This window comes from Lytechinus variegatus, chromosome 17, assembly GCF_018143015.1.
Source record: "Lytechinus variegatus isolate NC3 chromosome 17, Lvar_3.0, whole genome shotgun sequence".
Taxonomy (NCBI): Eukaryota; Metazoa; Echinodermata; class Echinoidea; order Temnopleuroida; family Toxopneustidae; genus Lytechinus; species Lytechinus variegatus.
Genome location: NC_054756.1, coordinates 5,831,449 through 5,903,537, shown reverse-complemented (window position 1 = coordinate 5,903,537; position 72,089 = coordinate 5,831,449). Strand labels below are relative to the sequence as shown.

The following is a 72,089-nucleotide window of genomic DNA, read 5'->3' as shown; positions in this document are numbered from 1 at the left end:
ATTGCATAATATCGTGTAATCTTGTAATGACAACACCGTTTTTGTTACCAAAATGAATAATTTTTCATTTTCGGAAATACGAACCTTATTTAATTTTCGGATTAACGAACCTTATTTCGTTTTCGGATTAAGGAACCTTCGGAATTACGAACCTTATTTCGTTTTCGGATTAACGAACCTTATTTCGTTTTCGGATTGACGAACCTTCGGAATTACGAACCTCATTTTGTTTTCGGATTAACGAACCTTCGGAATTACGAACCTTATTTCGTTTTCGGATTAACGAACCTTCGGAATTACGAACCTTATTTCGTTTTCGGATTGACGAACCTTCGGAATTACGAACCTTATTTCGTTTTCGGATTGACGAACCTTCGGAATTACGAACCTTCGGAAATACGAACCTTCGGAATAACCGAACCTTCGGAATTACGAAGCTTCGGAATTACGAATGTATGCGAAAAAAAATGGCAAATTCCCTGATTTTTGCCACCTGGAACAAATTTACACTCGTATTATTGCCCGATTTTCGTTAAAAATCAAACTTGAAAATTCCAGGAAATATTTATGAATTTCAGGAAATTTGGAATCCAATTTCGGGAAATTTATTTTGGAGCTGTGGAAACACTGATGTCCGATTAGGGATTTCAAATGTCCACATAGGTTCAAAGTGTCCATTTAGCTAAATCAAATATCCGATTAGGGAAACCAAAAGTCACATAGTGAACTAATCCAATAGGGATCTCAATTGTCCACGGTTAGAAATCATGACTCAATCGTGATAACTTCATTTTTTCATCTTTCGCTTTCTCATTTTCTGTCATTCCGCTATCCCCTTTTCTTTCTGCTTGATCTATCCATTTCTTAGGCAAGGGATTCGCCCCCCCCCCCCCCCGCTCGTTTCACCAATTTTCTGACCTTGATTTTTGTCTCACCTGCGAATCAAAGTGAGACTATAGGCGCCGCTTTTCCGACGGCGGCGGTGGCGGCGGTGGCGGCGTCAACATCAAATCTTAACCTGAGATTAAGTTTTTGAAATGACGTCATAACTTAGAAAGTATATGGACCTAGTTAATAAAACTTGGCCATAAGGTTAATCAAGTATTACTGAACATCCTATTAGAGTTTCATGTCACATGACCAAGGTCAAAGGTCATTTAGGGTCAATGAACTTAGACCATGTTGGAGGAATCAACATCGAAATCTTAACCTGAGGTTAAGTTTTTGAAATGTCATCATAACTTAGAAAATATATGGACCTAGTTCATGAAACTTGGACATAAGGTTAATCAAGTATCACTGAACATCCTGCATGAGTTTCACGTCACATGACCAAGGTCAAAGGTCATTTAGGGTCAATGACCTTTGGCCGAATTGGGGATATCTGTTGAATTCCCATTATAACTTTGAAAGTTTATGGATCTGATTCATGAAACTTGAACATAATAGTAATCAAGCATCACTGAAAATTTTGTGCAAGTTTCAGGTCTCATGATTAAGGTCATTTAGGGTCAATGAACTTTGGCCGAATCGGGGGTATCTGTTGAATTACCATCATAACTTTGAAAGTTTATTGGTCTAGTTCATTAAACTTGGACATTATAGTAATCAAGTATCACTGAACATCCTGTGCGCGTTTCAGGTCACATGACCAAGGTCAAAGGTCAATGAACTTTGGCCGAATTGGGTGTATCTGTTGAATTACCATCATAACTTTGAAAGTTTATAGATCTGATTCATGAAACTTGTACATAAGAGTAATCAAGTATCACTGAACATCCTGTCCGAGTTTCAGGTCACATGATCAAGGTCAAAGGTCATGTAAGGTCAATGAACTTTGGCCATGTTGGGGTTTTTCGTTGAATAACCATCATATCTCTGTAAGTTTATTGGTCTATTTCATAAAAAGTGGACATAAGAGTAACCATGTATCACTGAACATCTTGTGCGAGTTAGAGTAGTATTCAAAGTCAGCACTGCTGCTATATTGAACCGCGTGATGCAGGTGAGACGGCCAGAGGCATTCCACTTGTTATTCATTTTCTATCCACTTTTTTTTGGTGGGGGGGGGGTCTTGGCCCCGTATGTTTTCATCGTCTTATTTATTAACTTTTGTACACATTTATATATTTCTTCCCTTTTCATTCTACCCCCATCCCTGTTTTGGAGCCGTTTATGTCTGGGTGGAGATGGAGCGCCTTTTTGTATCAGGCTCTTTTCTATTCCTTCCATTCATTCCGCGTTTTCAACTTTTCCTTCTCAATTCATTTGTCAGTTTGTTATAGGCAAACAAACAAATGTCATATAGTGATTTCAATAGTCTCTATGTACCAAATTATTGTATTCCTTCCACTACATTTCGAACGCCACACAACATGATCTACAGGACAAACTAAGGATATTATTTACAATATTTTTTTTACTCCAACCCAGAATATATCAATCTTAAAATGACATTTAATTTCATGATTCATATGAAAAACTAATTATTTGTAAACAATATTTGCTCCTTACAGTTATGAAAACTATTTAACTCAAAAAAATAATTATTGTTTTATTCTTCTTATAATAAAGTATCAATTAATACAGTACGTAGATAAATTTCCCCAGTCTCTTACCCATCCCTAACATGTAATTTATCTTTTGCAGGCACAAATGGAAATTATTTCTACTCATATGTCTGTATTTTTATCATGAATACATCTACAACCTTCTTGTGCCATGCTAAACCATCTCTTCATGAAAATGCATGTTAATTCAAAACGGTTACATTTCATACACTCATTTGCATTACCTGAGGCATAACGTGCAACAACCCTGAATGCTATCAGAAATCCTCTTAATTATATTTTGGTAATGCAGATAAACGTCTCAGACGACATAATTTTCAATGTTGGATTTGATTTTAAACTTCAAGGATTGATTCAAATCATGATATGCCGTTGGCATGGAAAGAAGAAAGACACAATGGGGACACAAATACAAATGGGAAAATAAGAGGCAATTTCTTGAAGCAAATTATCCTAAGACTTTTTTTAAAAAACACAAATGAATGAATGAATAAATAAATGAAATGAATAAAAAGGGAAAGATAAAGAAATAAAAGGAGTTAAAGTCAATTGGTAAGAAAATATAGACTGCAATTTGAACAAAAAATAAAAGATAAAAGAGGAGGGAAGAAGAAGAAGGAATAAAAAAAAGTACAAAAGAAAGGAAAATAACCTTTTATAAAATGAGTGAAAAGCCCGGGTGAAAAGTCACGATTATATATATATATATATATATATATATATATATATACATGTATAAAAGTATAGTAAATGCCGAGAAATAAAATCATAGATTTTAAAAGGAGCATAGCTCTCAAAAATGAAAGGTAAGGTCACACTCTTCGTCAGTGCCCATGATGTGACCAAAAAAAAAGAGAATTCAAAATCCGTTTCTGAAACAGTCGTGAAAAACACGTCTGTTCATGGGCATACGGATTGTGAAACTCACGTCCTATCAAAGAAATCAATGCGCTGAAGATGGAGGAAGCGCTCTGTAAAAGACGCGTTGCCATGACTGCAAGTTGACAATGGCGAATCTCCGGCTCCAAAACAGGAAAATCTGAAAAGGGCCTCACCGCCAACAGTCGAAGCTTAGCAGTAAAAAGTACCTGAGTAAAATAGAAATTGTCTGCTTCGGCATATGGAATAAAATAATCATAAAAGGTGTAGTAAATGTCGAAGCAGACTATTAATATTGTCTGCTTCGGCATATGGAATAAAGTAATCATAAAAGGTATAGTAAATGCCGAAGCAGACTATTTCTATTTTACTCTATTTTATCTATATATATATATATATCATCAGGCAGCAATCATCAGGCCGTCGACGGCCTGATGATTGCTTCTTAAGCATGAAACTGGCAGTAGCCGTGTTGATTTAACCATCCTACCTCGGATTATACCAGCTTCTTCATCGTGACTGTAGAGCACTCTTCAGGATCGGGGTCCGACCACTTGACCGAAGGTCCGCGAGACCGAGGTCCGCGAGACCGAGGGCCCGCGAGACCGAGGGTCCGCGAGACCGAGGGCCCGCGAGACCGAAGGCCCGCGAGACCGACTTTTTTTCCTTCGTCAGGTGACGAGTGGTTTAAAGGGCCTCGTTGAAACGGCGTATGCCTGTTTTCGGGGGGGGGGGGGGGTAGAGCCAAAACATTTCCCGGTAGTGGGTTGTAGTGAGCACGCGAATCGTGCGAAATACTTATACTGAAAGGGCTCTCTTATAGGGGGGGGGGGGGGTGTTTCCGATACTTACAGTAAGAAACTTCGTTGCCTAATTTTACTGACACTACTTAATCATTACCTCTACTCATTTAAAGGTTAAATTCACCTCAGAAAAAATGTTGATTTGAATCAATAGAGAAAAATCAGACAAGCACAATGCTGAAGATTTCATCAAAATCGGATGTAAAATAAGAAAGTTATGACATTTCAAAGTTTCGCTTATTTTTAACAAAATAGTTATATGAACGAGCCAGTTACATCCAAATGAGAGAGTTGATGATGTCACTCACTCACTATTTCTTTTGTTTTTTATTGTTTGAATTCAACAATATATCAACTGATTACTGAAGCATCCTATTCATGATTATAAAAGTACTTGAAATGTACATTGTTCAGGCCATAATCTCATCAGATTCCGCGCCCTCATTATGCATTAATAAATAAGGTATCAATTTAATAATTAAATTGTCCCTTTTGTTTAATCTCGCGCTTAACAAGATGAATAGGAAGATATATAGTCATCATATTCATATGATAACATGTCCTAAGGATGTCATGGTCCTTTGTCCCAAACTCAAAATAATAATAAAAAATATCAGCTCCTTATCAAGTGCGATTTATATCCACCTTACAATTTTCCTACAAAGTGTTTGAAATATAAATCAAACCGGAATATCAAATATTTTAAGCTCGCGCTTCGCGCTCACCTTATTTCATACTAAAAGTTGTATTTAGAATGCCTAGATTCTATGGCCCGTATTCTGAAGTCGGGTTCAATTTAAACTCAGGTTTAAAGTTGTGGTTTAAGTATGGGTAGCCAATTGTTACATAAATCACTAACAGTATATATATCATAGTTCGGCTCTTGGCCTCAAATCATTCATAATTATCTAGGAATTATAAATAGATGATTGTCTTCACCATCGATGAATCAGGAAAGAGCACAGTAAATATAAAAAACATACATCTTAATAAAATTTTTGACACTTTCGGCTTCCCATAATTTTAGCACAAAGTTAGACCATGGTCTAAGTTAAACCTGAGTTCAGAATACGGGCCTATGTCTAAATCTGAAACACGCGCGCGCATGTTCATTCAGTTATAAGGTGTGGCCTTATACAGCATTCGCCAGGGTTAAACATTATTTTGAAAGAAATTCAAATATAACATGGGGTGGCACTTGGAGGTGAGCGTAGAAGCAAAGGAGAAAAAAAATTATGTAGACAATGGAGAAACTCAATATTAATATTGAGGCATAAGCGCCCCCTTACATACATACATACATTTAATATTTATATAGCGCTTTTCCATGTAAACATGCTCAAAGCGCTTTACAGTATCATATTATAATTATGTTGAATATTCTGCTCTCCAAGTGCTAACAATATTAATCAAATGGATATTACAAAGAAAATAAATAGGTCTTTAGTTTGTTTTTGAATAATTGCAGTGAAGGACATGAGCGGATGTTGATAGGGAGATTATTCCAAATACTGGGACCTGTGAAACCTATGCATTGTTGACCTTTCTTGGAGTTCATTCTTGGGACTTGTAAAAGAAAAGGGTCTGTTCTAGAACGTAATGAATATTGACTTTGTTGAACTGGAGAAAACAGACATGATATGTATTGTGGTGTTAGGTTATTCATGGACATGTAAACAAGCAATGCAATCTTATATGTAATTCTCTTTCTTACCGGTAACCAATGAAGTTTCCCATTCGTAGTGTAAATGCATCAGATAATAAAAAGAGTTTCTGACGGTTTAAATGCCACATTTTTCTGAAGCTCGTTCGCTTTGCTCCCCTCATTAATATATTTCGCTTCAGCATCTCATAAGATTTTTATAGCCTTTTAAAGGGCCTAGTTCAGGGTTTTAAAAAATATAATTGTTGCAGTTGTCGATGCTTTGCTCGCATATCATGTAAGCTTCATCTGCCCTTGTTAATAGTGCACTCCAGCCCCTCCCCCAATTTGGCCTAATACAGCATTTACAAAGAAAGAAATCGATACATTTTGATTGCCACATACTATTAAAATCAGCCCTTGACTATAGAGATTTCGATAATTCTACTCCCTACTTTAAATTGAGATAAAAGAAAAATGTTTATAAATATCTTAGTTTGAGTTTACCGTGCACTTTCAGTGGTCAATTGCCAAATTTCCTGGGTGAGATGTGTTACGCATTAAAATGTAAAAAATTATTATGAAAAACATTTTTACAAACTATTCCCAGTCTAATGATACTCCGGCAGAAGCTGAAATGTTATCTATATAAAAAAAAATGATGTAAAAAAGGGAATCTGTTAAAGAATAGTTGAGTGAATGAATGAATAAATAAATGAACAATTTATTACACCCTCGTAGCCAAAAAAAAAAACGCCAACCCCCCCCCCCAAAAAAAAGGGGGAAATGTGAGCGAGAAATTACAAATGTATAGGAGAACGTAAGACGAGCGAGAGCAGACAAGGAACAGTTCAAGGGACCGTCGCAGCTTCTCCCTCCTTGCAACCCCCCCCCCCCCCGGGAACGCGTTTTTGCGCGCTCAGTAAGTGTTTCACACACGCTTCGCGTGCTGACTACCGCCCCCTTAATTAAATCCTAGCTTTGCCACTAATTTTAGACTTAGTTAACGGGAAGTTTTTTGTTGTGCCCCTCCCCATTTCGGCAGAAAACGTAATAAGAGCGGATGCAGACTAGTGAACGATTTAAAGAAACGTCGGGGGTTCCGCAATTCGAAATTTGCCCCCCCCCCTCCGTTAACAGGCAGAGGATGGATTAAGATGAGCGAGAGCAGCTAAGGAACAATTCAAAGAAACGTCGGACCTTCCTCGTATCTCGCGGGGGGGGTAGGTACACTCCCCTCCCTGCACCCCCCCCCCGGAACGCGCTTCCCGTGCTCACTTCTGCCACCCAGGCGCGTAGCCAGGGGGGGCGGTCGCCCCCCCAAAAAAAAAACGTCCCCAAGAAGAAAAAAAAGGGAAAAAAGAGAGGAAAAAGGGAAGAAAGGAAGGTAGCTTTGTGTTTTTTTTTTCCTTTTTATTCTTTATTTTTTTCTCAAAAGAGAAACTCTTTCACTCTTCTTGCTCTAAATTTATATATGAATTTTGCTTCCGCGCTGCGCGCGGTTAAATGACAATATTGAAGTTCTCTATTGTTTCCCCCACCTTTCTCTAACCCTGTTTTTCCACCTCAGCTATGTGCTTCTTGCCAGTTAAAGTTAAAATATTAGGGCATGAACTTGAGTAAGGTTAGGCCGAAGTAAATATATGAAGTTATCTTTTTTTTCAATTGATCGCGCAACTTCTGGTCTGGTCGGCTCCGGGCGGGTAAAATCTTTATATCAGTTTCTGCCGTCACCTCCATAAAGTCAACTTCTCCCGCTTTTCAGCTCATTACTAAACAACCATAATTTTGGGGCAAACAGGTTCCTAATTTAAAAGAGGAAGGTATGAAATTCGTGTCGTATTAAATAAAAAAGTACAATATTTTTTTATCAAATTGTATTAAACTTCATGTCATTTCCCTGTATACATTCATCTCCTGTCCTGTTTTGCGTCCTCAGTTTGAAATTTTGAATGACACTTATGTTTCTTTATATTCAAAATGAAGCGCTTCAGGATAAGTCAGAAAAAATAGACATCCTTTTTTTATATAGATAGATAGTTTCAATGCATCGCAGAAGTTTCAACTTTTTGCGCACTATTTTCCTTGTATAATGAAGTTCAATCATCTTAGAAAATCAATTGAATTAGAGCCGATTGGGTATAAGAGATATCTACATTTGATGAAACGTCAGCCCTTTGAAATTTCAGAGTTTCATTGCTCTGCGCGGGGAGGAATATCTTCCTCTACCAATCTTCTCCTCTGTTTTGGGAGTTAAAAATATGCACTGTTGCTAAATTGTTTGTAATCAAATCTGATCTTTCCAAAGAAAGTATTCAATATATCTTTGAGAAAACCCTTTTCTCGGGACCCTTTTTATGGCAAGAAAAATTGATAAAACGCTTTAGCTTCCGCGCTTCGCGCTGATTTATTATCGTTTTAATTTCCTCCATTGTATACCTCTTTTGTGCATTCACAATCACTTTTGAAAACAAGGTTCAAAATTGCAATATAGTCAACCGAATTGGAGGTACTAGAGACAAGAGAAACGGCTCCTTTTCATTTTAATTTATGAAACACTAAAAGCTTCGCGCTTCGCGCGGGAGGGGGGGAACTCCCCCTCCCTGCACCCACCCCCTAGGGAGCGCGCTTCGCGTGCATTTACCGCCCCCTCCAAAATGAAATCCTGGCTACGCGGTTGCTGCCACCTAAACTGAAATCCTAGCAATTAATTCCAGACGGAATTACTCGGAAATATTTGGCTCTGCCCCCGTCCCCTCTAATAACAAGTACCTGTTACGCCGCTGCAACGAGGCGCCTTAAACCTCTCGACCGCGGCATTCGATGAAGGGGAAAAAAGTCGGTCTCGCGGACCTTCGGCCTCGCGGGCCTTCGGTCTCGCGGACCCTCGGTCTCGCGGACCTTCGGTCTAGCGGACCCTCGGTCTCGTGGACCTTCGGTCTAGCGGGCTGTCACCTCAGGATCCAGGGTCCTTTCTTGGTTTATATATATATATATATATATATATATATATATATATATATATATATATATATATATATATACATACATATATATATGTGTAAAGTTATACATGTACAACAGCTTTTGGCAACTCTTTTTTATTTAAATATTGTAAGAAATGGATGAAGAGAACAATGGTAGGCGTAGCTTAAATCAAGGTTCCCCAGAGCTATCTACCCTTTGGAAAAATTGGTGATGCCGAAAAAATGTCTCTGCCGGGAATCGAACCCGGGCCCCCAGCTTTGAACGCCGGTGCCTTAACCACTAGACCACAGAGACGGTTAGTAGCTAGGGCGAGCCCGATCCGATTGACCGTCAGATAGACAGATTTTCTTCATCCACAGAGACGGTTAGTAGCTTTGATCCAGCTGAGGCATGGCGGCTTGTCATTGTTCAAAACTCACCTTCACCCGACAAAGGAATATATAATTGGTATAGTGTCGAAAATCTGTCTATCTGACGGTCAATCGGATCGGGCTCGCCCTAGCTACTAACCGTCTCTGTGGTCTAGTGGTTAAGGCACCGGCGTTCAAAGCTGGGGGCCCGGGTTCGATTCCGGCAGAGACATTTTTTCGGCATCACCAATTTTTCCAAAGGGTAGATAGCTCTGGGGAACCTTGATTTAAGCTACGCCTACCATTGTTCTCTTCATCCATTTCTTACAATATTTAAATAAAAAAGAGTTGCCAAAAGCTGTTGTACATGTATAACTTTACACATTTGTATTTCTTCTCCCATATGTGTACTGTATCGAAGCAATAGCTTTGATCCAGCTGAGGCATGGCGGCTTGTCATTGTTCAAAACTCACCTTCACCCGACAAAGGAATATATAATTGGTATAGTGTCGAAAATCTGTCTATCTGACGGTCAATCGGATCGGGCTCGCCCTAGCTACTAACCGTCTCTGTGGTCTAGTGGTTAAGGCACCGGCGTTCAAAGCTGGGGCCCGGGTTCGATTCCCGGCGGAGACATTTTTTCGGCATCACCAATTTTTCCAAAGGGTAGATAGCTCTGGGGAACCTTGATTTAAGCTACGCCTACCATTGTTCTCTTCATCCATTTCTTACAATATTTAAATAAAAAAGAGTTGCCAAAAGCTGTTGTACATGTATAACTTTACACATTTGTATTTCTTCTCCCATATGTGTACTGTATCGAAGCAATAGCTTTGATCCAGCTGAGGCATGGCGGCTTGTCATTGTTCAAAACTCACCTTCACCCGACAAAGGAATATATAATTGGTATAGTGTCGAAAATCTGTCTATCTGACGGTCAATCGGATCGGGCTCGCCCTAGCTACTAACCGTCTCTGTGGTCTAGTGGTTAAGGCACCGGCGTTCAAAGCTGGGGGCCCGGGTTCGATTCCCGGCGGAGACATTTTTTCGGCATCACCAATTTTTCCAAAGGGTAGATAGCTCTGGGGAACCTTGATTTAAGCTACGCCTACCATTGTTCTCTTCATCCATTTCTTACAATATTTAAATAAAAAAGAGTTGCCAAAAGCTGTTGTACATGTATAACTTTACACATTTGTATTTCTTCTCCCATATATGTACTGTATCGAAGCAATAGCTTTGATCCAGCTGAGGCATGGCGGCTTGTCATTGTTCAAAACTCACCTTCACCCGACAAAGGAATATATAATTGGTATAGTGTCGAAAATCTGTCTATCTGACGGTCAATCGGATCGGGCTCGCCCTAGCTACTAACCGTCTCTGTGGTCTAGTGGTTAAGGCACCGGCGTTCAAAGCTGGGGCCCGGGTTCGATTCCCGGCGGAGACATTTTTTCGGCATCACCAATTTTTCCAAAGGGTAGATAGCTCTGGGGAACCTTGATTTAAGCTACGCCTACCATTGTTCTCTTCATCCATTTCTTACAATATTTAAATAAAAAAGAGTTGCCAAAAGCTGTTGTACATGTATAACTTTACACATTTGTATTTCTTCTCCCATATGTGTACTGTATCGAAGCAATAGCTTTGATCCAGCTGAGGCATGGCGGCTTGTCATTGTTCAAAACTCACCTTCACCCGACAAAGGAATATATAATTGGTATAGTGTCGAAAATCTGTCTATCTGACGGTCAATCGGATCGGGCTCGCCCTAGCTACTAACCGTCTCTGTGGTCTAGTGGTTAAGGCACCGGCGTTCAAAGCTGGGGGCCCGGGTTCGATTCCCGGCGGAGACATTTTTTCGGCATCACCAATTTTTCCAAAGGGTAGATAGCTCTGGGGAACCTTGATTTAAGCTACGCCTACCATTGTTCTCTTCATCCATTTCTTACAATATTTAAATAAAAAAGAGTTGCCAAAAGCTGTTGTACATGTATAACTTTACACATTTGTATTTCTTCTCCCATATGTGTACTGTATCGAAGCAATAGCTTTGATCCAGCTGAGGCATGGCGGCTTGTCATTGTTCAAAACTCACCTTCACCCGACAAAGGAATATATAATTGGTATAGTGTCGAAAATCTGTCTATCTGACGGTCAATCGGATCGGGCTCGCCCTAGCTACTAACCGTCTCTGTGGTCTAGTGGTTAAGGCACCGGCGTTCAAAGCTGGGGGCCCGGGTTCGATTCCCGGCGGAGACATTTTTTCGGCATCACCAATTTTTCCAAAGGGTAGATAGCTCTGGGGAACCTTGATTTAAGCTACGCCTACCATTGTTCTCTTCATCCATTTCTTACAATATTTAAATAAAAAAGAGTTGCCAAAAGCTGTTGTACATGTATAACTTTACACATTTGTATTTCTTCTCCCATATATGTACTGTATCGAAGCAATAGCTTTGATCCAGCTGAGGCATGGCGGCTTGTCATTGTTCAAAACTCACCTTCACCCGACAAAGGAATATATAATTGGTATAGTGTCGAAAATCTGTCTATCTGACGGTCAATCGGATCGGGCTCGCCCTAGCTACTAACCGTCTCTGTGGTCTAGTGGTTAAGGCACCGGCGTTCAAAGCTGGGGGCCCGGGTTCGATTCCCGGCGGAGACATTTTTTCGGCATCACCAATTTTTCCAAAGGGTAGATAGCTCTGGGGAACCTTGATTTAAGCTACGCCTACCATTGTTCTCTTCATCCATTTCTTACAATATTTAAATAAAAAAGAGTTGCCAAAAGCTGTTGTACATGTATAACTTTACACATTTGTATTTCTTCTCCCATATGTGTACTGTATCGAAGCAATAGCTTTGATCCAGCTGAGGCATGGCGGCTTGTCATTGTTCAAAACTCACCTTCACCCGACAAAGGAATATATAATTGGTATAGTGTCGAAAATCTGTCTATCTGACGGTCAATCGGATCGGGCTCGCCCTAGCTACTAACCGTCTCTGTGGTCTAGTGGTTAAGGCACCGGCGTTCAAAGCTGGGGGCCCGGGTTCGATTCCCGGCGGAGACATTTTTTCGGCATCACCAATTTTTCCAAAGGGTAGATAGCTCTGGGGAACCTTGATTTAAGCTACGCCTACCATTGTTCTCTTCATCCATTTCTTACAATACATACATATATATATATATATATATATATATATATATATATTTAGACCATGTAGACCCTGGCCCTTTATTGTAAAGCCGGGCCCTTATAAGGAATTCGGAAGGGTTTGCACATGATGTTGCACAGCAGACTATATCAATCAGGCGGGCTGCGCTTGAATGCAAGCATTTTTGGGGGGAAGTTGTGGAATTCCATGGGAAAATCCCCCGGGGGATTCCCTCATCTCGCTCTGGACCCACTAAAATTGAGCTGTACTTGATTGTTCCACAATATAGATAGGTTGTTTATGGAAGCTTAAAAGTGCCACCGAGATGTTGAGATAATTATCTCGGGAAGTCGACATCTTATCATGATACTGGTCTTACTGGATGAATATATTACATGCATTTGGTTTGTTATATACCATGGCCAGTAAAATGTGATGGAAAAGATAGTTAGTAAATTAATATTTCTGCTGTTATTTTGAATGCGATGTATGAAATTACACATTTTCATTGTGAATTAGTTCACACACTTATTTTGAAGGTTTTCAAACAACAATGAGTGTTATTGCAAGGATATTCCATTATAAATACTGATTTTTCTTTAAAAAACAGGAAATATGCAAATGAGGTAAACTATACTTGATTATATTTGATAATTATGATAATATTAATAATATTAATTGCAATATCAATAACAATAATAACAGTAATAAGAATGATTACAACAATGCAGTGGCGGATCCAGAGGGGGGCGCCTCGGGCGCCCCCCCCCCCCTATTTTCGCCGGATTTTTTTTTTTTTTTTTTGGATGGTTATATTTACTGGATTGGTACAATGTAGTCAATTTCAAGGGCTAGATCTAGTCAAAACTATATTTTAATTTACGCTCATGGCCTTTGTGTTCGCACAAATGCACCTCTGTCATACTGTATTGCACTATGTAAATTCCGGAATTCCATGGCGCGCAAGTCGATTGGTTGGAAAGTTGCACCACTTGTAATCGGGAGTTGCAATGCAGTGACCAGTGTGAAGATGTTGGATTGGATATCATTTTTTCCCGAAATTTTGTGTTTTTTGTAACATGCGTTTGTCCGTCTTTATGGCAAATACATGTAAATTGTAAGTAACAGATCGCGAGAGAAAGTGTCAACGATGCGAATGAAAATGTCTATCCCAGAGATTATTCTTCACTCAAAGATGAAGCCCTATATCGGGCGCCACGTGCGCAGCATTATCATTCTGCCTTGGTCATGTACGTTTTCACTGAAATGTATAGGTCAGACATATTTGTATTTAATGTAAACTAACTTTTACACTTTCTGGTAGATTCAGAGGCATATTATCCAGGGCGCCCCAACTAAGTTTCGCCGAAGCAATCATTCCAACGAATTATCAAGGAGCAAAATTGTATATTGCAAGTGAAGAGCCTTTGCCAAATGTATGTTTTGAATGACCGCTTATACGGTGTGTGACTGGAAACCAGCTCCTAAATGAGTCAGTATGTGTCTTTTATTCATGAAGTTACAGTGATTTAAGTGTGCATTTTTCTTCTAAAGGTGCTCTCAAAATACGACTTTTGGACATGATTTTTTTAAAAAGTCCTTGCCGTGGCAGGGGGGTATCCCCCCTCCCACACCCTCCCCCCGCTTCGCTCCCTCGCCGCTGGCGCCCCCCCCCTATTTCAAAATCCTGGATCCGCCCCTGCAATGATCATAATAATCATGATAATAATAATTGTAACAATCATAAGAGCAATGATCATAACACTGATAAAAGATAACGATAATAACTTTCTCTGAATTGCAAGATTCATTTTTCATAATTTGTTAAATGATCTGACTTGAAAGTCATTATTTATTGGACCAGTAAACAGAATGCAATTGTTTGAACTGGTCTCCAGTTCATTTTTACTGGTCCAGTTAAAAATCAACTGGCCCAGTATAAATATACTGGAAACCAGTAAAATTATACTGGAAACCAGTAAAAAAAATTACTGGTCTTTCTGGTTTTTCCTTTTGGGTTATAAGGAATTCGGAAGGGTTTGCACATGATGTTGCACAGCAGACTATATCAGTCAGGCGGGCTGCGCTTGAATGCAAGCATTTTTGGGGGGAAGTTGGGGAATTCCATGGGGAAATCCCCCATGGGATTCCCTCATCTCGCTCTGGACCCACTAAAATTGAGCTGTACTTGATTGTTCCACAATATAGATAGGTTGTTAGCTAAAAACTTGCCTGTGACTCAATAAGATTTGATGTGATGGAGATCCAGCCCTAATTTTCCCATTTTTGTTTAGATTGTTCAAATGACAGAGGAACATTATATACAATGATATGGATAGGATGACTGCGTGCAATATGATGCAAGAGTCAACCAGGTTTCAGGTAAAGCTGTTTATATGAGGAAAATTATGACACGGAACTGATGAAATTAGCTTCCATATCTCTTTACTTTAATAGCCAAGAGAGTCTGGCGTGACAAAAGGGGTTTAAAGATGTCAACTGTCATGATTTTTGTAAGGGGGCGGGTGTTCAGATTTAATTAAATTAAGGTTAAAATATGTTTCAGTCATATTTAGTTTTTCAAATTGTAATTTCATTAATGCGTAGATGCCTTTCTTTTCTCAGCATATTTTCGCTCATAGATTCCATGCAGAAATGTTAGATTTTATTATAGATTCTATAGTTTTATATTTTAAAGTGTTATAAATTCTATCCCTGTTGATGTCGTATTCAGTCAGAATTATACATTAGTTCATGTTCTCTTGTAAACTAAACTAAAATGATTTGCAGCTGCTATTCTGCTTCTAAATTTGATCTCATATTGATAGTATTCAAGATATTTTTTACCTTCTCTTCAAATGCAGGCAAGTGAAAGAGAGATCATACTAGTAGATGATGATTATCCTAATGATATCGGAGTAAGCGATATATTCGGCAATGTTCACGTTGGAGAAGGCCTCTACCTCAATAAGGATGTTTACGAGAGATTATACGGGTACCAGAAAAAGGCTCTTCTATGGTTCTGGGGCCTCCACCGGAAGAACAAGGGAGGTATTCTCGGTGATGATATGGGGTAAGATGGGGTTTTATTTGCGGAATAATGAACATGGGAGGATGATGGTCAGGAAGAGGGGGCTGATCAGCATAGACCAGTTCGTAGTTACTTCATGGACAATTTTGGTCAAATGACCTTTCATTTCTTTCATCATGATAGGCAGATTTCAAAGCAAGATATTACGTTAGCTTGCCTTACATAGCAGGATGAAGAAATTGAATAGACCAGGTGACTAGAATAGCACACAAATGAACTAATGAAGGCATTTGTTGCATCCCTTCTTTGAATGCACATGTTGCACATTGTACTTTGCAAACTGTGAAATACCAGTCGTTCGTGGAAGTATTGTTGTTTTTTGTGGATGTAAATTAAAACGACAATTCAAAAGAATATATGAATAATCAAGAAATCAAAGTTGGTGCTTATCTCATTAGATTTTAAAGCGCCATGTCACTTTAGTACAAATGACCTTCTTCTGATCATGCGTAGAATCTTTTGATCATGCGCAGAAAGGAACTACGAACTGGCTTATTATCATCACCATCACATGTATATTCATTATCATAATCGCCAACATGTTTTTGCTACCAACATCGTCCTTAGTTATACTCACCATAATCAGCACCACCGTCATTATCATCACTAACCAGTGAGCGATGAATCCCAATAACCGGAGTTAGAAATGAATATTCATTATGAATGACGTATGAATGACGTATTCTGTTGAATTTCGGGAATTGAAGAGTCATAGCAGTGTCATAGCGCGCGTAATTTGATAGCGTTGTAGAGAAGTACGTACAAACTATTATGTGCCATGGTGCCAAAGAGAACTCGTTTGGAGAACGGTGTAGAGATATAACTTATGTTGGTTACCAGACTTATGCAGCTATGACTGATTCCCGAAATTCAACAGAATACGTCATTCATAATGAATATTCATTTCTAACTCTGGTTATTGGGATTCATCGCTTACCTCACTAACCACCGTCATTATCACAATCATCACAATTAGTCCAGGATAGGCCCCATAGAAACTTGACCAAACCTTGTTTTTTTATATATACAATATTTTTTGATGGTATCTTGTCAATTCGAGGGTGCTGATTACGAATCTGGATGATGCCACTCGTGTAACCTTGAGCATTTTCCGCAAATTGGCAAAATCCAATATGGCCGCCAAAATATGCAAATTACCCATGAAAATCCTAAAATTGTCCGAACATTGCCTATGGAATGCATGAAAGCGTGTGGCAGGAGTAAAATACACTCTGAAAAAATAATTGTTGACAAAATATTTATTTTCCTGATATTCAAAATGGCCGCCAAAGTCCATTGTATACTCTATTATGTACAATATAAATAGAGAAAACCAATTTTCACAAAAATGAGCACTAAACCGCAGAAAAATGCGATGTATGAACGAAGTAATATATGCAAATCATCATTACTAAAGAGATATATCATTTATTATGTCATAAATGGGAACAATTCTGTATTTTGATATCTAAAATGGCAGCCACTGGCCCAAACAGTATTGCGTACAATGGAATGGGGGCCGAAAAATTCACAAGAGTGATCACAGAAATGCATATTATTAAGATTAAACGAGTGAAATATTGACTAAAAACATAATTGTTAACGAAATATATTATTAATATGTCATGTTTGTGATGAATGTTGTATTTTGATTTTCAAAATGGCTGCCAAAGGCCCTTAAAGTATTATCCACAATGAGAAAGTGGGCAAAGAAATCACAAGAGTAATCACTAAAATGCATATATGTGTGATAAATTAATGAGATACTGTTTAAAAACATATTTTCTAACGAGATATATCATTCGGGTTTAAAGTGTGTGTTAAATACTGTATTTTTACTTTCAAAATGGCCGCCAGAGATAATAACAGTATTATGCACAATGCAAAGTGGCAAACCAATATTCACAGGAGTGAGCACCATAAATGCAGGTATTAGTGATCTATGAGTAAAATATTGTCTGAAAGCATAATTTCTATTAAGCAGTTAAGAGATATCATTTATTCTGCCAGTTTGGTGATAAATACTGTTATTGGAAAGTCAAAATGGTTGCTACAGGCCCTTACGATATTATGCACATGCACAATATGAATGGGAGCAAATTATTTCAGCAGAATTTGGCTTTGCTTGGCCAGATGGTGCCAGGTAAAAATGGCAGAGGTAATAATGGCAGAATTAAAAATGGCAGATACTGAGGTAAAAATGGCAGAAGTAAAAATGACAGAGGTAAAAATGGCAGAGGTAATAATGGCAGAGGTAAAAATGGCAGAGGTAAGAACAGCAGATAAAAAGAGCAGAGGTATAAATGACAAGAGGTAAAAATGGAAGACGTGACAATAGCAGAGGTAAAAGTGGCCGAGGTACACTATTAGAAAAAACAGTAGATTCTACAGAAGAAAAATAAAAAAAACAGGTTTTACAGAAAAAAAACATATATTTGAAGATTATAATAACAGGAGGGTTTTCCACAATTTTTCTACAATTTTACAGAACAGATATGTTTTTAAAAAGGGGAAAACAATTTTATTACAATAAATTTGTATCGGTACATGCACAAAATACCAATTTTCTGTAAGTATATACAAATGCATGCATGTAGGATTACACAGTGCAGTAGCTAATTACCAAGAGGGTGCTGCTTATGGTGTACAAAATACCCAACAGCACTTCCGCTTCCAAGGGTTATAACCATCAAGCCGTCTATATCATATTGGATGCAATAGTAAAGAAGGTTCAGGGTCTTCTTTTATGCAAAGAATCTGAACCAGACGGTACCCCTGTGGAGCCGTGATATGTGCAAACGCCGGGATATGTGCAAACAACGGTATATGTGCAAAATTTCGCCGGGATTTGTGCAAACAACGGAATTTGTGCAAACGCCACGCCGGGAAATGTGCAAATCTGTCAAAATTTATCAACGGCATCTGTGCAAACGTGACGACGGGATATGTGCAAATGAACAATTTTCACGGGAAAAGTGCAAACCTCCGGGATATGTGCAAATCACTGCATTTATCCATATAAAGGCTATTTCTAATGAAATGTTTCATAAAATTACTGTTAAAAATGAGAAACATGCCTGCATAAGGGAGAAGCTATACAGTGACATCGGCAATGAAAAGCTATTCAGAGAGGCAGGGGGGGGGGGGGACTGTTGCACCCACAAATGTAATAACACTTTACCCACAAATGTAATAATTTTTGATCGCCCACAAATGTAATAATGACTTTACCCACAAATGTTATAAATTTGAAGGGCTTTTTGGCAAATCCATTCTTAACTAAAATCCTATAGTAATGCGTTAATAAAGCACACAAGTGCAAAGTTTCTTTTCCTGACCCGGTCATTTAACAAATTATAATATAAATCCAAAGTCTTTATTCCAGACCCGGTTGTTTCAAAAATAATAATATAAACCCAAAGTCTCTTTTTCCAGACCCGGTTGTTTAAAAAATAATGATATAAATCCAAAGTCTTTTTCCATACCTTGTTGTTTAAAGAATTATGATATACTTCCAAAGTCTTTTTTCCAGACCCGGTTATTTCAAAAATTATAACTTAAGTCCAAACTAAGATACAATAATGATATTCCAGTGGAATAAAAATGAGAATCGAGCTTAATCTTTTCTCCAGACGCTAATAGTAAATTGAGAATCAAGCATAGTCTTTGCTCCAGACCCGGTAACTAAAAGCTGAAACCCTATAGTAATGCATTTATATTGCACAAAAATGCGAATTTTTTTTCCATACCCGCTTAATTCAAATATTATAGTATAAGTCCAAAGTCTTTTTTCCAGAGACGGTTAATTTCAAAAATTATAATAATTATAAAAAAAAGACCCATGATCCTATTTATGCTAAATAACGTTGTTGTTGTTGTTGTTAGCTTGGGTTTTGAGGCGCGTGTCATTCAGATATGAATGTCATTCAGATATGAAAATATAGCGTAGTCTTTTTGTCAGACCCAGTTAAAAAATCATTAAAAACACAACAATAACAACAACAACAGAACGATCCTGCAAACCATAAAAAATAATTTCTTGTATATTCCTTCCTTTTTTCTATGAAAAAAAACACAAATAACAGAACATTTAATACATATGACATATATATACGACGATCTATGAGATATTATTATAAAAGAAAATGATTCTAACAATACGGGATAACGTTTTAACAAGTTCTTCGGTACTTTAAATTTTCAGTGTACCAAGCACCATTTGTAATATTTTCAGCATTTTTTTTATTAGTTACAATTTCAATAATCTCAGAGGCCTAAGATAAATTTTCTGGGGTTATATTGACCCGTAAAGTAAAGAGAGAGGATTTATGTGATCAAGAAGTGATAAGATAGGGAAAAAATGATTTCAAATGACTGAAAGAGAGACAGGCAAAGAAAGAGGAGCCCCTCCCACACCCGTACCAGAGTTACGGCGTTAGGCTGTCCCGTCGATGGATTCAGGTCCATCAACATCTTGAGGTTTGATCTTTCCAGGGGACAAACGTCTTTAAATATGGTGTAGTCTTTGCTCTAGACCATGTTATTTCAAAATAGGAAATTATTAGAAAGGATAAAAACAGACAAACAATATTAACAAAGACGCCACAATATCATTAATGTAAAATAACGTTGTTGTTATTTTGGGTTTTTAAGGCGCGTACCATTCAGATCTGAATATTTACGCCTTTTATTAATTTGTCGTTTTTGTGGTATGCGTTATCACAGGTTTTTTATAGTTTGGGAGAGGCTGGTGTCTAAATTTTCCTGATTAATCTTTTGCTTAATTTGTATTTTTAAGAGAACTGGGTGTGGGGTAAAGACAACCTTCTAAACCCAAGCATTTTAACTGGGTTTAATTTAAAAAATTGGTCTTAGCTTTGTTTTTTTTTTCACTATTTTTTTTATCTTATAAATAACTTGGTCTAGACGAAGGTCTAAGATTAATATCCATGTTATTCAACAGGAATAAGAATATGACAAAGTCTAATGTTTTTAAGAATGTTTAAATTAATTTCTTAATGACTGGGTCTGTAAAAGAGACAACGCTCTAAACATGTGCTTTTCTACTTGGTCTTAATTTGGAAGATTGTTGGTTCTTAGATTCGCTGTTGGGGGTTGGGTTTTATTGGTTTTTTATTCATGAAATAATTGTGTCTGGAGAAAAGTCTGCAATCGATCTCCATGTTATTCCACAGTAGTAAGATTATTGGGTATTCGTTTTAGAATATGGGTAAAAACTATTAAAAAAATAATAATAACAAAGTCTGGAGAAAGGACGTTTGCTATATTCATGCATAATTACAATGTTTTATAGGGGTCTTAGTATTATTATATAAAAAAAAATGGGTGTGGGGTAAAGACATTTTTTTTAGTGGGTGTAACTTTTGAAAATTGGTTTTTGATTTGATTTTCTTTTTTAATTCATTTTTTATATAACCTGGTCTGGAGGAAAGAGAACGTTTTAAAACTTGTGTTATTCCAAAAGAATGTGATAGGGTCTTATGTTAGAAGATTCTTTTTCGTAATTTTTGTAATGATTAGGTCTGGAATAAAGACAACGTTCTAAACTTCTTTTTAAAAACAGGTTCTTAGGTTCAAGGATTGCTTGGTCTTAGATTTGGAGTTATTGCTAATTTTACTATTAGCGTTATTTTGAAAAAAAATGACTGAGTCTGGTTGAAAGACTACGCCATATGTCCATGTTATCCAGCATTAATAAGATTATGGAGTCTTTATACAGTTTTTGTTGTTGTTTTGTTATTTACAATTTTTGAATAAGAGGGTTTGGAGAAAAGGCTAAGCTCGATTCCCCCCCCCACTGGAATATCATTATGGTATCTAAGTTTGGACTTATATTATAATTTTTGAAATAACCGGGTCTGGAAAAAAAAACCTTTGGACTTATATTATAATTTCTTGAAACTACCGGGTCTGGAAACGAGACTTTGGACTTTTGTGCTATATGAAGGCATTACTAGAGGGTTTCAGTTTCTAGTTTTAAATAACCGGGTCTGGAGAAAAGACTATGCTTGATTCTCAATTTACTCATTGCGAATATATTCACAATACATTCCGTATAATTCAAAACAACAACAAAGACATTGATTCCACCAGTTTTAATTAACTGGGTCTGGAGAGAAGACTAAGCTTGATTCTTATGTTTATTCCACTGGAACATCATTATCGTACCTTAGTTTGGACTTATATCATAATATTTGAGATAACGGGGTCTGGAAAAAAAGACTTTGGACTTATATTAGAATTTTTGAAACAACCGGGTCTGGAAAAAAGACTTTGGACATATATTATAATTTTTGAAACAACCGGGTCTGGAAAATAGACTTTGGACATATATTATAATTTTTGAAACATCTGGGTCTAGAAAAAAGACTTTGGATTTATATTATAATTTGTTAAATAACCGGGTCAGGAAAAGAGACTTTGCACTTGTGTGCTATATGAACGCATTACCACTATAGGATTCTAGTTAAGAACGGATTTGCCAAAAAGCCCTTCAAATTTATAACATTTTTGGGTAAAGTCATTATTACATTTGTGGGCGATCAAAAATTATTACATTTGTGGGTAGTGTTATTACATTTGTGGGCGTTATTACATTTGTGGGTGCAACAGTTCCCCCCCCCCCTGCCTCTCTGAATAGCTTTTCATTGCCGATGTCACTGTATAGCTTCTCCCTTATGCAGGCATGTTTCTAATTTTTAACAGTAATTTTATGAAACATTTCATTAGAAATAGCCTTTATATGGATAAATGCAGTGATTTGCACATATCCCGGAGGTTTGCACTTTTCCCGTGAAAATTGTTCATTTGCACATATCCCGTCGTCACGTTTGCACAGATGCCGTTGATAAATTTTGACAGATTTGCACATTTCCCGGCGTGGCGTTTGCACAAATTCCGTTGTTTGCACAAATCCCGGCAAAATTTTGCACATATACCGTTGTTTGCACATATCCCGGCGTTTGCACATATCACGGCTCCACAACCCCTCGATCGACCCCAAATTGGTTTACCAGTCAAGATTATTATTGATGTTCATAATCAGTTACATATTCAGTGCCAAACCTTGGAATGCATGCTTATTGTCATTCAAATATTTAACACGAATAGTACAGACGACATTACAAATTAGGACATAATATTCAACCACAATCATTCGTGACAATTTCAAGGTCTAAGCTTTTCCTGCATTGTTCTTTTCCCACCTCTAACCCTCTCTGTCTCTCCACCTCTCTTATGTCTACTCTTCCTCCTTTTTGTAACGGTAAACCTGGCAAAACTTTAGACATAAAAAAACAGCTAGACAAAAGGTAATGTTATAAAATGATGAATGAGAATAGTGGAGTTTCATTTTGCTCCTGATGAATTGAATGAAAAAAATATTTGTCGTTTGATTTCTTTTTAAAAAGCCTTCACGGTACGTCACCTCCAACGAATTCGTAAATAGCATTGTTAGGCCGATAAAGACATAATGATATGATGAAATGCCTAACCGTGACATGCACTTCTAATTTAATCTATGTACATGCGGGGGCTTTTTGACTATTCATTGCATCGGGGTTTGCGGCTGGCCATATTTTACCTATAGCTGTCATTTTTACCTCTCCCATTATGACCTCTGCCATTTTACCTCTGCCATGTTTACCTCTGCCATTTTTACCTCTACCAATTTTACCTCTGCCATTATTACCTCTGCCATTTTTATCTCTGCCATTTTTACCTCTGCCCTTATTACCTCTGCCATTTTTACCTCTGCCATTATTATCTCTGCCATTTTTACACCGGGCCGGCCAGATGGTGATGTATGAGTAAAATATCGTCTGAAAACATTATTTATAACAAAATATATATTACCTTATGTAATTTAGGTGATAAATACTGTATTTCAACATTCAAAATGGCGACCAGTGGCATAAAGAATATTATGTACAAGGGCAATGGCCGGGGAAAAAAGTGACAAGAGTGAGCACTGAAATGCATATAATTAAGATAAACTAGTGGAATACTGACTAAAAACATCATTGTTAATATGCAATTTATGTGATAAATGCTGTATTTTGACATTCAAAATGGCCGCCATAATCCCTATATTTATTACGTACAATGCGAATGGAGAAACTAATTTTCACAAGAGTGAGAATCATAAAATGCATATGACTGTGAAATACGAGTAGAAATATTGTCTTAAACATGATTTCTAACTAAATACATCACATATTGGTTGTGGAGGTAATAAATGCTGTACTTTGAAATCCAAAATGGCTGCCATAGGTCCTAAAAGTATTATGTACATTGTAACATTAGACATATAATTTTGACATAATTTTGGCTTTGTTTGACTCTAAATATTGCCTATAATTGTGAATTCTGATGCAAGGGTGACATGTTGTCTAAAACCATGGTTTCTAACAAGATATATCATAATGTCGTGTATTTAAGGTGATAAACACTGCATTTTTAAATTGTAAATGGCCACCATAAGCCCTTATCGTATAATATACAATTTGAGTGTAGACAAATAATGTTCACAAAAAGGGCATATGGCAGCCATTTTGAAGGTTGAAATACAGTATTTACCACCTAAATTACATAAGAGATGATATATTTTGTTGTAAATCGTGTTTTCAGACGATATTTCACTCATACATCACCATTTGGCCAAGCAAAGCCAAATTCTGTTGAAATAATTTGTTCCCATTCACATTGTGCATAATATCATAAGGGCCTGTATCGGCCCTTTTGACTTTCCAATAACAGTATTCATCACCTAACTGGCAGAATGAATGATATCTCTTAATATAAATTATGCTTTCGGACAATATTCTACTCATAGATCACTAATACTTGCATTTAGGGTGCTCATATTGGTTTCCCACTTTGCATTGTGCATGATACTCTTAATGTCTATGGCGGCCATTTTGAAAGTAAAACTACAGTTTTTAACACAAACTTTTAACCTTGATGATATATTTCGTTAGAAAATATGTTTTTAAACAATATCCCATTAATTTATCACATATATATGCATTTTAGTGATCACTCTTGTGATTTCTTTGCCCCTCTTTCTCATTGTGCATCGTACTTTTAGGGCCCTTGGCAGCCATTTTGATAATCAAAATACAACATTTATCACATACATGGCATATCAATGATATATTTCGTTAACAGTTATGTTTTATAATAGTCAGTATTCCACTCGTGTAATCTTAATAATATGCATTTTAGTGATCACTCTTGTGATCGGCCATTTTAGATATCAAAATACAGAAATCTTCCATTTATGATATAATGAATGATATATCTCGTTAGTAATAATGATTTGCATATATCACTTCGTTTATACATCGCGATTTTCTTTTGCAGTTTAGTGCTCAATTTTGCGAAAGCTAGTTTTCCCTCTTTATATTGCACATAATAGAGTATACAATGGACTTTGGCGGCCATTTTGAATATGAGGAAAATAAATATTTTGTCAAAAATTAATTTTTCAGAGAGTATCTCACTCCTGCCACACAATTTCATGCATTTCGTAGCAAATGTGCGGACAATTTTAGGATTTGTATGGGTAATTTGCATATTTTGGCGGCCATATTGGATTTTGCCAATTTGCGGAAAACGCTCAAGGTTACACCAGTGGCATCATTCAGATTCGTAATCAGCACCCCCGAATTGACAAGAAACCATTAAAAAATATTGTATATGTAAAAAAACAAGGTTACGCCTCTTCTATCCTGGACTAAATGATTGGAGCGTTGTGGCCCAGTGGATTAGTCTTCTGACTTTGAAACAGAGGGTTCGTGGGTTACACCCGCCATGGCGTAATTTCCTTCAGCAAGAAATTTATCCACATTGTGCTGCATTCAACCCAGGTGAGGTGAATGGGTTCCTGGCAGGATTAATTCCTGGAATGCACTGAGCGCTGAAAGGTAGATCGAGCTAAAGCTGGGATAATAATGATAATAAACACTGCGCCTCGGAATAGATTATTTGTAGATAGGTGGCACTGTATAAATGCCTATTATTATTATTATTATCATTATCATCTTTATCATAATGAAGACCTCCACCCCCACCATCATTATCATACCTCTTTATACGTTATTACCATGATAATGGACATGATAATCAGTCGCCGCCACATCATCCTCCTTTTCTTCCTCCTACTTGAGGTTTGCTTCCAATTCGTCCAATTGCCAACTCATCTACTGTCATTTGGTTTATCATCAGTTCATCCACTCACCACATGGTCTACTTTCATTTTGCATAATTCCGACTAATAGCCAGTTAGTCCAATAGCCATCTAGTTCATTTACCATGTCGTCTAATTGGACTATAGTGTTAAAGGCGCTGTCACACCTTGGCGTTTTAGACAGCGTATGCCCGACGTATCAAAATTTCTCTAAAACGTCGGCATACGCTGAACTTTGTTGATTTTTTTTCAACTCTGGGCGTATACTTAGCGTATTCATAACGAGTTAGACGTATACATAACGTATTAGTAACTTATATCGAACACTTCGTTAACTTGTAAGTAACGTATTCCAACGAATGCTTAGCATATTGCTGGCGTAAACAACTTATGCCCTACGATAGCCTAACTTACGCATAGCGCGCGGCAGCGTATCGCTGACGAACACGTGTCGTAGCCAATAAAAAGGCTGCCGCTCGACTATTCAAATCATAACCGCACGATACATGACCGTATCAACACCACCGCCATGTTGAAGAAAACTCCTGTGAACCCCACCTTTATATACCAATTCCTATAAACGTTGTCAATACGCCATTATACGGTAGCTGTAAGTTATAAACACGTTCAGTAAGTTTTGTGGTCGTCCGAGCACGTCTTCATACGTCAATATACGTTGGAGTTAAGTTACACATACGTTCAAAGCACGTTACTCATAGGTTAGAAGTAAGTTTTAGGGTACGCTGGACATTATCTCGACGTACATCGACTTATGAGTAACTTACGAGTAACATGTGTCAACGTGTATCAACGATCGCGTAACTTGCCTACAACTTATGACCCGCGTATGCGGGACGTATGAGCCATACGCTGGCATACGTCGAAAAATTTTGAGCTTGCACAACATTTTTCGACGACCTCGCCGTATGACGACGTATACCAGCGTGTTTTAGCGTACTCTTAACGTATGCAAAACTTACCCGTAACGTATTCGACGTACGCCAGCGTATTCGCCAAATTCCTCATACGTCGGGCATACGCTGTCTAAAACGCCAAGGTGTGACAGCGCCTTAATTTTGCAAAATGAATAAAAATTAAATGAAAAAAATGGATATTAGACCAACTGGGTATGAGACGAAATGGCCATAGATGATCTGGGCAATTAGACAAGTGATGATCTGGGGAGTGTTTCATGAAAGGACTTGTCGGACGTTTTATCCGACAAGTCCTGTTTTATCCGACAGTTACTATGGTAACAGTGACTCTCAGCCAATCATTATCAAGGAAAGTTGTCAGATCTGACAGTTTGTCGGACGAAAATGTTGATGAAACGCTCCCCAGACCAAATGGTTATTAGATGAAATGTGGATGGACGGAATGGCATTAGACTAAATAAATGAAAGTAGGCCGTGTGGTGAGTGATCGAGTTTGCAATAGACGAACTGGCAATTTACCCTCATCATCACCACCATCATCATCATCATCATGGAGGGCGCACTTCACCGTCATTTGATTTGGTTACGACTTTTCTCACTGCGGTGAAATTTCCTCATTTTGAACGCTTTGAATTCATCTTGGACTAGAAATATTTACTTGACGTTGCATCGGAGAATTCATTAAAACTTTCTTTCTAGATATTGACTTTGGATGACTTTTCTGTGACCCTGCAAATACGGATTTCAATTCACGAGTCTCAGCCGAATTTGGAATTTTGAATATGGCGGCACGTTCATGTACTGACACGTCATACGCTAGGAAAGCGAGTAGCGATCTCCCGTCTTCACAACCAATCGGAGGTAAGCCTATCTTCATTAAACATAAGGACATACCATCGGTTAATGAAAATACGCTAACAAACCAGGAAGTATACAAATGTCTACTGAGTAGCGTACAAGGACGTGAAATAAAGGGAGTGCAGAAAATTGGAGGCCTTTGGAGACTCTATATCGAGAGTCAAAACTCTAGAATAAAACTCATTACAAATGGAATAAATATGAGAAACGCAAACGTAACAGTGTATGACACAAACCCTTTTCTTTCCGCTGGGAAAGAAAATAGCCTACGTCTAGTGATTAGAGATATCCCTCTATCTGCACATGACACTTTGATAGCTGATGAACTTGATAAATTGAACTGTAAGATACTTGGACCTATAATTTACCAGAGGCTAAGGGTGGATGGTCAATTGACGGACTGCTTCACTGGTGACAGGGTTGTGTACATACAGCCACCCCCCAAACCCTTGCCCAGATTCTTGACCTTTGGCCCCTTCAAAGGGAAGATTTTTCACTTTGGCCAGATCCCATCTACCCAAAGATCTACTGTGGTGTGTTCGAGATGTCTGAGCGAAGGTCATCATCGATCACTGTGTAGCAATCCTGTCGTTTGTCGTCGATGTAAACAACCAGGCCATCTTCAAATGCAGTGCCTTTTTGATGCCACGCCCACCTCGCAGAGCAGTTCCTTTGATAGCCACGTCGAAGATCGTACGGCAGCCACAGCCAGCCCAGCGGAACAAGCCATAGACAAGCTTCTAGCTTCGAAACGTCAAGCGAGTTCGCTGCACCATGACAACCAGACGCCATCCCAAGCGAAGATCACACAATACCTCATAGTCGATTTGACAGTCTCATAGGCTCAATACACCAACCTAGAAATGTTCTTTCCGATGAAGTTTTTTTCCTGATTCGTGTTCCTATGGGGTCCTAGAACAAATTCAGCTTGGTTGCCAAAAGTTGCCGTTTGGGCAATTTTGTTAATTTGCATAAATCCAAAATGGCCGCCAGATGTCATCCTGAAAACCTAACTTTTGAACCCCTGTCCACAAAATGATGAGTAATAACTCGTTTTAGGGGTTTAGAGATGTGTAGAACCGATTTCTGTAATCATTTTTGCAATATAAGGTCATCTTCAGGTAAAATCCAAGATGGCCGCCAGATTCCATCTTGAAAAATTGACTTTTGATCCCCTTGCCCAAGAATGACGAGTATACTTCTTTTTAGGGGTTTTGGGGTGTGCAGAATCTCTTTCTGCTTTCTATTTTTCAATATAATGTTATCTTCAGGTCAAATCCAAGATGGCCGCCATATGACGCCATCTTGAAATATCAACTTTTGAACTCTTTGCCCCATAATCATGAATAATAACTCTATTCGTAAGTCATTTGGTATGTTGATTCAATTCATGCTGTAATTTTGCATAATGGATAATCTTCAGATCAAATCCAAGATGGCCGCCACCCGCCATCTTGAAAAATTACTTTCCGAGGCTTATTCGTGTTAGAACTAATGTAAAGGGATATCAATAAGAATACTCATTTCTTTTATTAATTCTCATGTTTTTGTCCCAGAATCATGAATAATCCCTCTTTTCGTGATTTATTTTGTATGTTGATTCCATTTCTGTTAATAATTTTGCAATATAGGATCATCTCCAGGTCAAAATAATCCAACATGACCACTAAACGCCATCACTAAACGCCATATTAAGAAAAAAAAACTACTTCCGAGACTATTGAACCTTGAAGAAGTGCTCTCCCTAATAAGGTTGTTGTTATGTATTGGAGCTCATGTAAGGGGATTTCAGTGAGAATGATTCATTTCTTTTAATCACTCAATTTTTAGTTCGAGGTCAAGTCATGTCTATGATGGTCAGATGGTTGATAGATTTCGACATCAACCGCTTACTTTAGAATGAAACCATTCAAGGTTTGGGCTATGATTTCGGGAGTTTTGATCCTTTTTTTTATTTCTGTGCAACCATATTTTTCCAGTGAAATGACTTTAAAGTATTATTTGAATTAAAAAGTGATTTCTCCTTAATTTTTTTGTCAAAAAAATTAGTTAACTTATTAACTTCCTTTATAATTATTATTGGAATTTTCCTCCTGACAAGAGCCATTGACTTGGTCAGCTGGAGTGCACTCTTTAGCCTCCTGCAGAAGATAGGCTCCCCCAAGACTGTTCCACGGTCAGGATTGTTCTCAATCGTGAAATGTTTCACAGAAACGATGTCGCCCCTGCCTCTCAAGAGGAATATACATAACAGCTGCCTGTCCTGTGCATGTAAAGGGTTTGGATCATCCATCAGCCTGTGAGACAGTCAGAAATCCTGATAGACTCTAGACACCGACTGTCCTCCAGATGTGTATATCAACAGCACACACTTGTCTGGTTGTGGTGGACTCCTCACCTACCTTGGACCGACTATATGTCTCTTGCCCCCTTTCAGAGGACCAGCATATAAGCATCAGGATTGTAAAATCTGTCACAGTCATGGCCAAGCTCCTGCACGGAAGTAAGTCCTGGAAAACTTACGCCGACCAAGAAAAGTGGCTAAACACCTTCCATGTCAGCTGCCTCGGACGTATCATGCACGTTAAATGGCAGGACAAAGTGAAATATACAGAGGCCCTTCAGCGTACCTGCTGAACAGTTTATTCTCGCTCCTTAGTCAAAGGCACCTCAGGTGGTTGGGGCATGTTTGCCGCATGAAACCTTGGCGAATCCCTTCTTGGATTCGCCAAGGTAAGGTGAGCTGTGTGATTGGTCTCACCCCATCGGTAGATCACACCTCCGTTATAAAGACCCCTGCAAACGTGACATAAAACTTGCCGGCATAGACACTAACACTTATGAAGGTGTAGATGATAGTCGCCATTCTATGGAGAGCTACTAAGTACAGGGGTAAAGACGTCAGAAAATAAACGGAATGCTAAATTGGCAGACCAAAGGCCTAGGAGGAAGGCTAGGATAGCATCTCTATATAAACGTGTCTCAGCGCCATCCTCCTTCATCTGTAAAAATTTGCTCTAGAGACTAGTATGGATGGACCTTAAAAAATAAAAATACACTCGAAATGGACCATAGCCCAAACCTAAAGAGGATTCATTCTAAGTTGAGCAATAAATGTTGAAATCTGACATCTATGATGTAACTTCACCTTGACCTTGAACTTGAGAATTATTTAAAAAAAAGATTCAGTATTCTTACTGAAATCCTTTTACATTAGTTCTAACACGTATAAGCCTCGGACAGTAATTTTTCAAGATGGCGGTCGGCGGCCATCTTGGATTTGATCTGAAGATTATCCTTTGTGCAAAATAACTGCATGAATTGAATCAACATACCAAATGACTCATGAATAGAGTTATTATTCATGTTTTGGGGCAAAGGGTTCAACAATTGATATTTCAAGATGGCGGCCATCTTGGATTTGACCTGAAGATGACATTAAATTGCAAAATAGAAAGCAGAAATGGATTCTACACCCCCCAAAACCCCTAAATAGAGATATTACTGGTCATTTTGGGGCAAGGGGAACAAAAGTCAATTTTTCAAGATGGCATCTGGCGGCCATCTTGGATTTGACCTGAAGATGACCTTATATTCCAAAAATGATTACAGAAATCGGTTCTACACATCTCTAAACCCCCAAAACAAGTCATTACCCATCATTTTGTGGACAGGGGTTCAAAAGTTAGGTTTTCAAGATGGCATCTGGCGGCCATTTTGGATTTATGCAAATTAGCAAAATTGCCCAAACGGCAACTTTTGGCAACCAAGCTGAATTTGTTCTAGGACCCCATAGGAACACGAATCAAGAAAAAAACTTCATCGGAAAGAACATTTCTAGGTTCGGAAAATGTCAAATCGACTATCATACATTACGAAAATGTCCCGTTTGATTCTCGACCTCACTTCGGACTGCAAACTGCGGTTTTATACCCCGATTCGCGTTTGGAAACTTTTCCAACCCCGATAAACCCATCTTGGCCAGGTAATCCCCTTGTCTCGATTTCACCACCACGGGCCAGCTAAATGAGCGTTGAGCCAAGGACGAAATGATAAACAACGCTGTGCTATTACGTAAGACTTGTCTGCCTGTAGAAGGATCTTCGGAATGAAATTATTGTATTCGATATTAATCACGTTTTCAAAGGCATATTACATTCAGACATCCAATACTAGTCCATTTTCAATTTCGAACGAAGAAAATCGACCTTGAAATAAGGAAAGTAAGCGAATAAAAATTACGGTATGCTTAGCATGCAAGGACCGCGATGCATGCATAGTTTCTGTCCGTCCAGCAAGAAAATGGGTTCACTCGCGCAATGATACAGTCTTAACGTTCGAAAAATAGAAGTAATGGCATACCAACATACAAAGTATAATAATCATGCTGCTGATATGCACAAAAATATGAAATCATTATTTTTTTTACCCCAAAGTCTTATTCATAATTTAAATACAAACTATGCCTGTAACTATTTTTTAATCGCAAACGTATTATTGCACCATACGTGGTTCTCCGGTAAACTGCCCATGTGCGCTGCATCCATTCCACCGTTTGTTTTGGGTCGTTTATACTTTTAGTTTCCACCATTAAATGTCTAACTTAGATATGTTGTGCTAATTTTTTTGTAAGTCAAAATGTTCATCGTTGGAGAGCGAGTTCAGGCGATTGATGAGTTGGGAAGATGGAGTGTTGGAAAGATCGATCACGTGTCTTAGTTTACAAATCCGCGTGCCCGTTGAACCCCGATCCCTTCAGTGCCCATTTTTAATATGTTCCCCTTCCTCAAGTACATTATGTTGAATAATCACTTTAAAAAAAGTTGTTTTTTTGCCCCCCCCCCCCCTTAGCCCCCTTTTCATAGTGAAAGTTCCTTTGCAGTGTCCTTTTTTATCTTTGATCAAGCGACCCATTTGAACATGCCCATATTTGATTGTGATAAATGTCTGTTTTATTGTCTAGTTCAAAATTTATCATTCTGCTAATATGAGGTGATTAAAATTAGCGCCCTGTCCTTTTTGTCGGGAGAAAGAGAGAGAGAGAAATAGAGATGGGGTGGAATTTCCACCCCATCTCTATTTCTCTCTATATATCTTTAACAAGGGCGCCGGAAGCGAGGGGGGGCAGGGGGCACTTGCCCCCCCCCCCCAAATAAATTTTTTGGGGGGCAAAACGAGATTTTGCCCCCCCCCCAATGTGCCCCCCTGAAAGTAGAAAAATGATAAATTTTTAAATAATTAAAGGACAAAAGTATACGATGAAGGCACTTTTATGCCCAAAAATTGTCATTTCTATTGTCAAAAATGAACAATTTTGCCCCTGACGGAGCAATGACATTATCATAGTAAGCCTGGCGTCTTTTGACGAACAGTCCTCTGTGAAACATACCTTTGAAAAGCCCCTTTTCCATCTTATTACAGTGTGATAACGTTTAACCTTTTAATGAATACATTTCAGACTAAAACCGAATGGCAAGCTAATTTTCTTTAATATCTAAACCTACAAATTATGAAAAAGATGGATATCTTCTTAGATAAATGATTTGATTTTATATATTTCGATCCAAAAAAGTGAAAAAAAAATCAAGCACGTTTTGAAATAAAAAGATGGCTGTGTATTTATGCAAAGCGCAAGCGATTTTATTATTTTCATAACATGTCCTGAAAGTTTTCTTTTTTCCCAATTATTCACCTCCCTTCCATCATTCAACTTTCTTCCCGGTCCTATCTTTCTTCTTATTTTTCGCCTCACCTTCCGCCGCTTCGCCCCTTGATCTACCTATGATGACCCCTCCCACGGCAGGAATTTTGTGTAAAAATGGAGTATAAGTCTCGTTAATAGAGTGTTTAAAAACAAATTTGGGGGATAAAGCATAGTTAAAGTTCATTGTGAAGGATTAATCATAACTCATGAAAACTATTCTTTATACTGAGTACGCAAACAATGAAAATATTCTCAGTATATTCCAAGTAAATTTGGAATAAAGGGAAAGTGAATTGGATTAACAAAGGTATGATTTTACTGGGTATGGAACATTCTCGTCTAACCGTCTATGCACTAAATTCAGAGGCGATTTTCTTTTTTCATCATTTTTATTAGTTATGAAATTGACAATGGCCATCGATGTCATCAATGTCATCACTCTTTGGCTGGTATATAGGGCTAGATGAGAGTTGGAGAATAGTTGGGCCGGTATGCCTTTTCTTTTCCTAACCAAGTTCTTAACAAAAACTATCTGTTTATATATATTTCGAAATTCGAGGATATAATTTCGATTTGAAATTATGTATTTTTTCCATAATAAAAGAGCACAAATAGTAGGGGGACATTTGATATTATGTACCCCTTTCCAAAATGGTAGGGGGACGCGTCCCCCCTGTCCCCCTGGGATTTCCGCCCATGGTGATGGGGGAGCTTTTGCATTTTCTAGAATAAAATTGAAAGATTTCGTGCACACTTTGGGTGAATTTTGCCCTCTCGATCGGTGGCCCCCGGATGCATACGGTCATGCATGTTTGTCATCTTAAAGTCTTTAAAAGGCCTATATTACATTGGTTTAAAACAATAGAGTTTGCAATAAGGCTCGTAATTTGCTGGAACTGCGACCCTGATCATGAAGAAACACCAGTCTGGGTCAGAAGGGAGGAAACAGGATCAAAAAGAACCCCAAGACTGTTTAATTCTCAAGAAATTTATTTTTGAATGCTCTTAGAAACGCAACTTTTACACTCAATTTTTACACCCTCACCCACACCCTCTCGATCGCTTCCGTATCTCACGCTTTCAAAAATATTGTGCCCCCTTCGGGATTTTGCCCCCCCCAAAAAAAAAAAAAAAAAAAAACAACTGAAAGTGTTCCGGCACGCCTTGGTGGAAACAAATCTGAAAGAAAACATGAAACCAAGAAAGGTATTTCAGAGGGAGGTTTACCGTATACACAGGCTATAGGCCTACAAAATAAGAACAATAATGGGAGATAAAGAAGATCACCTGCTAATAACGCATGTGAATTAGAAAACGTTCTGAATAGATATGAATAGAACACTGAAATGCTATCCAAACATTGTGATTCATAATGCTGGTCTTTGTATTTTAATGTTCTATGTATAGGCCTACACCTCAGCTTTGAGAAAAGGACATTCATAGGCCTTACTACAGATATGATTGGCAAATGCACGTTCTTTAGAGGTGTAGATCAAAAGGGGGTGGATGAAGAAAATAAGTCTAGAAAGAAAAGAATTAGACAGCCAGACAGAGAGAAAGAAGGAAAGAAAGGAAGGAAGAAAATAAGTCTAGAAAGAAAAGAATTAGACAGCCAGACAGAGAGAAAGAAGGAAAGAAAGGAAGGAAGAAAGAAAGAAAGAAAGAAAGGAAGGAAGAGAGAGAGAAAGAAAGAAAGAAAGAAAAAAAGAAAGGAAGGGAGAGAGAGAAAGAAAGAAAGAAAGAAAGAAGGAAAGAAAGAAAGAAAGAAAAAACTTTCTATCAACGCGTGTATACATCCATGGCCATGCGCTCGCCGGAACTACACACATTGCAATCCATCGTGTGTGGCCCCCTGCTGTGACCGTAGATGCTGGGGTGAATTATCTTCGCGGACCGAGGTCAAGAAACAGGTGTTTCTATACTTAAATTTAATCTCTTGAGGGCAATAGGATTTGTATTACTGGGAGAAGATATTTGTTGATAAGGAAAAATGGGGTATACAGCCCTCAAACGAGAGATTTTCGTCATGGGAGATCGCGATCGCAGTACAGCAATGAGAGATCCAGCCACTACAGTGACGCTGACTACACACGGATCGAATGCCACAGTTCTTTCAGCCGATGTTTCTGATGCACCTGATCACGATACACGTGGAGTCTTCCGTTCACATTCAACCATAGCAACGGATGACAGTTCCAGTGATGTTACGCTGAGCGAGGATGACGTCACTGTTCATGAGTTGTCAGAGTTATCTGCCGAATCTCCCGTATTACCGAAGCATACAACGAAGACAAAGAGCGCAATCGTAAAGCAGAAGAGAAAACAAAAATCTCTACAGAAACTTCCAAAGAAGAAATAAAGCGAAGAACGATAAACACTTTGTTTTGTTTCTTTTCTTTTTTGTTGTTAAACTACTTTTTCCCCCAATCATTTCAACTTCATGACAAATTGTCACATTCTAAGTTTAAATTGTGAGAGGATTAAGAAATAAGGAAGAAAGAAATCAAATCTTTCAGTGGGTCAAGAACCAAAAAGTGGATGTTTTATTTTTACAAGAAACATATTGGTCATCAGACATTGAAAATATCATAAGAAGCGAATGGCGTGGGCCATGTTTTTTCGATCATGGAAGCAATCACTCTCGAGGTGTTTCTATTTTCTTTAATGACAGACTAAATGTACAAAATATTGTTATTAAAACTCGAATGAATGGGCAATTGTTAATATTGCACGCAAAAGTAAATGATATTGATGTAATGTTAGTAAATGTATATGCTCCAACTCAAAGACAGCAGAGAGAAGTGTTTTTTGGTAAATTAGATTGTCAATTGAATGAAAAGTATTCGACACTTAAAGAATGTGATTTAATTCTAGGAGGTGACTGGAATTGTGTATTAGACATGAGTAAAGATGTACAAGGTATGAAAACTCTATATTATAAGAAATCTACGAACCTTAAAAAGATAATTAAGAAACACTCTCTCTTTGATATGTGGAGAGTGATGCATCCAAATACCAAACAGTTTACTTGGAGAAACAGACATCTAAAAAGAGCTTCAAGGTTAGATTTTTGGCTCGTAACAAAAAATATTAGAAACAAAACTTTATATTCTGATATTCGTCCTGCAATACGAGCGGATCATAACGCAATTTCAATTAAAATATGTACCGCTAAAAATAAGAAAGGTCCAGGATATTGGAAAATTAACACTGATGTCTTAAAAGATCATGATTATCAAAACAAAATAATTGATATTTTTCAGTCGTTCTCTCAAAAGAGTTTACCAGCAGCTGTAAAATGGGAACTTTTTAAAATTAGAGTAAAGGAATTCACACAAAAATATTGTCGAGAAAAATCATCTCAGAGAAAAAACATAAAGTTATCATTAGAAAATGACCTGTGTGAGTTAAGTAAACAAATGGATGTTAATGTTGATGATGAAAATGTGCATAAAAACTATATTGATGTAAAAGATAAATTAGAGAAAATGTATAAACATGATTGTAAAGGAGCTGGTATTAGGGCTCGAGTAAGATGGATGGAAGAAGGAGAAAGAAGTAACAAATACTTTCTTGGGTTAGAAAGAAATAATGCTAAGAAAAAAGAAATTTCACAAATGAAACGTGAAAAGGACCAGAAAGTTATAACAAAAAATGAAGATATTTTAGAAGAGGTTGTAAATTTTTATTCAGAATTATATAGAAAAGAAACGTGTGAAGAAAATGACATTATTTGTATGAAAAATTATGTATCATCTAAAACTGTGCATCAATTAACAAACGAAAGTAAACAGATGTGCGAAGGATTGTTAACACATGAAGAATGTAAACGTGCTATATTTGCAATGCAAAAAAATAAGGCCCCTGGATCAGACGGACTTTCGATTGAATTTTATCAAACGTTTTGGCCTTTGTTGAAAGACCTTCTTGTAGAAAGTCTGAATGAATGTTACATGTCAGGAATTATGTCAGATACCCAGCGAAAAGGTCTTATCACTTTATTATTCAAAAAAGGTGACTGTAAAGAACTTAAGAATTGGAGACCTATTACACTGCTGAACTGTGATTACAAAATAATAGCAGCTGTCCTAGCTGCCAGAGTCCATAAAGTTGTTGACGAAATTATTCATGAAAATCAAACTGGGTATATAAAGGGACGTCTCTCAGCTTGTAATGTAAGGTTAACAAAAGATGTTATCGTTTTTTTCAATAATCATTGTAAAACAGGTGCCATTATGTTAGCAGACTTCACGAAAGCTTTCGATGTTTTGAATATAGAATTTTTAAACGTGTGTTTGGAAAAATTCAATTTTGGTGAATCATTCCGTAAATGGATTTCAGTTCTTTATAAAGACATTACAAGCTCTGTTTTGGTAAACGGTTGGATCTCAACAAGTTTTAATATTGGAAGAGGTATAAGACAAGGATGTCCATTATCAGCCCTTTTGTTTATCATCGCTGCCGAATTTTTAGCAATTAGTATACGAGAAAACAAAAAGATTAAACCTATTGAAATTACAGAACATGACGTTCAATTTAAGCTCTTACAATATGCTGACGATACTCTGTTTTTTGTTCAAGATGAAAAATCGTTAAGAAAAATATTAAATGAATTAAAAACGTTTGGTAGAATAGCAGGACCAAAGATTAATAAAGAAAAAACAGCATTGATATGGTTAGGAGATACAAGTAAGAAATATGATATTAAAAAATACAATTTATCTTGGACTGTAAAACCTGTAAAATACTTAGGCCATTATATTCATTCTGATAATGACAAATCGCTAAACTTAGAGTGGGAAGAAAAATTAACTAAATTGAAAAAGACTCTTGAAAGCTGGTCAAAACGAAACTTAACTATTTTTGGTCGGGTAACTATTCTTAAATGTTTAGCACTGAGTCAAATAATACATTTGAGCATTGTTGACTCCATTCCAACGAAATTCCTGAAAATGTTAAATAATATAGTGTATAGATTCATTTGGAACAGAAAAGTAGAAAAAATTAAAAGATGTACTTTAACAGAAAATTATATAAATGGTGGAATAAAAATGACTGATGTTTACCATCAAATGTTAAGCTTTCGGTTAAAATGGTTAGGAAGGTTTTTGAATGACAAAACAGAAATATGGAAAAAAATGTGTTCATATTGGTTTGACCTCCTAGGAGGTATCTCGTTCCTTTTAAATTGTAATTTCAATATTAAAACACTAAAAATTATAAACGAAAGGAAAATACCAACTTTTTACAAAGAAATATTGGAGGCCTGGGAAATTTTTAGAACTGTTACCACATTGAAAGATGTGTGTATGTCTAACCCTAACTGTAATGATATTCGAAATCAAATACTTTGGCATAATAAACATATAATATTTGATAACCAGTCTTTATTTTATAAAGACTGGTATAGAAGTGGTATAGTTTACTTAACAGATGTTATTGGGAGAAATGGTTACATACCAATGGAAAACATTCAGAGAAAGATCGATATAAAAAGAAGTAAAAATACTGTTATTTTCGACTATACAAAATTAAAAAAGGCAATACCAGCAATTTGGATAAAAAGTTTGAGCGATAATAGTGGCATCACTATCCGACCTCATGGTTTTATTGCTCCCCAGGTAATGATTGGAAAAAGTTTGAAATGCATCAGTGATCTGAGTAGTAATACTATATATAACCTGTTTCCCTCAAAAAATACTTTCACCAATAAATGCTGTTTACATTGGGAGAACAAACTTGATATTAATGTAAATTGGGCAAATGTATTTAAAAATAATCTTATTCAAGTTAGAGAAAATAAATTACGAGAGTTCAATCTTAAGTTATTATATAATCTCTTACCAGTAAGAAGTAACCTGTTCAAATGGAATTTCGCAACAGATGATTTGTGTCCAACATGCAAGGTTAAAGAAGATATTATACATGCTTTTATTGACTGTGAAGTAAATAAATCCTTTTTCAAATATATCAAAATTATTTTGCGAGAAGTTTACAATGTAAAAGTAGAAGTAAACATCAAGCAGTTACTTAAAGTTGAAAGTGATAGTAAAACAAATACCTTTGTAACTATTGCATTTTGGTCAATATATAAAGTTATTTTGGATAGAAACAAATCAGGAATCGAAAAAAGAAATTTTGTTTTGAAACATGTATTTATAAAAGAAATTAAAAAACGGATAGAAATGTACAACATTGCTAGTAAAAAGACCAAAAAAAGAGATGAACTGCCCAAGAGCTTGTTAAGATTCATGTAAGAAAACCTATGTAACGTAGATATGACTTTGTAATTATTATAATAATACTTATATTTTTCATGATTTATGATTGTGTAACCTTTGATTTGAATGTGACTTATTGTGTAAACCCTGATTTTGATGTTAATAAATCCTCTAATAGAGGCAAAAAAAAAATCATCATCATCATATTCTTATCATTGTCATCTTCACAATCAGTCATCATCATCATCATCGCTATCATCATCATCATTTCAATCAATCGTTTTCTGCCATGGCAAACTTCTTTTCTGTCCTGCACTTCTTCATTCAAAGTAACCTTATTTTTCACATCTAAAAAGCATATGCTCTTTTGTGTACATGCATGTACATAAACATTTTGTATTTAATTAACATTATTTACTGCACCATCTTTATTGATCTATTGATCTCTTGATGTGAACTTTGATAAGCCTGTACACAGCATTCATCATCAGAAGACGTCGTGGTCTAGTGGTTACGACTCGTCTTTCAATCTGAGGGACATGGGTCGAATCCCAGCCATGGCGTGTTTTTCTTCAGCAAGAAATTTACCCACATTGTTTTCCACTCAACGCATGGTTAGGTGAATGGGTGAATGGGATAATAACAATGCACCTGGGAATAGGTTATTTCTAGATAGATGGTGCCATATAAATGCTTATTATTGTCATGAAATCTTTGAATGGTATTTCGTTAAAAAATGAGCGTATTTTCAGTACAGAGATTCGGGGAGGGGGGTCGCACCATGGGATACTTTTGTATGGTTCAGCAATGCACATTTCAACATTTTCATTGAATTTAAGGACAATGCCGAGGGTCGTGCCAAGGTCACATGCGTCTGTCACATACCGTCTCATCCTGATTATCTGTATTCATTGCAATTTGCAGCTTAAATTACTCGTAAATTGTGATATAGATTATTTTCTTCTCCCCTGCCCCAGACTCGGCAAGACAATTCAAGTAATTGCATTCCTGAGGAGTTTGACAGAAACAATACCATCATTAAAACTGAGAGTGCTCCTTGTTTTACCCGCTACATTGATTGAAAATTGGATAAGAGAGTTCAATAAGTGGTAAGTATATAGGGTCAATACTTGTGGAGGATCCAGGGGGGAGGGGCCTGCCCCCCCCCTTGAGTGCCATAATCAATAACTTTTAATGTAAATATTCCGTTCTTTCATAAGTATGCCCCCTTTTAAAGTCACAGCATATATTTTTAATGGGAACATGTCAATTTAGGACCTCTTTTTCATAGTTGAATTCCTTCAACACCATTTTTGGGCAGCCAGGTTTTCCACCTGCTTGAACATTTCAAAATTTCTGAATACAACATTGCTCCATCGGCTCAAAGAATTTGTAATATGTTTGTTAAATAGGGCTCCAAAGATAAACGTGTTTAAACTGCATGGACATCAGCCAATGAATACGAGATGGCGTCTGTTAGATAAGGTTCAGATGACCGGCGGCGTCTTACTTACCAGCTATGGCCTTCTTAGAACATGTTGGTATGAACTCAGTCTCAACAAGGAAAGACGAACCTTTGTCTGGGTGAGTATCAAGTCCTTAGAGTCTAGTTTGAGTTATTGGTCCCATCTGCGCTGGACCTCAAAGCTCCAGCGCATCCAAAACACCGCGGCTCGTCGTTTCCTGTGTTCCTCGATGTTCCCACATTACCAGAGGCGTCGATCCTGGGGGGGGGGGGGCAGGGAGGCGATCGCCCCACCAATGAAAATATTGGTGGGGCAAACATATCGTTTTGCCCCCCCCAATAATTCCGTATAAGTGTAAAAATAAAATGAGACTGCAATATTACAAAGAAATCAGCAAGCGAGATTGAGATACACAACTTGTTCTTTAGATCGTGCTCAAAATGTCAGCTTTATCAATTAGAATGTTAAAATTTTCAGCTCGCGCGATTTCTTGAGCAAAAACCCATACTTTTTATGATTAAATAGAAATGTCCCGTTTGCAGGTTTAAACCTCAAAAGAACTCCCACTTCGATTTGCAATAATCTTTTGTTGGATTTGAAAATGCTTTTTTTCATATCGAAACATCAGAAGCTTCGGCTCGCGCTTCGCCCTCGCATCTATTGTTCTTTTAGTACCTGTCTTATTTATTGGTACAAAAATGCTTAGAATATCAAGCTTTCAGGTCAGAATATAAAGAAATTTATGCTCACTCTCGGCTCTCGTGTAGTGAGATATGCATCCTCCTCATGAGTTACTACAAAAATTCCTATAAAGAGGTGCCTTTTTCCTGTTTTGAGGACAGTATACTAAAAAATTTCAGCTCGCGCTTCGCGCTCGCATTAATTGTTTGTGAGATATGTGTCTCTTTCTCATGACATATATATATATATATATGTATGTGTGTGTGTGTGGGTGTATATGTATATGCGTGTGTGCGTGAGTGTGTGTTCGGCTGTTTGTTTTGTGTGGAACGTTGATTCATGATTTTGCCCCCCCCCATCTGAAAAATGGATCGACGCCCCTGCACATTACTCCTGTGCTTCGCAAACTCCACTGGCTTCCTATTACTTCTTGTATCACCTACAAAATTATTCTTTTTGCTTTCAAGTCATATCACGGTCTAGCTCCTTCATACCTTTCTGAACTCCTTCCTTGATATCAGCCAGTTCGAGTTCTACATTCTGCGTCTCAATCTCTTCTTTCTCGATCTCATACTTCTTACAAACAATACGGTCAGCGTTCTTTCTCTTATGCAGCTTCATTTCTTCTCCCCCTACAAATTTGCAATGCCAACAGTGTTAATACATTTAAAGGTATGCTTAAAACTCATCTTTTTAAATCTTAAATTGATCATATATGTTTATTGGCCCATTTGATGGTATTTCTTTATTCATGATCTGGTAAGAAAGTTGTAAATTGTTATATTAGTTTTGATACACTCTGTTGTGCAAAGTACATGTATTTCTAATTCTATTTCCTTTATACTTCATTGTCCTTTCTCTTAACCGCTTAGAGGCATTTTTGCGATTTTGCAGTATAAAAAATTGTTATTATTATTATCTTACAAAGAGTTGCGATTGATCCGATCAGCCACATATGGATTGCCAGTAACGTCAACATCCATATTGCAAAGTTGTTCAAAATATTTTTTTCTAGAGATGATGTATATTCTTACATTCATCGTTCTCTGGAAGATTTAGTGTGATTCTCTATGATAACTAATAAGATTGTTTTGTACACAAATTTTCAGATTGTCCCCTTTACTATACAGATTTCACATTACCTCCTGACGTTGATATGTGGTGTGAATTATATTTTCCCATGACATATGTTATGCTCAGAAGGAGGCAAGATGCAAATTTGTGTACCAAACAAATGGAGAGTTGATGACCACAAAATCTGCCCTTAGCATATCATGGCTAATTTGAGGATCCCCATAGAAAAGACCACAGACTTTTAACCCTAATTCTCCCGGGGGGGGGGGGGGGCGTTATGCCGCCCCCGACAATTTTCGCGGTATATCTGCCGCACAATTTTTTTTACCTCGCCGCTAACTGACTTTTTACTTTCAAGTCTCGCGCAACTTTTGAGACCAAATTTGTGACACCTGGGTATGCGGTTACGACATTACGCAACATTATGTCAGTGCAGTGTCAGACCCAAAATTGCTCATAAACGTGATTTCATGTACAAATCCAATGCAAATTGCGTATTTAGCCAAAATTCATAAATGTATCATTATTTCTACTTTTACTGATTAAACTGAACTAATTTTGCCTTGTTTATATGATCAGAATTAGGTTTGAAACGATTTCCATTGAACATAAAGTAAAAAAAAGAAATACATAAGAAATATAAAAACAATGAAATATATAAGAAATCGGTTTTTGGTACGAGAATTTTTTTCATTCACAAATGTTTAGTATGCTATAAAGAATATTTTCACCCAAAAATAGCATTCTAGGAGCTTTATTTAGTGAATCAGAGCAAGAAGTATGATTTCATGAATAAATTAGCATAATTAATTCATACAAAATAGAAATATATGAATTCAGTGAAATTTGCCAATGCAACTGCGTAGATTACGTCATTCTCTACCATCATGCAAATTTTCGTTGTGATCACGCAATCCGCTGCCGAGATCTTAAGGGGGGCCATAATGCCCCCCCCCCCCCGGAATGACAAGAATTAGGATACCCCGGGAGATTTAGGGTTAAAATGTCCGTAACTCGCTTATGTCATAAGCGGATTTTATGAAACTTGTTTTAAATTGTTCCTCTCATTTCACTCTTTCCAATAAAATTGCTTCTTCTTTTCCTATTGATATAGATCATGATCTCTATGTGTAAGAACTCACTATTAATACTATTATTTTTTATTTTTACTTTTCTAGGATTATATGATTTGCGATGAAGGACATCAGATCAAGAACCCAGAGGCTCTGACGACCAAGGCAGCTCGCGCCATCTCAGCTACCCATAAATTCATCTTGACCGGTACTCCCATTCAAAATAACCTTATGGTATGAATATTGATCTTACTCTAATATTGCATGAAATTGCCTTCTGAGGGACTATTTATTTTAGCCAAATACATATACATGTATATATATATATATATATATATATATATATATATATATATATATATATATATACATACATACATATCAAGAGAACAATGGTAGGCGTAGCTTAAATCAAGGTTCTCCAGAGCTATCTACCCTTTGGAAAAATTGGTGATGCCGAAAAAATGTCTCTGCAGGGAATCGAACCCAGGCCCCCAGCTTTGGACGCCGGTGCCTTAACCACTAGACCACAGAGATGAGTTAGTGGCTAGGGCGACCCCGATCCGACTGACCGTCAGATAGACAGGTTTTCGACACTGTACCAATATTAATTTCCTTTGTCTGGTGAAGGTGGGTTATGAACAATGACAAGCCGCCATGCCTCAGCTGGATCAAAGCTATTGTTTTGATACAGTACACGTATGGGAGAAAGTATACAAATATGTAAATTTATACATGTATAACAGCTTTGGCAACTCTTTTATTTGAATATTGTAAAGAAATGGATAAAGAGAACAATGGTAGGCGTAGCTTAAGTCAAAGTTCCCCAATCCCCAGAGCTATCTACCCTTCAGAAAAATTGGTGATGCCGAAAAAATGTCTCTGCCGAGAACCCTTTTTCCAAAGGGTAGATAGCTCTGGGGAACCCCGATTTAAGCTACGCCTACCATTGTTCTCTTTACCAATTTCTTTACAATATTCGAGTAGAAGAGTTGCCAAAGCTGTTGTATATACATGTATAAATTTACATATTTGTATAATTGATTTTTTAAAGTGAAATGAGTTACATGTATTTAATATTTCATTTACAAGCCACAATTTTCAAAAATAATGAAAGGATAAAATCGGTTTGCAAGTTATTTTTGTTATTGGTGGTGTCTCATATGTCATAACATGCAATTCTAAGATGACCAGTTCAATCAATTTCATTCTGGTATTTAAAATAGAATCAATATACACAGATCATACATGAACATATGAATGCAGGTTAGATGATTAGAATGCCTTTGAAAGCAAATGCCTATTAAAACGAGGCACCAAATATTACATAAAAGTGCACACTTCTAATGTTTTGCATACTGTATTAAAAAGCATAAAACGAATATCAATTTTGAAGTAAAATGTCAGAGTGCCCCTGAAATATTCTTATTACTTATCCCTCTGCCTTGAATTCTTGTTATCCATCTGAAAGGAGCTGCACTTGGTCTTACTAATTGATATGCAAATCAACTCCACCATTTACTGTAGGTTGAGTGCACAGTTTGTATAGTCAGTGGGGTGTGGAGCTATGTTGGGTGAGTTGCAAAGGTCTACACAGAAAGCTGGGACCATTTTGGATTTTTACAGAGGGAACACTCAGACCCTCACTGAGAAAGATTTCTTCTAGTTTTATTTTGCCAGCTTCAAGCTATTTACTGGCAGTTGGTTATTATTTCTACATTCCAGAAATCAAGTGTAAGTCTGTGATATTTCTATATTTGTTCTGAGGCAATTAAGCTGATCTGAAAGGTGACATTTTGAAATAGATGAGAGAATGTTGGTTTTGCAGTAACATATTTATGAACGTTTTCTGATCATTGATCCCAAAGGATATTAAGATGTGACAGATTATCACTAATGATAAATTTGTGTATGTTTTTGGCATAATTTAATTTGATCTACAAGTTTTAATAGAAACTCAAGTTGTATAGCAGGTTTTGTCATGAAGAAGTTTACTATAATTTTCAGGTGGCTCCTATTTCATGGAAAGACAGATCCACGTCCGGTTCCATGTCATTCATTCTGAAGGGGGCGCTGTATTCACGCTATTTATTCTGAGTGAACTACTACGTGATCGCGATCTACTTTGTGACCCCAATCTGAGTGAGGGGGAGGTGATACGAGCGTTCCATCCTGGGTAACATGGATTCGTAGACAGTCCATCGATGACGATTAAGTGATCAACCATAACATCGATCAACGTTTGTTCGATGTCAGTAAGTCTTGTCGACTGGTAAGCGGATTCGTTTCCAAGGACTATGCGCTACATTTTTTTTGTTTACTCACTACTGAACTTAACTCGGCGAGCATTGCTCTGATTCCGAAATCCATATGCCAAAGACAATGATTGAACTGGACTAAAACAAGCTATTTCCATCTGAAATAATTGTATATGAGCTCAAAGGACATACCGGTCCGGTTTTGATAGTAAGGATCCTTTTCCAAATTTAATAACATATCAAAGTGTAATCTGTCACGTATACTCTAGGAGTTTTAGTCTTTGTATTTCATATTAATTTCACCTGTGGTTATGAATGATGTACTTCGACTAGAGTTAAAGGAATTTACAAAGAAGAGGAGTGAATGAATGTAAACCTTGTAAAGGTGATCATTTGAATATTCTGTTAATAAAGCTAAACCTAAATTTAAAGTAGTCGTTCTGTTTTTAATTATTCTGTGTACAAGCTTCTACCTGACATAAAATAAACACAGTTATAATCTGACTAAAATCGGAATTCCGATTTTAAAAATAATGTTTTAACTTGTCCCAGTCGCCATGGTCGCTGAAGTCGTTGGCAGGACTTGTGTTCCTTGAGTCTTGTGTCGAAGTAGAGGCCAGTTTCACGGATGTAGACTTTACCGCAGTCGCATGGTATTTTGTAGATGGCTGGTTGCTTGTTGGGAGGGTTATTGTCCTTGCGGGAGTGCAGGATTGAGTGAAGGTTCTTGGAGAATTGGTGTCTTACTTTGGAGTGGCTTGAGTGAGGATGCGGCGAAGTTGGTGCGATGTCTAATTGCCTTGGTATGGGAGGACAAATGTGGCGGGTTGGTTGTCGGTGTATTGGTTGCTGGTGGTTGTGTCTCTGTGCCGGTGCCGTGGTGGTTGAGTGGAGACCTTTGTCCTTGGGTACTGGTTGATGGAGGTGAGTGAGTTCTTGCTGGAGCTGGTCCTTGTCACTGAGTTGGTGGGTGCGTCTGATGAGAGAGTTGGATACTGATTGACGGATGGATGGGTGATGGAAGGAGCGGTGGTTAAGGTATCGGTCTGTGTGGGTTGTTTTTCGGAAGACTTGGTGCGAAAGGAACCCTGATGTGGTCTTCTTGACGAGGACTTCCAGGAATGGGATTGAGTCGTGCATTTGGGTTTCCATAGTGAAGTTGATGTCATAGACAACCTGCTTGAAACGTCAAGTAACCTTTCTTCACTTCAACCTGCTACTACTCAAATCATACTCGGCTCATCTCATCTGGTTTACATTCCTTTTCAGGACTTCACTCACTTTCAAGAAAAGAATACCTCTAATTTCCTCTTTTTTATCCTTTCTCATCTTTCCATTCCACTTTTTGCCAGTTTTTGCTTTACCTTTTTTCATATTACTTGGTGAACCATAAACCTTCGCCACGTTATAAACTCCACCATGCTAACCTGCAAAGATCATCTAATGATTTGTGATGTAGTCATATGAGTAGCTGACCCTTTTTATCCCTCGTCTCCCACAGGAATTCTGGACTCTCTTCAGTTTTGTTGAACGATCAATTCTCGGCGAGCAAAAAACATTCAAGAGGGAATACGAAACTTCTATTGCAAATGTAAGACCAAGAACATTAATGCTTCCTTTACATCTTGTATGCCAGTGCCAGGGTGGAGGTGGGGGGAGAGGCTCATCCGGCCCTTCTCTCATCATTTTGAGAGCCACAATAATAAAAAAAACTAGAATTTAATTCGTCATGCGGACGAATTAGGTGGTCTGTCATGATTTTTCATTCAGAGTTGGCTAATGTATAAAATGAATCATTTAGATATGATTGATAATCTTGATTCTAGACATCCTAAGAATAAATTTTGACCATTGCTCAATGTGATTATTAATGTTTCCCATAGACTTTACACGTAAGCAATTTTGAGAATTACAATTCCAATATTGCAAGTGAAAAACGGGCATGATCCCGGCATCTGATCAAAAAGTGGAGGGCACATTACCGAAAGCCCAGAATCTCAGCTATAACATATTAAAAGCTCCGGCAAAACTGACTAGAAGAAATGGAGATATGGCTCACGAAATAGAGGAATGTCGAATCTAGTTTTGAGAAAAAGTCATGTCCCATAGAGATTACACACAAAATACATGTGATATGAAAAAAACAATTATAATCTGTTTTATCTTGCTAAATTTTAACTTTCATACCTTTTAATTATCATAAAGGATCATGTAAGAGGTGGCAAAAAGAAAAAAATTAAAAAAAATCATCTTTTCTACCCCAGGACTCGAACCTCGGGAAAGCAAGTCAAATGCGTTATCCATTGAGCCACGATATTCCCCATAGAGATTACACGTAAGCAATTTTGAGAATTACAATTCCAATTTTGCAAGTGAAATACGGGCATGATCCCGGCATCTGATCAAAAAATGAAGGGCACACTTCCGATAGCCCAGAATATCAGCTACAACATGTTAAAAGCTCAGGGAAAGCTGACAAGAAAAAATGGAAATATGGCTCACGAAATAGAGGAATGTCGAATCTAGTTTTGGGAAAAAGTCATGTCCCATAGAGATTACACGCAAAATGAGGAAAAATGACATGCCTCTTTTCATCGCTGTTTTACGCAATGATGCGTTTCTCAAAACGAATATTCATGTTAACTGAGGAGAAAGAATTCATTCTAAACTACAACATATGGAAATCTGGGCGAAAAACGATCTATATTCGAGAAGTTACAACCAAATTTGCATAAATTTGATGACGTCATTTTTGAAAAAAATGAAACTTTTAGTTTAGGCGCCATTTTGATGACGTCACGATATAATTTAGGGACAATGGTGACATGAAATCAAATCTACAACTCATACTCTATCGATATATGAAAAAAAAAATTGGGGGTCAACGGATTATTTAAAGATCTACAGTGAATTTTCAATAGGCATGTTTTTGCCCATATATGGCCTATAGTGAGAGCTCGCGCGCACACGTGCTGCAAACTTTAACGGGTGTTAGTTTCGTTATTAATGGTCGTAGAAGGTCGATCAAGGTATCAAATTGTTCAGAATTTCATTATCAATGAAATGATGTAAAAAAACGGTGTTTCTGCGTTGCGTTAAGGCGTTACGCGCGGAAACGCGCGCGCATGCGTGCTCGCGTGCAAAATTTTGAAATGCTTAAAATGACCTGTAAAGTACTCTCGTTCGGTCAAAAAATAATTTTGAGCATTTTGAAATTTTGACGCGCGCGTACGCGCGCGTCGTGACCTCCAGGTGACCTTTGATGACATGACCTGATGACCCTTGACCTGAAGTTGATGTGATGTCAATTTGATCCATTTTTGATAATTGATAATGGAGATATGATTGATAATGTGATTTTACAAAATGGCGCCTAGATGACGTCATCATGACCTGATGACCTTGAAAAGCTTATTTTGACGTGTCCATGATAGATCCTATAAATGACATGAAATTCAATGAAATTGATAAAGTCCATTTTCAGATATCTTGGCGACAAGAAAATCCGTAAAAATAAATAAAGAAATAAAAAGAAAATTCTGACGAAATTAAGAGGTGATCTGTCATAAATGACAGACCACCTAAATATATGTAAATATGGTTATTTTACCCAAGTGTGCCACCCCCAGTGCCTTGTTATTCTCCTCAGTGGAAACTTAGTGTCTTTTTTCAGTTTATGTTGCGAAATTTACTCAAATATACTGGATGAACTTTCAATGATTAAGAATGATCTTCTAGCAAATTTTAGTTTCTCCTAAACAAAGTGCAGCTTAAAGTATTCCAAATATGAAAAAGCTACACTCTAAAAAAAGAAATGTTAACTTTTGACAGGTTGGAGGAGTGACAACATTTTCTAAATGTTGCATTTACCACTTTAAATGGTTCTACCCAACACTTACAATTTTGGATTCAGCTTTATACAAGATTAGATGTAACATTTGGAAAATGATGTCACTCCTCCAACCTTTCAAATGTTGATTTAACATTAGAATTCTTAGAGTTCAGGTCTATTAAATTTCAAAAAAAATATCTCTTCAGTCAAGAAAAAAAGAAGCAAGTGAAGAGATGAAGGCCATGGGTAATGCACTCTCCGAAAGTCTGCGGAGACTTACAGACCCGTACTTCTTGCACCGACGAAAGGCAGATGTCCTCAAGAAGAAGGAAGTAATAGAAGGAAATGAGAAAGGGCAGGAGAACGAAGGATCACTGAAGAATGAGAGAAAACAGGAGGACGATGCATTGCCAGGCTGTTCTTATTGGAGAATGGACTCACATCCACCATTGTAAGTTGTAATATAGATCTTCTAAAACATAAAAGGGGGGGTGAGTCTTCTACAAGGATTTAAGTATGACTTAGAGTCGCACTTAAATGCCTAGTTGCTGTGGTATAAAAGGCATGATCTCTTTGGTCAGATCATGCCAAGAGGACGCGCACTACTGCATATTGATCATAAAGAGCAGGCACAGCTTAAGTGCAATTTAAGTCATACTTAATCTTTGTGAAACAGCCCAGTAGCCTTAATAGCTCGACCTCAAGTCCTACATCTGGGACCCGTCTTGCAAAGAGTTGCGATTGATCCAGCAAAGTCAACATATAAAATGAATGTTTATTTTTTAAGTTTCTAGATATGAATGTATATCCATAAATTCATTGATTTCTTGACAATTTGGTGTGATCTATTTTGTTTACAAAGGACATTTTGCAAATATCCTGTAGAAAAAATATGGTACTGATGGATTTCCATGAGTTACGATTGATTGGATCAATCGTTACTCTTTGTAAGACTGGGCCCAGGCCTGCATATTGCAACGTTCTGAGCAGTGGAGGAAAGCCCACGTGAATGCATAACAAATAACAGCATTGATTCACCAATCAATACATCCACACCACACAAATTATGTTGGAGATGGAGCGCTGTGGTCCAGTGGATTAGTCTTCTGACTTTGAAACAGAGGGTTGTGGGTTTCAATCCCAGCCGTGGCACAGTTTCCTTCAGCAAGAAATTCACCCATATTGTGCTGCATTCAACCCAGGTGAGGTGAATGGGTACCTGGCAGGAATTTATTCCTTGAAATGCCGAGCACTGAAAAGGCTGCTTGAGCTACAGCCGGGGTTATGATAGCCAAGTCCTTTTGACTTGGTTATGACCTTACATTTGGGGTGATAACCTTTTTATTTTATATTTTTCTTGTCAAATTTTCCAGCCCCTGGTCCCCCTACCTTTGGGGAGAGATTTCCGCCCTTGATTTCACAACTTCCTATTGGCTATTGTAGCTACTTTTAACCAATAAGAAATAGTTTTCAACCCATGATCATAGTCAGGTATCACTTTCCGAAACATTGATTTTTTGTCTCTCTTTTGTTTTTAAGGAACGAAGCCAAGACTTTGACCCACAAGAATGACTTGGTGATGTGGCTCTCCCCTTCCCCAAAACAGTTCTTATACTACAACCAGTATATCAACCTTAAATTCTTCAAAAAGGTTTGTGTGCTTCGGAGAGTTTTAGTTTCTCGAGTATAGAAAATAAATTCCTTTCATGCAGCAGCTACGTGCTAACCAGGACCCTATTGCATGTATAAAAATACCATTACAAATACCATTAAACTGCCATCCAATGGTAACTACTATGATAACGATGCTCAACGGCAAATCAAAATCATTTAAGTGGCCATTAGATAGCAAAGATACAATATTGGTAACTTTTATGCAACATGCGCCAGGGGAGAAAATTCGCTAAAGGATTTGTGGGATGTTTTATCCAACAAAGTATGTTATATCAGACTATCACCGTAGTTACCATTTTGGCAGGGTTACTTCTCATCAGGGGCCCGGAAGACAAAACTTAGCAATGATCGTAGAACATTTTTCTACGATTGATTCCATAAACTTAAATGTACAATCAATCGTAGAAGTCAAGCGTATGATCAATCGCTAACCTTTGTGTTACGGGACCCTGACCATGACCAAGGAGAGTTGTCAGATCTGACAACTTGTTGGAAGACAAATTTTGATGAAACGCTCCCAAGGCAATCCGTGTCCTACAGTGCGTATAAAAAAACGGGACAGATTTGAAAAGTCTATAATTTTTTTTTGCTGATGTGGTTTACGGTACACCATGTGGAGTGTTATAGAAACAGTGGATAAAAGAAGAGAAGAAATGGATAATGCTTGTCCTTGTGAGAGTGAAGGATGGAGTGTAGCTTGCGAGAGGATTGGTGTCTGCCAAGGATGTTGGCAGAGTGAAGGATGCGTTGTAGTCGGTGTGAAGTATTGCCGATATAGGGAAGTACTATGGTGGCGATGGGCTTGTTTTCGGATGGGTTTTCGATGCTGTTGGTGCTGGGTTGGTGGTTGGACGGTTGAGTGTTGATCCTTCTTCTGGGGTAATGGTTGATGGTGGTGAGTGCATTGGTCACGTGCTTGAGTTCCTGTTGTAAGTGTGCCTTTTCGCTGAGTTGGTGGGCTCGTCTGATGAGAGTGTCGGCGACTGATTGGTGGACGGATGGGTGGTGGTGTGAGCGGAAATTGAGGTAGCGGTCTGTGTGGGTGGGTTTTCGGTACACCTGGTGAGATGGGAATCCAGACGGCGTCTTAGTGATGAGAACGTCTAGAAAAGGAATTGAGTTGTCGCGTTGGGTCTCCATGGTGAACTTGATGCTGGGGTGCTGGTGCTTGAGGCGGTTGAGAAACTGGTGAAGGTCGGGTGTGCTGTGCGGCCAGATGACAAAGGTGTCGTCGACGTAGCGGAGCCAGAGTGAAAGAGGTTTGTCCGCAATCTTGAGTGCTTGGTGGTTTGGTGCTTGAAATCTTTCATGAAAATGTTAGCGATGATTGGTGAGAGAGGTGAACCCATGGCTGCTCCTTGTAGTTGTTTTTAGTAGTTGTTGCGCCATTTGAAGGAGTTGGGGTTGAGACAGGTGAGGAGGAGGTCGTGGATCTGGTCTGGTGTGAGATTAGTTCTGGATGCGAGGTCTGAGTCGGTGATCAGGCGTTGCTTGATAATGTCACATGCTTGGTCTACAGGTATGCTGGTGAAGAGAGAGACCAAATCAAAGCAGACGAGTGTGTCGGAGGGCCGGATCTTGGTCTTGGAGATGACGTCTATGAAGTGCTTGGAGTTGGTGACATGGTGCTGGGTCTGGCCTACGAGTGGCTGGAGGATGTCGGCCAGATGGCGTGCTGTGTTGTAGCAGGGTGACCCGCGGGCGGATATGATATGGCGGAAAGGAGTGTTAGGCTTGTGTATCTTCGGTTATCCGAATAGGATAGGTGACTTGGCTGAAGAAGATCTGAGTTGGAAGTAGAGTGCCTTACGTAGTGCATCGGATCGGTGTAGGGTCAGCAGTTGTTGGTTGATTTTCCTTTCGTTGGCCTGAGTTGGGTCTCTGTTGAGTTTGGAGTAGGTGTCCTTGTCTTGGAGAATCTCTTCGATCTTGTCATCGTATACGTCTTGGTCCATGATAATGGTGGCGTTGCCCTTGTCAGCCTGAAGGATGTGGATGGCTTGGTTACGTCGGAGGTCCTGGATGACAGAGCGTTCTTCTTTGGATAGGTTATGTTTGGTGTCTTGGCGTCGGAGAGGGCATTGGTCACTTTTAGTCTAATTTCGTTGGCGGCCGCTTTGGAGAGAAAGCGGAGCTTGGGTTCGACTTGCGGTACTATGTCGGAGAAAGGGATCTTCTTAGGAGCTACGGCGAAGTTGAGTCCGAGGGAGAGTACTTTGTGTCCGGCTTGGGTAAGTTGGTGTCGGCTAAGGTTGATTACGGTGTCCTTGGTTGCTTCGGTCGAAGGTTGTTGGTTGGCTTGTGTAGGCTTGCGGGAGTGGAGTCGGTCGAACTTGTTGATTTGTTTCAGGTTGGTGGACTGGAAGGCTTTGCGAGATGTGTAGTTGTTGAATGCCTGAACTTTGTCTAGATCGTCTGGCTTGAGTCGTCGGCTAAGTTGAGTTTGAGTATAAGTGATGCTTGAGTTAAGATCGTGGAGTTGGTGTCGGGTGCGTGCGAGGCGTTCACGAGTAAGGTCTAAGCTGGCTTGGTGCAGGATGCGTTTGGCTTTCGGAATGTCAACGGAAAATTTGAGTTGTAGCCTGGCGGTATGATGTCAGAGACGTGGCAACGTTTGAGGAAGGTGAGGTGGTTAGTAAGCTTGGCTGATTTGACTAGGTCGCGCTGAAGTTGCCTGGCGGTGCTATGAGTAGGCTCCCCGTAGAGCTGAGTCAGATGTTGTTTGAAGGTTTGCATGGTGGCATGTACAATTGTTGATGTGGTTTACGGTACACCATGTGGAGTGTTATAGAAACAGTGGATAGAAGAGAAGAAATGGATAGGCGAGAAAGTGGAGAAATTTTTTTTTTGTTTCAAACTATGATCTCTATATTTTGGTGTCAATACTTGCTCTGGGTGTTATCCTTCAAATGCTATTAAAAATGATTTAGTTTTGCTCATGCTTGAGCGAATACAGAATGTTTTTGTCCTGGGTAAGAAAAGAGGCTTGCGACAAAATGGTATAAAATGATAAATATGATGGTTGGACTTCTTGCTAATCAGCAGACTTCCTCTTAACCTTTTCATTATCTTTGTCATAATTTTTGAATTATGCGGTCAAAATTCATTTCCTAATCTGCTTATTTGCTTGAATATTTCTGTTGATGTTCCTTTTTAATATGTTCTCGCTTTAGTTTTGAATATTCCTTCTTTATGCAACAACATTTTTTTTTAATCATAGTATGGGAGAGCGTGTTTTTTTTCAAATCCTTTAATTGTGTGCTACAAATGTTATAGTGCCTTTGAACAGTGGCATGCTGAGGGATTGGGGCTCGGGGTGCTCCCCCCCCCCCCAATTAAAAAATTATGACCAAGGAAAAAAGTGGAAAGGAAAATAACAGAAAACATAGAAAGTGAAATATGATATCATTTTCTCAATACAATGCCCAAATCACAAAATTTGATATATTTTGATAAAAAGTGGAAACTTTTGCTTGCTCGCTTCACAACTTTTTAATACCTTTTACCCGATCTGCCATATCTTGCTCCTTCAAAATTGATTCAATACACCATTGCCATTGAAAGACATCCTTTCCTGTCTGTCCTGTCAAGCACATATTAAAACTTGGTGAAGGATTCAATAACCCCTTGAAAATAGGACTCGTGTCTTTTATAGGTACCATAACATAATTTGTTTCAAATAGTAATTATTAAAGGTGCCATAACATAATTTGTTTCACATAATAAAAGGATTTGAATAATTACAAATTCTCCCAACTAATATTGCAAATGTTTTTACTTGGGTTGACAGAAAGTCTATTCTTTTCTTACTTATGAAGGAAAATTAAAAAGGTAAAAGAAGTTTAAATGAAAAACGAAATAATTCAGGGGAAAAAAACATTTTTTTAATGAAATTGTACATTATTCGAAAATTTATGACGAAGATTACACTGTGAAAAAATTGGGCAATATTTTACCCAATATTTTGCCCAACGTTGGGCCGATAGTCAACCCTACCAACTACTGGGCAATATTTTACCCAACGTTGTTGGGGCATTAATGTGCCTAACTGTTGGGTAATATTTTGAACTACATTTTGGGGGACATTAATTTGCCCAACTTTTTAATAAAGTTATTAACCCAACATCTGGGCAAGGCCTTTAATAATCACCAAGAAAAATGGCATAATTTTACTAAGTTGTTGAGTTATTATGATCCCTCCCTGCAATCAATAATACTATTTGTTGGGCATTTTTCATTTGCTTTACACAACAAATGGTCATTACTTGACTGGGGTTTTGATGTCGATCCGGAGACCTTATCCGAAAGTGCTTTGCATGCACAATAACGCTGCATACAAGTGCAAGTGCATATCTCAAGTGAGTGAAGCAAAAACAAAACAGCGTCAGATATATGTCATGTATGTAGGCCTATTCTGACAAATTCCTTACAAATTATGCTTAACGTAAAGTCCCAAATAAAAAAATTAAAAAAACGTTTAAGCAACTCATCTATGAAAGATTCAGCGAGGCTCCCCAGCCCCCAGTCATCTAGAAGCTCCTCCATATCCTATCGACCGTGTGTAGCATGCTGCAAGCGCAACTCGTGATCGTAAAGTTTCGCAACATTTACCACTCAGCAGGGCAATTACTAGCCCAACAATTGGACATCTGTATTTTGGCAGCGGCAGAGTAAAAATTTGCCTAAGTATTGGGCACATAATGCCCAACAAAACAATAACCAACGTATATATTACCCAACAAAAAAATGACCAACGTAAATTTACTCTTTTTTTCACAGTGTATGAAAACATTAAGAGGATGTCTGCTGATTAGCCAAAAGTCTAATCATCAGATTTCTCATTTCTGCCATTTTGGCGCAAGCCTCTTTTTGAACCCATTACAAAAACGTCCCGTGTTCGCTCAAGCATAAACATAATTAATGTTTTTATAGCATTTCAAATATAAGATCTTACAGCATCTTTTAACATCAAAATGTAGATGTAATGATTTGAAACAATTTTTTTTTAGACTTTTCAAAACTGTCCCGTTTTTTATACGCACTGTAGTATACTGTGCGATGGCCGGTGTCTTGATACCAAAAACAATCTTAGTCTTCTATTACTGTGACTTAACCCTATCCGGGGGGGGGGGCTTCAGAGCCCCCCCCCCCCAACGATTCGCGCAATATTTTTTTTGCTGCGCGATTTTTTTGATCACGCCACTCGCAGACTTTTTACTTTCAAGTCTTGCGCAACCCTTGAGACCAGTTTTGTGTCACCTGGGTACACGATTCCGAAATTACGCAACATTATGTAAGTGGATGTCAGACCCAAATTGCTCAAAAACGTGATTTCGTGTACAAAGTCAGTGCAAATTGTTTATCAAACCAAAATCACAAATGTATTTTTCAGTTTTGCTGGTCTAAATGTATTTATTTTATGCTGATCTCAGAAGAGTCCCCAACAAATTTCATGGAAAAGACATTGAAAAACAAAAGGGCCAAAAACAAAGAAACACATAAGAAATTGCATCAACAAAAATAATACATAAGAAATTGAACTGATATCACCATTTTTTTATGTACACCTGCTAAGAACAAAGGGTTTTAATACCAAAAATAAGAACATTCAGAACTTTATTTAGGGAGTTAGAGGGAAAAGTATGATTTCGCCTATAATTAAGCATAAATAAGCATATTCACGTAATACATGTAGCAATTTGCATGAAATAAATTACTTTACAATTTTGTAGATAATGTCCCAGAAAACCTGCGTGCCAATTTTCGGCGCGATCGCCAACGGCCAAGATCTCAATGTTGGGGGCCTCCCAGGCAAAATGTTGCATAAGTTTGGAACCACTTTCCCGGGCATGGCAAATTTTGGTCTAGAAAATTGCCTTACTTCAACTTACAGTAAAAAATATCGGTGGCCAAAATATTGCGCAAATCCTAGATAGGGTTAAAACGAATGTGGATGTATCAATGTGAATTTTATTCAGCTTTCGGGGGGTGAAACTGAAATGTAGGGTAGCGTTTAAAAAAACATCTTTTATGTTGCTTGCATGCTTTGTATATAAAGTAATTCATGATATTGTTGTTGGGGTTTTTTTTCTGCAAAAGGTTATGAGACAAAATGACAAGAAATGTGTCTTTGCGGAGCTGATGATTCTCAAAGGTCTGTGTGATCATCCTCGCTTGCTTTCTAAGAAAGCCTTCTGCATGCTCGGACTCATTCCACCTCCGAGGTAGGTCTCTGAAAACCTTGTTCTTGGGGAGATTAATTTCTTCAGACTATCTCTCATATCTGCCAAAATGATCTTCCATCTTCACAGATTAATCATTAATTATTACTTTACCCTTTTTGGAGACTGAACCGGTATGTATTCAGGCTGGAGTATAATGAAAAACATGTCCAAATGCGTGCAGCCTCCAACGGGTTAACTAAATAATTTCTCGTACCCATGATATAGACCTAACACAAATGGGTATATACTGTATTAACTTCTTTTTGTCCCCCCCCCCATCCCTGAAAAAATACCCTGCAAATATTCAATATATGCCCCCATGCCCCCTAAAAACAAAAATATTATACTTCATTATGAGAAAATATATTCATCAGGGCAATTCCATATGCACACCTGACCCCCAATTAAGGGTTCTCACAACGCCTTCAAATTATCATGGCTTCAGCAGTTCATGAAGTGAAATGAAAATATTGAAAATGGAGGTCGGGCATATTTTAGAGAAAGACCTCTGGTCATCTTGAATTATTGTCACATTGAACAAATAGACAATATTTGGTTAATGATATCACCTGAAAAGATCGCACTGAGTGGCAAATGCTTTTAGTCAAAGCGAATTAGGATTTCGCCAAGGTTTATTATTAAGGTATCAAAATATTTCATAGAGGTTGCAAGATGATCCTTGCTCACATTTGTCAAAATAAATAAATCATATAACATAATTTTATAATTTTAACGTATTGTACTGTTTATTTCAATCCTCATGAGCAAAAGGAAAACTGCTTTTAGTAATCTTGTTTAAAATTTCTAAAATCTGTCTTGTCCATTCATCATTGATTGTAGGTTTTTTAAACCAAATGTGAATTCCATTGCCATCTCATAAATAAACCTGTCCAGAAACCCTCTTATCTTATTGGTATTTATAGTCTATTTATCTTTGTACCGTTCCCTTAAAGGACAAGTCCATTCCAACAAAAACTTCACTTGAATAAAAAAAATCCAACAAGCATAACACTGAGAATTTCATCAAAATCGGATGTAAAATAAAAAAGTTATGACATTTAAAATTTTCGCTTCATTTCAAAAAACAGTTATATGCACATCTCGGTTGGTATCCAAGTGAGGGAGTGATGACATCACTCACTCACTATTTCTTTTGTATTTTATTATATGAAATATGAAATATTTTGATTTTCTCGTCATTGCCAAGTGAAATGAAGTTTCATCCCTCCCTGAACACCTGGAATTCCATTGTTTTAACATTTTGTGCATCATCGACTCTCTGATTTAGATTTAACTGGCTCGTTCATATAACTATTTTGTTAAAAATGAGCGAAACTTTGAAATGTCATAACTTTCTTATTTTACATCCAATTTTGATGAAATTTTCAGCATTGTGCTTGTCTGATTTTTCTCTATTGATTCAAATCAACATTTTTCTGAGGTGGACTTCACCTTTAATGGGAAGTTCACCATGGTAAAAAAAATTTGTAAATAGCAGAAAAGGTAATTTGAAAAATATTGGTGAAGGTTTGAGGAAAATCTGTTAAAGATTCAGAAAGTTATTAGAATTTCAACTTTTGGATTTGTGACGCCATAAACGAGCAGCTGCGACATATGTTATGTAGTATAGAAAGCATGAGTTCATCTTTTAATGGTTCCTTATGACTTTATTATTCTTTTCATGATGGGCTGTGAAATGAATTGTCTATTGATATACATGAGGCACAGAAAATATAATTTTCAATTGTCTGAGGAAATGACATTTCATTGATATTTTACCATTTGCTACGTAAAAATGCTTCTCGCATATGAAGTCACAAATCATATAATTAATAAGCTTAGAACTTTTTAATTCTTTGATGGATTTTTCTCAAACCTTCACCAATGTTTTTTTTCTGCTATTTTTACCATAACCTTTTTTTAGGGTGAACTTCCCCTTTAATTCATGTCATGTACTTTGTGTTTTTGTTTCTGTATATTTAATTGACTTACACTTTTGCTGTAAATGTGATCATGTGTATGATTTAATCTTTGTATATCATGCTCAAATATATATTGGTATTTTCCGATAATGCCAACTAAACACTTTTTTTTCATACATGTATGTGCATTAAATATATCAAATTTCACTGAACATTTGCAAAATGTCTTTGTTTACAATCTGTGTTTCATATTTGATACAAAGCGATGGCTGGCAAGAGGCAGCGTTTGAAATGGAATTTGCAGCTAACGACATCACTCGGGTGAGCGAGGACGTTCTTATACAAGAGTCTGGGAAGCTGGAATTCCTCTTTAAGCTCCTTGAGAATCTAAGAGAAGAAGGACATCGATGCCTTGTTTTCAGCAAATCACTCAAGATGTTGAATATAATTGAGAAGATACTACGAGGAAGGGTAATTATAGACAGCCTTTTTATGGTGATATGATAGTTGCTCCTTCGACGATTGCTCCAGACTTTGTCTAAGATGTAGGGCTCGGGTCAGGCATGCGATAGGGTTTCATGTTAGGTTTAGGGTAGGGTATAGTTTTACAGGCACGGTCGTAATGACGTCATAATATTTTCACCATTTGGTAATTGTGTTTGTAACGTCATATTTACGACGTTCCTACGACGTCATTTTGACGACTTTGAATGGCAATGTTATTTTGCACTTTTGTATGACCAGATAATTACGTGATTACGACGTCATTTGCTGACCAATCTACGAAAAGTAAATTTGCATTTTTATATGACCACATTATGACGTCATTATGACATCATTCATTTACCAATCAACGACGGAGAAATTAAAGGGGAATCCAACCCAAATAAAGACTTGTTTTTATAAGAAAAAGAAAAATCAGATAAGTTAATAGGTGAAAGTTTGAACAATATTTGACAAACAACAAGAAAGTTATGAATTTTTAAAAGTTGTAAATATTGGTGAACACTATACCCATGGAGACTTCAAATTGGCCGCATATGGGATGTCATAGTGATGTAAGGCAAGGACTACTCTTTCATGTACTCCAATACATATTATGGCTAAAATGTCATTTTTCCTAAAAGTTTTATTTCAAATTATATTTTTCTTTCATGAGGACATAAAACAATATACTACATGGGTTATATTTAGATTACTGCCCCATGGGAATAGGTACTTAGGAGAAAACCACAAATCCCTGATAATAAAGTACATGGCCAATGGGAAAGTTGTCCTTGCCCCTTGTCATAATTTACTTACCCAGTTGCCAATTTGAAATTTACATACTATTAGTGATCTCAATTTTAAAGCAGCTATAACTTTCTTATCGCTTGTCCGATTTCTTTCAAACTTTCGCCATTCTGTTTAATTTATTTTTCTTTTTCCCAACACAACATTTTATGGCCAAGGCTGGATTCCCCTTTAACGTTTTCATATGACCACATTATGACGTGATTATGACATCATTTACCAATCGACGACGAGGAAATTTACAATTTTATTTTCAAAGCGCATACTGTTTTGCCATATTTTCAACCTTGGAATGTTAGCAAGGCTATTTTCTACTTAAAAAAGGAAAAATAAATCTAAAATGAAATAGTACAGGAATTTTTTTTAGGTAAAGTATATCATCCTTCACGAAAAAGAAGTTTCAAAAGCAGTGGCAAAAATAATCATTTCTTAAATGGTTGCCAACCAAAACAAAACAAGAAGAAGCTTTACATGTCAAATAAGTTTGTATCTATTCTTAAACTTTTTTTCTTAATTGGTGTCATATGCCCCGGTATCATGCAGACCCCCTCGCCCACCCCTATCAAATTTAATGACTCCACAGAATTTAATTCGCCGCCGGGCGTCGGGCCTGCACATGCGCGCTGTACTGCATACAACGGGCAATTCGCAAGTCGCCATTTTTAGAAAAAAGGTATTCGCCCGTTTTGAATTTCGACTGCCGTGAAATTAGATGTTGCATTTTTTTCGATCGAGAATCATTGAGTTTTTGTCTCTCGCGTCCCATTGCCACGGCCACCGCTCTTTGAACGACTGTATCAATACGATCTAGGTACGCTCTGCTTTGTTTAGATCCAGTCAATGATGGAGCAGAGGATGCATGGTCTACATGGATTAGCCGATTGCAAGCGGCCTCTTCATCCGGTGGATATCTTAGACATGTTGTTAGATATTACGTAATAATATCGAAAAATGGGGTGGGCCGTGCAACTGCCAACTCACCAGTCAAAGCAATTAGAGACAGCCTTCCATAGTGACACAGCGCGAAAATATCAATATGGGACTGGTCTAGTCAACACATAGATCCTGAAAAAAAAGGATGGAGCAGTCCTTGACGTTTATAATTTCGTGGAGCCCAATAAATCGCTCTCCTAATTTTTTGAGGAGCTCAAATCAATTCAATACAATAGATGTATGATACATTGTAGATTTTTCTTAACATCGAATATGTAATAGCTGTGTAGCTATTAATTAATCTGTGGTGAAACTAGGTCTGGGTAAATACGTTTACAAAATATCGCGCTCCTGCTCAACAACAAAAAACTGATAAAATTTCACATTCTACATCTTTGAATCCATGAAATGGCCATCTATTTTCCATAGTTCCTTGACATTATTTTAATTTAGTTGAAAACTATCAGAATAATGAAAAATATTCACCTCTTTCCGACTCTGATTTGAACTTACTCTTATATTTTTTTTTCTACACTACATAGTTGTCTTAAGGTTAAAGGTACAGTAATATTCAATTACATTTTCAACGAGAAAGCCATATTCTTGGATATCATTATTATTCATAATGCCTCTGATATGTATTAATGTGCATTTATTTATGTATTGTTATAACAATTGTTTTTTTCCTTTGACCCTAATACTGCATTTTCCCCCTTTTTTGCTGGTAATATGCTGTTATGCAACTTTTAATTTATTAAAGAATGTATGTCACGATTTCGTAATTGAAATGTGTACATGTATATGTTTGGTTTTCCATGTTTGTATATATTCTTTTTCTGGGGGGAGGAGCAGTCATGTTCTTGAGACTGAGTCAAGTTGTGCATGGCACTGGCATTAAGGATTATTATATTGTTGCTAGGAATGCTGACATTGTTAGAGCATTCCAGTAACAATAGATAATCCTCAATGACAAGGTCTTTGGAGTGGTTTGTGTATTCACAAAATAGTAGAATATAATGTCAATGTTTATGTCATTATCACGTCAGAGTGCGTGAAAATATCATAGTTGAAAATAAAAGACGTCAATTCTCATTACAATATGCAACTTCATTATGACGTCTAGTAGTAGTCAGCAATACATTGCAAAGTCGTCATTGACACGTCATAGTTGACTTCTAAAGACGTCATAATTACATGAATATGACGTCTGAAACTGGTCAGGAATACGCTGCAAAGTTGTCATTAAGACGTCATAGTTGATATTTAAAGACGTCATGATTACATCAATATGACGTCTAAAACCGGTGAGGAATACGTTACACGGACGTCAATAAGACGGCGTAGTCGACTCTTGAAGACGTCATAATCACGTCAATATACAACGCAAATCTGACCCTTGATACTGGTCATGAAAGCGTCGTAAAACTGATTTAAAGATGTCACTAAGACGTCATAATCACTTTTATAGACGTCACAATGACATTAATATACGACGTCATAATGACATTATTCGTGGGTGCAAGACCCCATCTTTAAGATGTCATGTTACGACGTCACGCACATGTATGGAGAGAGAGCTTTATATAGATTTTTTTTAAGGGGGGGGTTACAATTTTCATTTTGATCTTTGCGGTTCTGTTTTCTGTGATTTCTCTCTGTATTATGTCAAAGGAAATGTTAAAATGATCCTAATTTGTGGAAATTTCTTAGTAATTTGGTTCTACTTTCTTGGCTCTCAGGGTTGGGAGCTACATGTTTAAGATTGCGTCTCAATATTTGCATTGACGCCCTCAATGGCGACAATGCATTGTTGTTGTTCCGTATTCCTATTCCGCAATCTTTTTCTTCTTCTTCGTCTTCTACCAAAAACCCCATTCACTTAACACATAGAGTTTGTTAACTCTGCCCAGGCCACGTCCCTCATTCAAATTCATCCAAATTTGTCAGGCATTGCCTCCAACAACCTTAGTTGTGCACCTTCTATTTCATGCCTGACCGTGCAGGCGCCATTTTGTAAATTTCAAGTCCATTTGCATACCATTCCTAATCCCGTCCAAACTCCCGTATCCTGCATGCTACAGACTTCTAACAAATTGCAATAGATAGTCAAAGAGTTGCCCCATCATCTGCAATGCATAATCTGACCTTCAAAATGCCATCTTCATGCCCTAAATTCAAATCCAAAATAGCCTTTGTTAAAAAATGTCATATTTCTTGAAATGTAAAGTCTAAAAATCGTAAAATGGCTATAACTTTCTTGTTTTTATTCATTTCGATTTCATATTTTCAGGAATTGATTAGGGTACAATACCATACATACTACACAGTGTTCACGCATCACTGACCTTCCGTCATTGAAATAGCGCCCTCTAAAGTTTCAAAAAAGCTTTGAATGCGACTCATTGCGTCATGCATGGCCAAACCCGTACCTTTTTTTAATTTAGGGTCTTCAAGATATTCCCTTTCATGCCATATAAAAAATATATACCTTACAACTGACGAATATCTAAAAAAATGCTCCCGAAAATCAGCAAAATACCCCCAAAATGCACTTTAATGCCAGCACAACTGCAGCTTGCTCTTATTTCCTTATTTTTGAAGCTTATTCTTTCTAACTTGGCAGTATTGGTATATACTTCAACCGTTCGTCAACCTTTTGTAACAGAAACTGACAAAAATCTGACGTCAGCTTAAAATTATTGTGCGTAACCTTCATTTTTGATGTCTTTCTTTAGATGGCATTTACTTCCGGTCTATTGCCTGCGCACAAATAAAAGTAGTATCAATGTCACCGCATTGGAATACTCTTTCCAGTGATAACAAATACAACAGATTATTTTAAGATAAGTCAATCTGAACACATGGTATACTGCTCACAATGCACACATTATCAACAACAGAATTGTACACAGTGTCTATGGCATCGGTTTCGCGCAAAAACGAACTTAACGTACTATTATGGCAAGCCATTTGTCCCATAAGGCGATAAACTCAGTTTATGCATGCACATCGTTCTGATATATACTTAACACTGGGTTACGTTAATGAATTGTCAGCGAATTTGTATGCTCATTTCTATTGCTCTCTCTGCGTCTTTCTCTCTCTCTCTCTTTGTTCAGCGGCCACATGGTCTCAAAATGGACGAAATCTGTTTGACTCGATCGAGAATGTAACTTCCTATGGAAGGCAAAATCTGCCAAAATCCAATTTGATTAACATGCAATTTCTGTTAGTCCTCTCCTGCATCCGTTTCTCATCCACATTCATTCTGAGTTGGTAGACATATTGTCCATAATTAGTAACCATAACCTTTAGAAAAAGCGCCCTCTCTTGCAAAGTCTTGAAATAGTTAAATTGCCATACCTTCCTTGTTTGAATTTATTTTGGTCTCATGTTTTCAGGGTTTGCCAATTGTATCATTTCACATACTCCACCTGTGTTTTACGCATCAGTGACAATTCCTTTAAGAAAAAGCGCCCTCTAATATTTTGAGAATGTATATCATCCAGAGTTTTCTCTCTATCTCCTTCTGTTTCTTGCCCTCTTTTAAATCAGAGGCGTCAATGCATGCAAATCGTTCTGAAACGATTGCAGTTCTAGTTCTTTGTTTTCTTCTTGTTGTCCGTAACACGCGATCAACAGCATCTGGTTGTCGCATACGTTTTGATTAGTTTAGTTTACTCCAATGATGTAGGACTACGCCTGGTTTAGGGGGTCAAGTGCTAAACACGACCAATTTTGACAATGTTCTTTCGATTCAAAGGTGTTGATATCCAGTCTATCTAGTTTGAAGTTAAATGGAGTTTCTGACATCCTTGCCAAGAAGATTCCATTATGTGATGGTCCAAACGTATCATTAGTAGTCCTTGTGTAATCGCCTTGTGTTGTATTTGTCTTGTAGCGATTCCGATGGAAGCGGTTGGACGGCTCCATCCATGATATGACTGAGAGGGAAGCGATCATTCAAGACTTCCAGCAGGATGATTCTTATAATCTATTCCTCCTGAGTACTAAAGTAGGAGGGACAGGGCTGAACTTGACAGGCGCAGACAGGATCGTTATAGGTGAGTTGAAAATAATTTTTTCGTCCATTTGGTCTACATTGTCTATTTGTCTATATCATGACTAAACGGTGTCATAGTATTCTGATAATTAAGCCTTGGTTTAATCCTACGCAAGAACGTAATAAGTGCAACGTCAGACGATCCAAGAATAGGTTGGTATGAGTTTAACCTTGGCCGAGTCAACATTCAAACGTCCAGCACAAAGCATCATAAACACAACACCCATGACATGTAAAAATAATAATAACCAATTTTTATAAGCGTTTTTCCCAGAATGGCCCAAAGCACGTTACAGCGTATTATTACCCCGGTCATTGGATTCATTTTAATCAAGCACGAAACGTGCACAATTTCCACTCCCTAGGGAGCATTCCTTGCATTCATCGCAGCCACATAATGCCGCTGGCAAAATCGAACATGCAACATCTTTCGCATCCTACTGGGTACCCATTTAGCACCTGGGTCAAGAGTGGCAAATTATGGATTAACGCCTTGCCAAAGGACGCTAGACCGCGGTGGAATTCGAACACACGACCCTCTGTTTACAAGGCGAGAGTCAGATCGAACCACTACACCAACTGCTCTTCCATGTATGGAACGACAAAAGGCGTGATACTATGAATAGAAATAACTCATACTGGCGCTATTCTAAACAATAATTCTAAACCTCACTTCTATGGCATACTGGCTTCATAATATGTCTTCCATTTTCGTGGCAGTTGTAATGTATCGCTGTATTAAATTTACTTTAATTTGGTATTATTCTAGTCTTCTCGTGCCAAGACTAAATTGGTTTTTACAAACTGTCTGAAGCAGGTTAAAAAAAATTAAATTGACGAATGAAATTACAACTGGCACTCCATAACAGTGTGGTCTAAGTTCACCCATGTTTAACTAAACCACCACAGCTATCATAATACCACCACTTATTGGCTGATTCAGCCCCTCCCCACCACCTAATGATTTCGACCGTCGACCGCGACAAATATTGGCATGTGCATTACCCATGGCATTATTTACAAAACTATGAGACCAATTTCTGCAAAAAAAAAAATCTCATTGCTAGTTATGCTAGTTTTGGTCTGAAAAGCTGCGCGAGACTGGAAAGTAAAAAGTCAGTCAGCGACGCGACCAAAAAACTTTGCGCGACAGATTTATCACGAAAAATGATGAGGGGGGGGGGCTGATTCATCCAAGGACATGTGCATGTAAAAGAAGAAGAGTTATTCTTCCTGGGTCCCGTCTTACACAGAAGTTGTGACTGTGCAAATTGTGTGACATGAGATTTTTTTCGTTTCGCAACTGGAACGGAAACATTCAATTTCTTTTTTTTATTATTTTTAATTGTGTTCAACTAAAAAAAAAAAATATTCATCATTGACGGGGGTCTTATTAGGGTTAAATGGCTTGTTGTGACTTTTTATGTGTAGTTGATCCAAGCTGGAACCCATCCACAGACAACCAGGCAGTGGGCAGAGCCTATCGTATTGGCCAGACCAAGTCAGTGATAGTCTATCGGCTAATCACCTGCGGGACGGTGGAAGAGAAGATCTACCGTCGGCAGGTCTTTAAGGAATCTCTTATCAAGCAGACCACGGGCAATTCTGATGAAGATACGTACAGGTAATAGCTGCATATTATATAGCACATTTTATATTCTCTGGTTTTTAAGTGGCTTCTAGTGGCTTTATATAGTAGTTGTACTATGGAAAAGAAGATCTGCCACAGACAGTCTTCAAGCTAGGATTCTGATGAAGATACATACAGGTAATAGCTGGATATTACATGGGACGATTTATATTATCTGGCTTTAAAGTGGCTTCTTCTTGTGGCTTTAAGTAATAGTACTACTATGGAAAAGAAGATTTGCCATAGACCATCGACAATTGAACTTCCTTCGAACTTTCTTTTGATGTGACATAAATTCGTATAAATAAGAAAAGTTAGCCAAATTGCGATAAGACAATTGAGCTTTTATTGATCTTCTATTGAACTTTCTGTCGATATGACATGAATACGCATAGATTACACAAAATTGGCTAAATTGCGATCAGACAATTAAACTTCTATTAAACTTTTTATTGATATGACATGAATACGTATAAATAAGACAAAATTTGCTAAATTGCGATTAGACAATTCAGCTTCTATTGAACTTCTATTGAACTTTTTATTGATGTGACATGAATATGTATAAATTAAACCAAAAAATGCTCATTTGCAATTAGACAAATGAACTTCTATGTAACTTTCTGTTGATATGATATGAATACGTACAAGTTAGACAAAATTGAATAAATTGCAATAAGACCATTGAACATCTATAAAACTTTCTATTGATATGACATGAATACGTATAAATTAGAAAATATTTTGCGAAATTGCACTTTATAGACAATTGAACTTCTATTGAACTTTTTATTGATATGACATAAATTCATATAAATGAGAAAAAAAATGGCTAGTTTGCAATAAGACAATTTAACTTTCTTTCTGTCCCAGGTATTTCTCTAGCCAAGAGCTACGAGACCTGTTTGAGCTTGAAAACGTCGAGGTATCTGTTACACAGAAACAGCTGGAAGGCCTCCATGCATGGCAGAGAAAGTCATGGAGAGAACTAGATCAACACATTGCATTCCTGAAAACAATAGGTAAATGATAGTGCCTGTTACATGGACATGTATAGTGAGACCACCACATATCGACCACCTCTTTTGAAACTGACCACCTTGCGCACATTAAAATCATTGCATGTTACACACGATACGCGCATGAGAGAAGGCACAGTGTCCATAGAAACGGTAAGAATCGATTTTACAAGAGAAAAACAAGGGTGAAAAGGTAAAATTTAGTAGAATTTGTCAAAAATTGTTTTGACTAGACACAAACCCCGCGGAAAAACAGTTGTCCATACCAAGAAATGCAATAGGAAATGGCTTTAGAACAAATGTCTATCGTCAGTCGTGGAATCATGTGCCGGAGCTCGCAGTGGAAGTAGTTAGAAGTAGTGAGACGATCATTTAGCATGTTAACATCATAGAACTGATTTGGAAGAGTCAAAATATTTCGCCACTGGACAAGAATCGGCCGTAAACTTAGTGTGTCGCGGGTGGTCGGTTTCAAATGAAGGGTGCAAATAAGCAAATGTAAAATCGTTGTATTCGTTGTTCACCAATATACAGGCGAATTTAATCAGAGTCGCCGATCAAAACATCGGAATCTGATCTGCACGAATGAGACGAAAACTAGGTAAAACTAATCAATATTTTTGCACATACGATGGTAAGAAAATTAGGAGTTCGACTAGGGGTAGTTCCAACCATAAAAGATGACAAAGAATAGTTTTCCACCTGGGTTTCGTCTTACAAAGAAGCTGTGACTGATACAGGTAACCTAACCTCAATAGAAATTTATCAATGTCATAATTTTAATACAGACCATTGCCACAGCATCTCTTTGGAAACACAATTGAAACCCTGATTTGCTAAAGACAACTGTTCACGTATTCAATTCAATTATTTTATTGTCACGCTCAATTAAAAAAACTAAAAAATTGTCATCAGACTCTTAATAACAAAAATTGTTTAAGTACAAAGAATAATCAATCATAAACTCTAAATACATCAAAATAATGCATTAATGCGAAGATGAATATATAAGTGAAATAAATATATAAATATACCCAGTTTGCATGCTTGAGCACCCACAACACAACACCAACCATGCAACCACAGACCCAATGTATGAAACAAAATTGTCACCTGCTGTGGAACAATGCAATCCGAAGATGGGAACTCAAGCATGCTAACAGGCACTGGAAGCTATGACCTAGATACATGCATCAATTGAATTAACTGCCAAACTGTAAAGTAAAAGTAGTGATCCAGAAGCCCGAAAGTCATAAATTTGTATGCACCACACGGTATTTTAAATTTATTGAGGTAATGATAACAAACAGGATTCCTTAACCCTATCAAGGCCGGGGGGGGGGCTCGTAGCCCCCCCCCCCTTCCCTCAATGATTTGCGCAATATTTTCGCCGTGCGAAATTTTTGAGTGCGCTGCTCGCTGACTTTTTACTTTCTAGTCTTGCGCAACTTTTGAGTACAATTTTCCGTCACCCGAGTATGTGGTTCCGAAATTACGCAACATTATGTAAGTGCTTGTCAAACAAAAAATTGCTCAAAACGTGATTTTGTTTACAAAGTCAATGCAAATTGTGTTTTCAACCAAAAATCATAAATGTGTGAATATTTTTAGTTTTGCTGGCATAAATGCATTTATTTTATGATTTTCATGATTTCAGAAGAGTCCCAATAAGCTTCATTGAAAAAAAACAATGAAAACGAAAGTTAAAAACATAGAAATACATAAGAAATTGTAAAAACAGTATATTACATAAGAAAATTATTTGATATTGCAATTTTGTTCATGTACACTTGCTAAAAACATCACAAAGAATTTCTGTACCAAGAATTAGAACATTTAGGGCTTTATTTAAAGGAGTTGGAGGAAAAATATGATTTCGCATACAAATGACGCATAAATTAGCATTATCACTTTATAGCAATTCGCATAAAATAAATTACCATACAATTTTGTAGATTATGTCCCAGAAAACCCGCGTGCCAATTTTCGGCGCGATCGCGCGGTCGACGGCCAAGATCTCAAGGGGGCGGGGGGGGGGGATTTCAAGGCCATACATGTATGAACTCCCAAAATACCCCGGCCTAGATAGGGTTAATAGAAATCTCTAGTACTTTCTCTTTTGTGAAAATCCATGAATCCATGTATATGCTGTACATTATATCTAGAAAAGATTTTGAACAAACATGCGTTTTAAACGTTGACATTGCTGGCTTTCCATAGTCTTGGTTGATCGGATCAATCGCAACTCTTTGTAAGACGGGGCCTTGTATACACCCGCTTCGTCTACTATTCTTTGGGTTCATCCCACAGGGTCTTATTTTCGTTTGCCTGCAAATGGCACATCTGAGAACCATTTAATCTAATTACCCATTTGGTCTGATATCCCCTGTCTAACACCAGTGTTGAACACTGATTTCCGTAATTCCCGTCACACCTGGGTTGAATGCAGCACATTCTAGATCCATTTCTTGCCAAAGGAAATTATGCCATGGCTGGAATCCGAACCCATGACCCTCCGGTTCAAATGCCAGAGACTAATTCACTTGGTCACAACACTCCGCACACTGGTAACTGTTGGATAAAACAGACTTTGTCGGATATAACATATCACAAGTCCTTCCTAAAACGCTTCCCCGATCCTAATGCAGCTGTTAGTTTTGAGACACACCTCTTGACCCCCAGGATAGGTGCATCATTGTCCTTACATGTATGTGAATGCACATTTTTGCTTCATGACGCACCCTTAATCAGAGAAAGGTACTCACCATTTATCAATATTGACACGTCTCTAACGCATCTTTTAATTTGACACACTCACAGTACTTGACTGACCATCGACGTACGTAAGGGTCATAAACATGACCGACCTCTTGCTTCCTTGACAGTACTTTGAGTCATCAGTAAACAGACATGGCTCGCCCATGTCGCACTACTCCCAGAGGTCAAGAATTATGACAACTGCCATAAGCTCTCATTCTGAACACCCCCCCTCAAAGAAAGAAATCACAATCTAAATGCCCTTTCGATCCCTTTTTCAGTGAGCGGGATCAGCGATCATGATCTGCTGTTTTCGTTGGACTGCAAAACCTTGAGGGAAAAGCGCGATGAGTATGACGCCAAGGTAAGCGTGAATTGGATTTTTCGTTTTAATGTTGGTTCTGGTGCTTGTCAAGTCTGTGTCGTGTCTTTTTAGGAATCATGCTCTAACAACACTATGGCCTGTATTCTGAAGTCAGGTTTAACTTAAACCACAGTCTAACTCTGAGCAAACATTATGGGAAGCCTTAATTCAAAAATTCTGTTATTTATTGTATATTTGTCATGTTCACTATTTTAATTCCTTTTTGCTTTCAAAATGAAGAAAAATACTTCAGCCATCATTCCCAGACAATCCTGAAAATTGTGGGTGTCATATGAGTTAATGGAATGTGTACTGTTAGGAGCTTGTACCCCCATATTGGCTCCCCATAGTTAAATGGCAACTTTAAACCAGGCTTTGATTTAAACCTGAGTTCAGAATACGGGTGTATGTATCTTTT

At 37.6% G+C, this 72,089-nt stretch overlaps 2 protein-coding genes and 1 long non-coding RNA gene across 3 annotated transcripts; all 3 read left to right on the top strand.

Moving 5' to 3' along the window:
* The first annotated feature begins 14,729 nt into the window (after nucleotides 1-14,729).
* LOC121431189 (DNA excision repair protein ERCC-6-like) lies at nucleotides 14,730-67,529 on the top strand. The gene is made up of 12 exons (XM_041628699.1): nucleotides 14,730-14,771; nucleotides 15,254-15,462; nucleotides 40,386-40,517; nucleotides 40,821-40,992; nucleotides 43,808-43,936; nucleotides 47,462-47,551; nucleotides 49,999-50,243; nucleotides 51,332-51,443; nucleotides 57,566-57,690; nucleotides 59,876-60,083; nucleotides 65,740-65,902; nucleotides 67,333-67,529. The coding sequence occupies exons 1-12, from the start codon at nucleotides 14,730-14,732 to the stop codon at nucleotides 67,527-67,529; spliced, it is 1,824 nt and encodes a 607-aa protein (XP_041484633.1).
* On the top strand, nucleotides 27,193-35,649 carry LOC121430923. Its single transcript, XM_041628355.1, has 2 exons — nucleotides 27,193-28,304; nucleotides 35,217-35,649. The coding sequence occupies exons 1-2, from the start codon at nucleotides 27,408-27,410 to the stop codon at nucleotides 35,544-35,546; spliced, it is 1,227 nt and encodes a 408-aa protein (XP_041484289.1). The 5' UTR covers nucleotides 27,193-27,407; the 3' UTR covers nucleotides 35,547-35,649.
* Nucleotides 45,109-46,391, top strand: LOC121430924. The gene is made up of 2 exons (XR_005972080.1): nucleotides 45,109-45,436; nucleotides 45,710-46,391. It is a non-coding gene; the product is annotated as an uncharacterized LOC121430924 (long non-coding RNA).
* Nucleotides 67,530-72,089: the final 4,560 nt, after the last annotated feature.

Excerpts from the sequence above, each read along its gene's own strand:
- LOC121431189 (XM_041628699.1), top strand. The coding sequence starts at position 14,730 with ATGACTGCGTGCAATATGATGCAAGAGTCAACCAGGTTTCAG. Across the intron at positions 47,552-49,998 it reads ACGAAACTTCTATTGCAAAT|TCAAGAAAAAAAGAAGCAAG; the intron begins GTAAGACCAAGA and ends ATATCTCTTCAG. Across the intron at positions 60,084-65,739 it reads AGAAGATACTACGAGGAAGG|CGATTCCGATGGAAGCGGTT; the intron begins GTAATTATAGAC and ends TTTGTCTTGTAG.
- LOC121430923 (XM_041628355.1), top strand. The coding sequence starts at position 27,408 with ATGGCGGCACGTTCATGTACTGACACGTCATACGCTAGGAAAGCGAGT. Across the intron at positions 28,305-35,216 it reads AGATCACACAATACCTCATA|GGAGATCGCGATCGCAGTAC; the intron begins GTCGATTTGACA and ends ATTTTCGTCATG.